The sequence below is a fragment of the Orbicella franksi genome, chromosome 13 (genome assembly GCF_964199315.1).
Source record: "Orbicella franksi chromosome 13, jaOrbFran1.1, whole genome shotgun sequence".
Classification (NCBI taxonomy): Eukaryota; Metazoa; Cnidaria; class Anthozoa; order Scleractinia; family Merulinidae; genus Orbicella; species Orbicella franksi.
In genome coordinates, this window is record NC_138157.1 from 12,855,194 (window position 1) to 12,926,396 (window position 71,203).

The 71,203-nt window shown below is 38.1% G+C and overlaps 5 protein-coding genes and 1 long non-coding RNA gene across 10 annotated transcripts in view; all 6 read left to right on the forward strand.

The window, feature by feature from the left end:
* The first annotated feature begins 1,295 nt into the window (after positions 1–1,295).
* LOC145465589 (uncharacterized) lies at positions 1,296–6,246 on the forward strand. The gene is made up of 3 exons (XR_014041650.1): positions 1,296–1,358; positions 3,521–3,616; positions 4,888–6,246. It is a non-coding gene; the product is annotated as an uncharacterized LOC145465589 (long non-coding RNA).
* A 20,046-nt stretch (positions 6,247–26,292) lies between these two features.
* On the forward strand, positions 26,293–55,032 carry LOC145465583 (uncharacterized). Of its 2 annotated transcripts, XM_081449360.1 has the most exons (8): positions 26,293–29,079; positions 29,151–29,299; positions 29,480–29,540; positions 42,220–42,340; positions 43,547–43,617; positions 51,220–51,277; positions 53,578–53,668; positions 54,313–55,029. In XM_081449360.1, exons 1-7 carry the CDS (start codon positions 28,987–28,989, stop codon positions 53,601–53,603), a joined length of 579 nt encoding a protein of 192 aa, XP_081305486.1. In that variant the 5' UTR covers positions 26,293–28,986; the 3' UTR covers positions 53,604–53,668; positions 54,313–55,029. The 2 variants fall into 2 exon arrangements, with proteins under 2 accessions (XP_081305486.1, XP_081305487.1); XM_081449361.1 differs by lacking the exon at positions 51,220–51,277 and having other exon boundaries at positions 54,313–55,032.
* Positions 29,553–38,849, forward strand: LOC145465584 (transmembrane prolyl 4-hydroxylase-like). The gene is made up of 6 exons (XM_081449363.1): positions 29,553–31,514; positions 32,519–32,589; positions 34,210–34,255; positions 34,638–34,771; positions 35,387–35,498; positions 36,126–38,849. The coding sequence occupies exons 2-6, from the start codon at positions 32,546–32,548 to the stop codon at positions 36,405–36,407; spliced, it is 618 nt and encodes a 205-aa protein (XP_081305489.1). The 5' UTR covers positions 29,553–31,514; positions 32,519–32,545; the 3' UTR covers positions 36,408–38,849.
* On the forward strand, positions 39,791–42,224 carry LOC145465586 (uncharacterized). The gene is made up of 3 exons (XM_081449364.1): positions 39,791–39,925; positions 39,997–40,146; positions 40,330–42,224. Exons 1-3 carry the CDS (start codon positions 39,833–39,835, stop codon positions 40,399–40,401), a joined length of 315 nt encoding a protein of 104 aa, XP_081305490.1. The 5' UTR covers positions 39,791–39,832; the 3' UTR covers positions 40,402–42,224.
* Positions 55,033–58,012: 2,980 nt separating the features above from the next.
* LOC145465578 (putative ATP-dependent RNA helicase DDX27) overlaps positions 58,013–71,203 on the forward strand; it is a 31,401-nt gene continuing 18,210 nt past the window's right edge. For 3 of the 4 annotated variants that reach the window (XM_081449353.1, XM_081449355.1, XM_081449356.1), the window contains exons 1-4: positions 68,100–68,230; positions 68,302–68,451; positions 68,632–68,691; positions 70,541–70,661. In XM_081449353.1, the coding sequence (XP_081305479.1) occupies positions 68,138–68,230; positions 68,302–68,451; positions 68,632–68,691; positions 70,541–70,661 (424 nt within the window). In that variant the 5' untranslated portion in view covers positions 68,100–68,137. Of the gene's footprint in view, positions 58,132–58,203; positions 58,354–68,099; positions 68,231–68,301; positions 68,452–68,631; positions 68,692–70,540; positions 70,662–71,203 lie in introns of those variants that run through there. The other variant, XM_081449354.1, reaches the window with a different exon arrangement.
* On the forward strand, positions 59,008–65,899 carry LOC145465587 (transmembrane prolyl 4-hydroxylase-like). The gene is made up of 4 exons (XM_081449365.1): positions 59,008–60,575; positions 61,579–61,649; positions 63,381–63,471; positions 64,913–65,899. The coding sequence occupies exons 2-4, from the start codon at positions 61,606–61,608 to the stop codon at positions 65,057–65,059; spliced, it is 282 nt and encodes a 93-aa protein (XP_081305491.1). The 5' UTR covers positions 59,008–60,575; positions 61,579–61,605; the 3' UTR covers positions 65,060–65,899.

The following is a 71,203-nucleotide window of genomic DNA, read 5'->3' on the forward strand; positions in this document are numbered from 1 at the left end:
TTTTTTGTTTTTATGTTAGGCTTTTATTTCACCTTTGCTTAAGTTGTGTATAGTTGCAGTGATCAATCATGTCTTCATAAGTTAATCAATGTATATATGTCACAGACATATACTGTCTTAAAGTTTGTTAATTCTTTTTTTTATTATGTGGTTCTAGAAAACTTCCATACCCACCCAAAGGAGGTTATTGAGAATTCCAAGGATGGGGAGGGTCTCAAAAGCCAAACTTTTTAAAGAGAAGTAGGAATCAAAACTGGAATTTCCATAGGGATGGGATGGGGAGATCTCTGTTTAATAAATAAATAATATGTACAGACTCATAAACTGATGTGAATTTCAACATATCCTGGCCCACGATTTGCCATGGTGTAGGACCCTTGTCAAGTTCAAGCACCAAAGAAGGTCAGCATGTTAGACGGGAGAGGGGAGTATTTCAAAATATCATAAATTAGAAAAAAAATTTCCAAACTCAATCATGTTCATGTTAGTACCTAATGAATACCTTCAAAGAGATCTAGTTATACATTCTGGCAAATATTCTGGGAGTCTCCCACATACCATTTAGATCATCCAGTCTCCCAGACATTAGTCATAAAATCTATTGTCCAGGTACAGGTTATGAGCTTAACAGTTCTGTTACCATGGCAACAGACTGCATTCTGGACCTTCCTGATATTTTAGACTTTTCTGGCCACCTTTGGAGTTCCATTTTGATATTTGTCAATGGTGCTTCATCTGCATGATTCAGTAAGCATAGTAATTTGTAAGGTCGAAGTTGTCATTGATTAATGTTTTTTGAGCTGAAAATCAGCAAATTAATGAAGTTAGGTTAGAGAGGACCCAGGAAAAGATTGAGTTTCATGGGAACAGAATGTTTATAGCCATACTGTTAGTGTGTTGCCTGTGAAACTATAAGGCTACCAAGTTTCAACATTATGATCTCTGCTGTATGGTCTCTACTTCATGTAATATTGGTTTGAGTGTATGACATCATCAGTTCTCTCATTTGCATATTTTACACATTTTTAAAACTTAAACATCTCTGGAACTAAATTAATGCAGATATTTGCAAAAGGTAAACAGCACTTTTAACCTTTTTTAGAATATTTCTATGTGATACTCCTAAAAAATTCTGAATCAAGGGGCAAAAATTTGATGATAGTAGCCATTGAATTTATGCTGTTGACATTTACATGCATGTATACTGTAAGGTGTTGAGGAGAATTTAGGAGGGGAATTTGGTTGAAATGGGATCCAGGCTATGGGAGAGTAGGAATAGGGGCTGAGGGGGGAGGGGGGTGGGGGATGGGTGGTGTGCTTGTGAATTTTAAGAACCCCTCTGAAAGTGAAAACAAACTGTAAGTTTGAAAAGTTTAAAGCAGAGGTAAAAATTATACTTTATATCTTCAAGTTGTTTATTAAATAAAAACAAGGGAAGCACTTATTAATTCCTCTTCAGTTTTCTTCTGAATTTCTCTTGTTAAACTAAAAGTTTTTTTTCTCTGTTAAGAAAACGTTTTGCACTGAACTTCTGCATTGAAACCCTTAAGGCCTTTTTTCAGGTCATTAATTACTAACAAACATTTTAGTATGGAGAAAGGTCATTACTGACAGATTATATTGTTTTACTTTATTTTGTCTAGTTGTTGGTCTTTTTGTGACTGATGGGGGTCTCTAAAGTTCTGAATTGATCTTTAATTTTAGTGAATGTCTCATTTAGGGTGACCCCGGCAACAGTTCGATCATCTATGGTTTTTACTTTGCCAACCATGGTTAACCATGGTTGACCATGGTTGACTGTGGTACAACCGTGTTGTCTGACCATGGTCCAATTTGGCCACTGACCATGGTTCATGGTCAACCGTGGTCAGAAAACATTATTGTTAATATTGAAAGAACTTGTCTTGATCAGGGCTCTTGAGGTGCTTAGGAATGATTTAAAACTGATTTTCACCTTTTTTAACATTTATAAAGTACTGCAACGAGGAATGACTAAACACCATGGAATTTAAACCATGAAAAACTTTCCAAATAAAGGCTAAGACAATATCATATACTTAAACAAAATAAATATATGATTTGAGAGATTATACTGGCACCTGAGGTGTTTATGGAATGATTAAAACTGATTTTCACCTTTTTTTCATTTATAAAGCACCGCAATGAAGAATGACCAAACACCATGGGAAACCATAAACAACCATGTCCAAAAAAGGCTAAGACAATATCATTTACGTAAGCAAAATAAATGTATGTATTCACAACGTGTCTGGGAAAATCAGAAGCTCACTACTCCCACCAAAATGGTTGTCTACAGGGCCTGCATCATCAGCACGCTCCTCTATGGTAGCGAGTCCTGGACATCGTATGCAGCACAAGAAAAACTCCTGAATGTGTTCCACCTGCGCTGCTTGCGGCACATCCTCTCCATCTCCTGGCAGGACCGCATTACGTACAGTACATCGAATGGATGAGGGCCGCATTCCCAAGTAACTCTTGTACGCAGAACTTAAGGAAAAAGGCCGGTAGGATGACCGAAGCTCCGTTTCAAGGACGTGGCGAAGAGGGACATGCAAGCCATTGGTCTTCCAATCGATTCGTGGGAGACTCTTGCCAGTGACAGCAGTGCGTGGAAAACAAATTGCACCGAAGCCCTACGAGAGGGAGAAAAGCTTCTGCACATCACAGTGGATACCAGGAGAGAATGTCAGAAGGCCAGGGCCCTTGCTCCACCTACTGATTCCACTTATGTCTGTGGTTCTTGTCACCGCACCTGCCGATCACGAATCGGACTCCAAAGCCATCTCAGAAAATGTTTAAGGAAATGTACAAATTATTACTAACACACGCTAAAATTATGGACTAGATTGTCCGATAATGCCAATACAATAATATAATGGTCTAGTAATCCGTTTCCATGGTTGCTTGCTGAAAACACCCTTTAATTCATATTACTTTTATGAGTGACTCGGATTGATAATTAAAAAGACCTATTCTTTTTCATGGCTATGAAAAACCATGTTTGACCATGTTCTTGTTACTGTAATAAGATCTGTTGCTTGGAGGTTAAATGTACTGCTCAAAGAAAATGACAAATCTAGCAATTTCTTTTTTAAGTGTTGAGGCTTTCGGGAGGCTTCCTGGTCTTTCATACATGGCCCCAGCAAAGGGAATGGCAATGTGTAGTACTATAAGGTGCCCCCCATGCCAGCCTGAACCAAACTCTGTTACGTTTGCATAGGGTAATGCTCCACGTTTTTCTGACATGAGTGATGTATTGGACAACCACAAGTCAAATCTCTATTTAACATTATTTTTATTCTGTTTTTGGGGTAGTCCGTAGATTGGTCTGTAGGGTAGTCCATGGACACAGTCCTTTGTGGGGCTCTCTGGGCCAGGGGTCAGTGTTTTTGGGTTGCCTCATCAAATAGAGCCCATGATGTCCAACTCAGGTTGCAAATTCCTCCTAAAAGGTTTCATTTTCAATATGATTCGATTTTTATTTTGGTTTTCCTTATAGATAACAGAAAAGAAAAAGAAATTCTTTGAAGAAGCTCCTCCACAAGTAATGCATCAAACTTTTACAAATTTGAATTTATCAAGTCCTTTACTCAAGGTATTGCCAGTGCAATCATGTACATGATATCTATTTTATTTATGGTATACAACATAATTTGTACAATATTTCTATAGTCGAACCTCCCCTAACTGCCACCTCTCTGAAATGGCTTTTTTTTGCTCCTGCAGAAATCCATACATGTACATGTATTTTTTTTTTAATGCTAAACACATAATTACTTACATTGCCTTACTTTACTTACAACATGACACAATACTTATCCTACTTACAATGCACTACATTATTGTTACTATCATCATCATCATCATCATCATCATCATCATCATTATTATTATTATTATTATTATTTCTAATGCTTTTACTGTCTTACAAACGTCACTTACAGTACATAAAAAAAAAACCTCTTTACAATACTTGGCATTACCTTATTCACTTACAATACGCAATAATTACTTATTATGACTTACACATTACGTTACTTAAGGAATTACAATGCAATGTAATTACTTAATCGTGGAAAAAAAAAACCAACAAACAAACTAAAAAAAAAGACCTTGCAACAAATTACTAAGGGACACGCCTTAAATGGTGAGAAGGAAATTCCACTTCTGTTGAAATTTCCTTTCACCATTCAACGTGGCAGGAATATATTTTTCTATGTCGATTTTATCCTGCACCAATGAGATGAAGTCGCTGAAAACGAACATAGTATTATTTAGAGCGTTGATATAAAGAAGGTACTTGCCTAGCATTATGAGGTGGTTGAGGGTCAAACGGTGAGTACAGGGACGAGTAATTCCAAATAATACCTCCGGCTCAGAGAGAAGTAAACTCGCGTTACTTACGATAGAATACCAACTTTGGAACTTATACCAAAAGGAAGCCGCTTACGGGCAGCTAATAAACAAGTGATGTATGTTTTGACTATCAGAGGTACAAAAAGAGCAGGATGGGGATGTAGCCTTGTTCATTTTGTATAATATACTGTTCGTGGCTAAAACATGTACTTTTATTTTCACCTCTCCACAACGGTAACGGCCAGAGGTCCAAAAATTCAATCGCAGCTCATGCGCAAAAGAGTACAACTATTGCGCTGAGCCTATCAAATCACAGTCTTTGCCGTTCGGTACCGTTCGGTATGACGTGTAATCCGGAGAGTTTTCCAATACAACTCTTTGTGGAGAGGCACTGTGGTTGTTATAATATTATTGCAGCTCAGGGATTACCGGCTGTATGTGGCACAAACAGCTGCTAAAGAGCTGTGTTTTTGTGGACTGTTTATTAATACGTTTTTTTATTACCTGCAGATATATCATCATTCTGTACTACTTGAATGATGTGGAAGATGGAAGAGGAACTGCTTTTAATTTCTTGTGACAGACATAAAAGACTTAAATGAGACTGTAAGCGTCAGAGAAATCGAGTTCCTGTACATTGAACCTCCTTGATTTAACCGCCAGTCTCATGCACTCTCATTAATTCTTTGTTGCTTATATTTTACGCGCATTACTTTTTCATGAAACTCGACCAGCGTTATTTCTCGTTAGACAACTGAGCACCTGATATCACGTGATGTCAACTAACTGCGCCAATTCTTTGTGTCAATTTGGCTCGCGCAACCGTGAACTGATCCATTACAGATATCAAATTAGAATTCAAAAGATATCGTATCGCCCTGAAATGGGCCTGTCTCGGTGAGTAAAATAAAGTACCTGTATTGGATCTAGTTTGGCTACCTAAATTAGGGCCAACATAGTTTAATTTGTACAGGCAGATAAGGACCCACGACCTGAGATGAACCCTCGAGCGGGCTAAAACAGTTGTTTGATCCGGTTTTCCTTGCCCAAGTCTTCCTAGACCTTGGGTCCCCAGGGTTAAATTGGCAACTGAGATCTTTGAGTCCGATTGTTAAGTGGTGCACCTTTCGAAAATCTCATGTAACTTAAGATGACGATCGCTTCAATCTGAAAGAATACTGCCAGACTGCTAACATCGTTGTACCAGCCAAGAAAGGCAAAGCTATAGTGTGGTATAACTATGAGCTTGATGGACAAACTGGCTGGATGAGTCACAGAGATGATAGATCATTACATGGAGGATGCGTCGTGAAGAAAGGCATGAAGTACATAGCGAACAACTGGCTTCCAGCGCCAGAGAATGACTCCGCCCATCTTATAAGTGAATATTTTGTTGACCCGGATGAAGAATGAGACGTTTTTTTTTTTATAAGACACTTTAACGAAAGGAGAAAGCTTTAGTTAACATACTGTCGACCAGTCCTGTTAAAAATGTGTCTAATTTTCTTCGTGTTTAATCTTCTATGATGGTCTTAATTTTTTTTTCGCAGTTTCGTAGTTGCTTTTGGAATGGACCGAAAAAAGGAACCCATTTTACAAAGTAGTTTATATTTCTTTCGTTTTCGCTTCAAAGTGAAGAGCTAATTAACTTGCGCAAAAAGCGTTCTAATAGATAATTTCATTTAAGAAACGTAGCCCACAGTAAGCAGATAAGTGGGTTCGACTTGCTCACGAAAACTGGATCTGTGGGCGACTGAATATCACTGTAATCATGACGTTACTATCTTGATACCAATGGCAGTGCCAAATAAATTAATTTTCGTAGATATTTTGTTCCCTTTTTCTCAATGTAGGCCCACCTCCTTGCCCCATCCACTCAATGGAAACAATAGAAGTAATAATATGTAGAAGTTTGTTTTCTTTGTCGCTTTTTTCCTTTTTCAAAACTGTAGACTCTAAGGAGAAGAGACTTTCAATTTTGTAGCTAAAATTGTTTTACCCTTAATAGTTTTAGCGCTAATTAGTGGTCAAAATGTCCAATTTTTACGTCAAACAGCTAATTTTTTTCACCACATAGACACCCCCATATATGCCGAGTGGAGCTGGGTAATAAAAAGAGAGAGCTACCGCAAAGACTAAATTGTGTCTCATTAAGGACTATAAGTTCGTAATGGGATTATGCAGCAGTCTTTAGTAGTCATAATCTGAACGAGTGTACAAGTCGTTCATGACAAAGGTAATGAAGTCTACTGATTCAATCATAAGAATTGGATTGAACAGATGACTCATCAGTCAGAAGACGCTTTAACTGTGAGGGTCTGGACAGATTTGCTAGAATCTCAGTTATCAGTTAACATAGTCACATTTTCGGTGATTTTCAGCTCTTGATTACAGTTTCAGCCCATTTCTCAGCTGTCAATAACGTTGCAGATCGCAGAACTCAGAAACTATCAGAAACACGTCATTTGTCAGCTGACAGTTAGACCAGTTCTCAGCTATGAGTTAAACCCCATCTAGACCCTTTGAGTCTACTGTAGCTTGACGAGGGTCCTGGTACAGCTACTTCTCCTTGAATGGGATGCTAGTCCATCCCATTGGGTAAGTAAAATCTGCATACAAGCCAAGTGGTCAATCAGGCGGACATTTACCTCCGGTTTCTGTAGCATGAAGCAACTGGGAGTATTTCTACTTCCCCTAGGATGGGATGCTGCACCACTGCAGGGTTGCCCTCCCCCGTGCATTAACTTCGGTGGTACCCGTTTATACCCCTGGGTGGAGAGAGATGCTGTGAGAATAAAGTGTCTAGTCCAAGAACACAACACAATGTACCCGGCCAGGGCTCATACCCGGACCGTTCGATCCGGAGGCGAGCGCACTAACCATGAGGCCGCCACGCCTCCCATATCATCCCATTGGAGTTACATTTAAACAGAAAAGGAAAAAAAAGAAAGGTTTGTCAGTTCAAATTTATTTTCACGCTGCGCGTTATAGTTCAAGCACTACTCTATTACTCTCTTTTTACTATTGTTCTGTAGTTTCACTACATCTGGTGCTTTAAAACAACTCCGGTTAAAATCTACACTTAAACATTTTATAAGAGTATAACTAGGGGTCTACATCGGGAGCGAAATGGTAAAAGGTATATATCCAAGCATGAATAGCCCACATATCCGATTTTACAGCTACGTTCAGTCGGTCTGCCGAGAGATGGCATAACATCAAGTTACAAATCACATTTTTCAGTAATTTACGTTAGTCAAATCTTGAGAAATCACATTGAAGGGAAGGCAGTAACGACCCTTTGGTCTTTGATGTCGTAGATCACTGTCAAGCATACGCAAGGCGATCCAGTTTTTCCATGAATCCCCAGTGGTGCATTAAAATTCTTCTTCAGCACATACCTGTTCACATCAGAACGGTGCGGCGTTACAGCATCTGGGCAATTACAGGCCTCTTGGACTAGTCTCCACACGGAGGCTTCTTCAGACGAAAGAAAATAACTTTTTCTCTGTTTCACTGGGAGCATATGATATTTCTTCACGTGTTTTTTCAAGCCATCACTCAGTGTGCTGCCAGCTATCCTCGCTAGCTTTTCAACATCCTTCAATGGTGTAATTTCTTGATCATTCAATGAATCCATAGTTTCAGCCGCAGTTTCTTCTCCTTCCAGGTAGCTTGCAATCGTTTACAACCTTCCGTAGCGAATTATTCGCATCAGGAGTGCAATCTGCTGTTTACTGCCCTCAGTGGCGCTAGGGACGTTTTTGTTGCGATTCCTTATTTCAGCCTATTCACCGTGGTCTTTAGAAAACTCGCAGTTTTGGATACTTACTTGAGTTTTTTGGGCTAGAATGAGCCAGATAAAATTACTGAAGTACGCAATTTTAGTAAAATGCTAAATTTACAATCTGTTGAAGGTGACGGGTGTCACTACTCTCTTGTTCGATGTAGCTCTTAGCCAATCAGAAAACGACGACACGAATTTACATAAATGAACTAAACTTGTGTCTTGTTGCCCGTTCCGTAAGTTGGTCACTGTCAGGGGCGGGGCAGAAGACTCCTGAAATTTTCGTATAGGTATCATCCAACAAAAAATGACGTCACATCCGGTTTAAACTGCGCTTCGCGGCTCGTTTCACAAAGCGAGAAAATGGCGTTTCGATTACTCATGATTTCCCTCTATTTGTAAACCATCAGTTTCGTTTCATTTTATATTGAGGATGGAAAGATGTTGCAGACACATTACTTCGACTTTTAGAGCAAAAATTTCGGGAAAAGAGAAACGTTTATTATTGTTTTGAAGCAAAATAACGGAGAGCCTTCCGTCATCGTCGGGCGAATTTTACACATTTGCAAAACTAGTGTTGTTCCGACTTTTGGTTCTTGTTGTTCGTGATTTAGTGATAACAATAAGTGCAATAGCCTATAATGTGAGCAACAACCTGGATGAAGTATTACTGGCCATACTTTACACTGTGTACTACGGGAACATAATTAACAGAAGCCGTTTAGCTCCAAAAGTAGCTCTCATTGAACGCTGATGATGTTCTGTATCCACGTGCGTGTGGTGGAAAAGACAAGGTTAGTATCCTATTTCCGTATCTCTTGTTGAATACTGTTTTTCTCTAGTAAGAAATAATAAACGTGGAGAGTTGAAATTAATTGTAATACGGGCTTTGGGGATATCAGATATCTCCAAAACGATCAACAAAGGGGTGAAGGAATCCAAGTTATAGCAGATCTACATGCAGTATGGGTGACGACTAATTCTTCGACCAGTCGCGTCTTAAACTTGCCTTCATTCATCCAGTGGTTAACTGTGCATTCCACTCTATTGTCTGAACTAGAATGTTGGTCTGGGGATCAGCTTCTTTGGGCAGTACCAAAAGAGGAGGGTTGGCCTGTTTAGGGTTAGCTCTCGATGGTAATTGATAATTACACCCTTACCCCGTAACTTTACCCCAGTTTTTGACATACCCACTTCTACTGTACATGTGGAGTGGTTCATAATTGAATGATGGACATAATTCGAATTTTATCCTGTAATTAGCTTTAAAATAGAGAACATCTTCTGTGTTTCTATTCAACAATTGGACTATGAGGTCAAGACTTTTTGAGGTGATATGTATCACTGTATTATCATTACAATCCAATAATATCCTAAGGTTACAGTACTGTACTTACAGTAAGAGGTGTCTCACATCCAAGCAATGAAGTGTGTCTGGTTGTAACTGTATATACTCAAACCCCCATATCAAATTAAAGCTTATAAAGCCGACAATTCATGTTACAGTGTGGTAGGCAGCTCTATAAGTTTTAATTTGATATAGGGATTTAGATATCTACAGTTTAATCCAGACACGTTACATTGCTTGGAAGCGAAACACCTCTAAAGCCTGGGTCATACTAACGACATAAAGACATAACAACGTCGACATAACAACATAAGGAAAAGATCAGTTTTATCTTTATGTTGTTATGTTCATGCTGTTATGTTGCTAATATGTCATTATGTCTACATGTTCACACTACAACCATAATGTCCTTTTTACATTGAGATAACGTCCTTTGTATGTTGTTCGTGACGATGTTGTTATGATGTTATTTCGCTAGTGTGAACCAGGCTTAGCAGTGCTCTAAAGGTATACGGTAACCTTAAGTGATTGTTTTCCTGACTGATTACCCCACTTAGAGCTGAAATTCTGCCAGAAATTCTTGACCTTTTCAACCAGGATAGTCTGATGTTATATTACTAATGGTAAAGAGGGAAACAAAAAGTAACCACCACACAAGTTTTGAAGTTGTATCTAATATAATATGCCTGTATTAACCTGTTCTTTGGAAAACATTTTAAGAATATCAGCAAGCACTTGGTTTAATTAGTAAATGTAATAAATACATGTAACATTTTGACAAGTTTAAATTAGCTTAACATGTATTTTTGTTTTGGAGCAAAATTAAATTGTGAAAGGCTTTTACTTTTACAACTACCAACCCATCACAAACAATGTTCAAGTATAATATTACTGTAAGGAAATGTTATATAAAAAAAAATTAGGACAATAATAAGATTTTTATATACATGCAAGGAGACTTCACATGCAACTTCTCCGTCATAATTTTCCAATCCATTTGTAAGGACCAAATTTTGATGTCCTTTGTGACTTTAACCATGTTTATTTTAAACTAGTTTGAACTGAAGAGACATGATTAATTTTCAGACAGATAAAATAAATCCTCTGATGTTTTCTGTTTACAAAAGAATTCCCAAGCACTGGAGCCAGACAACCAAAAAGCCGTCATGCAGCAAGTCTCCTAATGTTTGAATTTAATTTTGCAGTGTAATAGAATTCAATCTTGTGTGATTATATCACTAATCAGTCCTTCAAAATTGATTTCCCACTGCCTTGGAAATTGATTTTTGATAAATTTTCACATTTCAGAACTTGGAGAGTTAGGAGGTGAAACTAGCCGATTAATCTGACAACAGTTCTCTCATATGAACACATTAATACAGTGTACATGTGTATACGGGAATTAGTCGCATTATTTGTGCCAATCCTTATAATGTAGTTACATGCAGTATCTCTTTAAAATGTAAATGTATCAATTGAAAGTACATCAGAACTGATAAGTACCAAATGTACAGCTGTAGTGTGGAATCCATGAGCAGAGCTTTTACAAATTTGAAGTCACTGTTTCCATTTTACATGTAACTGAGCTTGATCAAGTGCTACTGTTTTGTTGGAGACAACAGCTGATGAAACAACTGGATTGACACCACTTGAGGCATTGTTAATTTCAGTATGCTGTTTCCAAAGATTGTTCTGATGTTTCAGTGTTTTCCATTTAGAATTTTGTTGGCCATTGAAGTCAGCAACATATAGGTCAGGAAGAGATAATCACCTTTGTCATTTTTCACTGGTCATACAGTTGATGCTTATTGTTAGTTGAGTTAAACTGTAATGAAGAGTTAGCCATCAACAATGTCATATAGATATTAAGTTGTGTAACAATATGCAGGGTAGGAAGTTATGAGGTGCTCGCTATCAATATTTGCGATGTTGAACTGTTGTACATAATTTTTGTTAACCTTGTCATTATGAATCATGTCAGTGGCAACTTTATATACCTGTCGTTGGCTGTTAGCAATATTTTCCATAGTTGTCACGCTGGTGAACATTTTGTTAGCCATGCACTTTAACTGTTGGTTAGGCCAGCTGTACTGTATTGTTATAGACCTTATTTTCCACTGTTTTGTTAGTTAGTTAATGACGTTTCTCTAGTTAGTTATTTGACATTTCTTTATCCATGAACAATGTTTTGTGTAAATATGTAACATCGTGAAGGTTAGAAAGAGATGTTGGTTATCACAGATGTTACCCATTGATGGCTGCCGGTGAACATGTAGTGGACATCAAACATGTTATGTGTAACATAGGAAGATGTACAATGCCACGTACAATTTACAAAAAGATGTTGTTAATGATATTTTCCACTGTTGGTGAACATTTGTTAGCCAACAACATACTATTTTTATGTTGCATTTTCTCAGGCTGTAGGTTAGGAAGAAATGTTAGATGTTTTCAACATTTCCACTCTGTACAATGTACATTGACTGAAGATTATTGAGTTAGCCATGAGCACTGATACATGTAACACAGTTAATTAACTTGTGAAGGGATGATGGTTGTTATTAGTATTGTCAACTGCACAATGGGTTTGGCTTGTTCTGCATGTTAGCAAAGATGTTGAACTTCGATTCTGCTGTTGATGAGGAGGCTTAGCTACCTACATGTAGCCAATTAGCCACCAATATGTAGAACAGCAATGCCATAATGCACACATCCTTGCAGAACTGTTATCGTTTGGCACCAGTAAAACGTCTTAAGTAATGGATCAAACTAAGAGTAATCCTGCTGGTGGTGGTAGCAGAACCTGTGTTAGTTCTTCATCATTTAACTCACATAACAGTACTGTACTTCATGACTAATACTGCACATGGGTTACTGTATCATGATATCTTTATCTTTGCTGTATCAATTCATGCTATGGTTGGTCCTGCTGAATCATTTGGTGTTGTAATTCTTCCATCAGCTATTTGTTTGCTGCCTCAGCATATGGTCAGGAATACAGACAGTTTGTTGTGCCTCATGTTTGTAAAGGTATACCGGTAGTTCAGTTTGTGCAAATGACGACTGTCAAGATTTTTTGTCAAAATTGCACAAATTGTTAATATTTTAAGAATGTAAGGCACATAATTCACAATCATTTCATTATACTAAGTTAAGTTGTATAATAATAAAACATGTTAATTAAACAAAATGTTTTCTCTAAAGATCTTGTCATAAATAAAAGCAGTATTTTAAGATTGGATTGCAATATTTTGGACCGCAAAATATGTTCTGTTGCTGTACTTATTGCACTATAATTTGCTGATTTATACTAGGTAATTAAGGAACAAAAATATAATTTTTTTATCTACTTCAACATGGGTTAATAACCAAGCTTATTTGGGTAAGGTGGCTGGACAAAAACAAAGTTCTTTTTTGTGTTTATGGACTGAGGCCAAGTCAAGGTCCATAAAAATGTAAAAAAAAAAAAAAAAAGATTGAGGCCAATATCCAGCCATCTTCACTGCACAAGCTTGGTCAATAAAGAATGTATTATATGGAAAAAATATATTATCTTGCAAGACACAGTGGGTTATTCTAAGAGGGCAAGATAGCTCTATCTTGACCACTCAGGTAGCCAATCTCAGCGCTGGATTCCATTCATCTTGCCTGCTAGCCATAATAATGTGGCTTATGCTTGGTTCTTATTAACTGAGCTGGAGGTCTGTATGAGAGAATCTTGACCGAGGTTGTGAGTACAGAGCAAACATAGTGATGTCTGTACACACGGCCATGGTCAAGATCCTCCCATACAGACCGACTAAGCCTGGTTAATAAGCTGTTTATTATATGGTAATGGCACTAGCTAACATTTTGCATGTGAATGGTTCTTTACTTTATCTTTGCATCATACTTTTTGGCACTTCCATAAATTATGGAGAAGAAAGTAAAAGAAAATTGTCAGCATCTTATTCATCATGTGCATGACATCTTCAAGGCATTGCATACAACTACCATGATTCCCTGCCCATGTGTCTCATAGAGGGAATGGGTTATTGTATTAAATTCAATTCATTCACATAAGGTTGATTTTACTTTTAGTCCAAAATGCTGGGGAAGTAATTCCGAACTCATGTTTGATATCTCTAAGTGATTTGCCAAGATTTTAAAGTTTCCTGATTCATTGGGTTCAAGCCACTGTGAAGTAACATGTACTGGGAGATAGGGAATTCCCTCACTCATTGCAACAGCAAGCCTGTGATTTCCTTCAGCTAAATATGCTTTCCCATTTTTCTGGTTGAATGTAAGTATCAGTGGTGATTCAATGCCAAATTTAAGGACGTACCGCCTGATCTGCTCTAGTCTTGCTCCACCATCTTCAACCTTTGGTATGATTAAACGGTCAAACTCTCTAAACTCCCATAATTCCTCAGTGGCAACCATTTGAAATGGAAGCTCAGAGCTAAAACTCTTGGCCAGATAGCTATTTGATTTAGAGTCCTGAACTTCCTCTGGTAGGGGTTCCTCAAGGTATTTAAAAAAAGGGTTTGAATCTTGCATAGTGTTTAATTGGCATTGGTCTGATTCATCTTCTGATGAACTATGAGTAGTGTGATCAGGACCTGTAACTCTGTGTACAAGATCTTTAAATGTCTCAATACATTTTGTAATTTTTTTCTTAACAAAAGATTTTTTCAAAGGTGAAAAAAATTTCTTTAACTTCTTTGGGGCATGGCGTTCAGGTGTGTAATCTGTTGTTTTTTTTGGCGTTCCAGACATGCGCTTCACAGACAGCATATCCTCAACACTTCCAGGAGGTGTTGTCATATCTATGTCAGGAGCATTGTTTGGCATGGTTGAAGTATTTTTTGTCCTACTATCTGAGATATTTAAAACTAGTGTTTTCAACTCCTCTAGTCCTGCATTGTTTTGAAATGAAATAGCCTCATGTCTAAGAATTGCTTTCAAATTCTTGATCTTAACCTTATTGTCTGATAGATTTAGCTCATGCTTGTAGAATGAAATGATGGAATTCAGTTTGTCTTTTTGATATGAAATTGTCTTGCCATATTCATTTGCATGGCTGGTGCACTGTTCATAAAGGAGAATATGCACGTATTGTTTTTGTATACACTGAACCGTGTCGCCAACATAATTAGCTCTACCTCCATTCATCATGCCATCATAAAAGTACCAGCCATTTTTGTAGCCTATATGTGTCAAGATAACTTCACACCAGTAATGAATTCCATTAAAATACACAATTCCAGTCAGTTTGTATTCAGTATTTGCAATGTGGATATTTTCATCAAGGTTTGGAATGTATGTGCTAGATGTATTTCGTATGACAAAAAAAAAATTAGGATCACTGATTGCCTCTGATGTTACTCTTTTCTTACCATTACAAAACTTAGCTGTTTTGGCTGTAATTTCAGATATGCATGAACTTAAATCTGAGGCATCTGTGTCACAAATGACATTGCCACACCAACCTGATGGTAGCAAATGATTTTTTCTTGTTAGCAAATGTTCAACAACCAAGTTAATTTTGTATGTGTGGTCAGGTGATGCATGTTCTCGCAGTATATCATCATCAGTCAGTGGGAAAATAACATGGTGCTTAATTCGCTGGCTTGAGTGTTTCTGGGGTTGCAGAGAACAGAGTGTAGACGTTTTCTCTGTAATTCTAAAGTTTAAGGTAAAAGACTCATCACTATTTTCCATCAGTCGAAAGAAAATTCCAATTATTGAAGCAGATCTTCCAAATGAATAGTAAATCTGTCCATTATCAGTTTCATCACGGAGCCACTTCCATAATTTTACTTTGCTGTCTAGTAAATCTCCATTTTCCCTTAATTTGAAACATTCCTCCAAAACACACATTCCTTTACCAGAATTGCTTGGTATCTGGATTTGGCGCCTGAAAGGATGATAAAGAAATTCAAGAAGAGTATCCTGATGGCAGCTATTTCCAAGTCCCCCAGAACCCCAAGTATATGATTGATAAAAACGTTGAGGCTTGGCAACTGAAAGGGTTTTGTTATTTAGCTTTTTCAGTCTCATTTCGCAGGGATTTAATTTACATTTCCACTCTTCCACTTTGCAGCCTCCACATTTTCTTGGCGGAATTAGTTGTTTGGAATTTGTCTTTTCTGTTTGATTGCTCCAAAACAAATTGATAAAATCATGTTCAAGAATACAATCATCTCTTAATGAATTGCCAGATGACAGCTTTCTACACTTTTTTGAAATACATTCAGCCCTCTTTTTCAAATTAAGTGCATCAGCTTGCCAGTTGGGCATGATCCCTTCCCTTTCATTTGCAGAATTCCAGAATTTTTTCAAATAACTTAGCAAGTCGGCTATGTACTCATCATCCCTTTCGACAAGGTATATGCAGTAACCGACTGGAGTCCAAACCACATAGTGACACCACTTGGTGTTGGTACAATACATTTCAAGCATTACTTGTGGGATGTGGTTGACACAAACATTTCTGTATGGTACTGGTTTGCCGCCCATAAATGGACATTTAATTTCTACAACTCCTAAACCGTCTGTAATTGTTCCAATTTGTACTAACCCATCAGGAGAAGATGCTAACCATGGAATTCCATTCTCATCATTTATTATATGTACTCCAGTCTCGCTAACCTTGCTCTTAGGATAAGTCCTGGAAAGGAACTTGGAAATATATGTTGCCATAGCACTTTTTTCACACATAGTTCCCCATTTCATTGCCAAGTTATTATGGAAACTAGTTTCTGAATTTGTGGCCTTTTCTCCCTGTTGTAATTGGTTCCAGTAGTTTTGTATAACAGGCTTACCATGCCATCCTAAAGAAACTGCAGCCTTACTTCCATTAATTTTACCTTTTCGATAATTGAACCACTGATCTGACCCCTGTTTTGTTGTTTTGGAATTTGAATTGTCAACTGAAAGTGGCACATATGTGTTGTTTGTGTCAAGATCACAGCTGTCTAACATTCCAATCATTTTAGGTAATGCACTGGATGGGTGATACCAAACCTTTTTTTCAGGTGCATTGGTTTGCTTTATACTGCCAAAAGAAATAGGTTTTGATTTTTGAGTTGTCACTTTGAAAGGGCAATCTCTTCTAAAGTGTCCAAGTTGGTTGCATTTGAAACATTTTTGTGTGGTGAGCCAATTTTTGTTGTAACCTTTAGGGCATTCTCTAACCCAGTGTCCCAGCTCTCCACAACCATAGCATTTACTTTTTAATTTATTGGTTGAGTTTATGACAGTCTATTTTTTTGTCTACAAACAAGTCATACTTCTTTAGCAATTGTCGTATGGCAGAATTGTCTTGGTGAGGACTTGGACCAAATCCATCAATTGCCAAATATGTTACACATCTCCTTTTGGTAAATTTTGTCACAAACAAAAATAGCAAATTGTCGACTAATTCATTGTCCATGCTGGTAAGATGCATTTTGCTTAACATGTTTTTCCACAGTACTGTTAAATTGCGGTCATTTTTTAGAGCCACCAGTGCTTTTGTTAATGAATTTTCAGTCCAGCTTTCTTTTTTGAAATAGTGTATTCGAAGGCCATGGTCTAAGCAAGAAACAAACTCTAACAACTGTTGAGAGTTCACTTCATTTTTCATAGCATGTACAATAATTTGGTTGGCCTGAATTATTGTAGATGAAGTTGACAGATCAATGTAGTCTAAAGTTTGCTTTGCATGCCGCAGGAGTTGAAGTTTTTGTGCTTTATCGTAAGTACCTTGCGAAACTGTGATGGGAAGAAATGAATAATTATGTGAATCGCTGAGGGCAGAAGAATATTGAGAATCATGCACTGAAGAATGTTTATATTTGTTTCTTCTAAGCAAAGGTATGTTCATTGCATTTGGTGTTGACACTGGATCATATGAGCCAATGCTTCCATGAAGATCCCCAAATTCTGATTTGAGCAAAAGGTCTGTGTTTAATGTTGCAGCAGATTCAAAAAACTGGAGAACAGTTGGTTGACCTGATGATATGCGTGCCCGCTATAGGGAAAAATAGTTTTCTACATCATCTTGACACATTGTCTTTGGAATTATAATAGTATCAGGATAGTTCATTTGAATGTACTGCACCAACCCTAGAAAAGCTCTAATAGATCTCAGTAAGTCTTTGTATGTCCGTTCAGTAATAAATTTTTTCAAATGAGCCTTTCGTAGGCCCTTCTCAGGCATTGTCATTTGGATCTCGTTGTTCCACTTAGTGAACCAATTCATAATCTTGACAAGCTCTCTGTAACTTGATGGATCTATCCCTGTACTATCATTCATTATTCTAAACAATTTTGCACATATACTCAAGTACATTCGAGTTCCAATTGTCTCTTCAAGGGGATAACTGCCCTGACATATATCGGTCACAACTTCTTCAGAACACACTTCCACTGCTCGTTTTACAGACATTTTTGTTCTCGCACTCAATTTAACATGTTTCCAGCGCAGTTTTGTTTGTTTTCGTTCAACAACATCAATGAGGTGCTGGGAAGTTATACTCTGCTTTGGCCATTCCATATTTCTGTCTGGATTAACTATGAAATTTCTAAGCTTTTTTATTAGATGGGGGTAGTCTGAAAGCCACCAGATTGGTACATTGTTGTTATAAGGATTAAAAGACACCCAGTTTTGAATATTTGATTTGCAAAAAAATGCATGGGAATAAGAAGACCCGTCGCAAACACCGTAAAGTACCTGAATAGGTTTATTTTTTATAGTTGTCTTCGAGAGCACTTCAATAACTTTCCAAACTAACACTTTCAGCTTTGCACTGTTCATTTGTCGCACTGGAAAACTGGCAACAGGCCAAGAGAAGTCACCTTCAACAGAAGAAAAGAAGAACTGGCATACCATTTTTGCTTTTAACTGAGTGTTTGTTGTTGGATATTCACCAGAATCACTTTCATTTGATGATGAACTAGATGAATTTTGATCAGATTCAGAATCTGATGACTCTTTATCAGAAGTAGAACTCTCACTGCTTTCTTTCTGCATGGAATCAAAGTCATCACTTATTGCTCGTGGAATGTCAAGATTTTCAAAACCAACTAGTTCTCCTGTTCTTTTACAAACTACAATTCCTTCTTGAATCATCATTTCATCCCAGTGGATGCCACCAATTGCTTTACAATTTTGCCTTTCCATTTCTTGAACCATTCGTCTTAAGTTCTCTTGATTTATTGGTTCTGATGAAGAACTGGTCTGTCTGTATTGCTTAATTGTTTGCCAGTGAGGCAGTGGAAGTATGTTCCGAATGCTTTCATAGCCTTTTTCCCTACATTTGCTTGCCAAAGAGCAACACCATTTAATAACCAAAGGATGATACCTCATCCCTTTGGCTCTTGGCCTTTTTCTGTTTGTGGTCATTTTATTACTTTTCATAAACTCTTTTTCCTGTTTTTGCAATCCTATTACAGTATCCAACAATAACAGATGTAGGACAGAGTTTTGTGTTAACAAATTGTCCTCAACTGCTTTATCTATAAGTCTACCGAGCTCTGTTGAACAGATGTTAAAATTTACTGGGGGTTTAATTTTCTTACTCTTCATATAGTATTTAGTTCTTGATTTCCAGTAGTCACATGATTTTTTCAGATTTTTGTATCTCTCAAGTAGCTCAGCAAAGCTAAGTTTAGATAGTGCAGTATGTGAGTCTGTACTGCATTTGTCAGATGGCATATGCTGTTCATGAAATAAATTTGTATTTTGCAATAAAACTGTGCAGTTCTGACACCTCTGTGCATGTGAATGAGACAGATCTAGAAGCCTCTTGCATGGTCTTTGGGGATTAATACTTCTTATAGTCTCACTTATCTGTTTCCCAAAGCGATTTGAAAGCACAAATTTTGTGTCTATCTGGTAAGTTTTATCACAGTCACTTCCAGAATCATCAATTGGCTTTCTCATTTTGATAGCTTTTAGCAACTTTTCATCATAAATACCTAAACAAAGCTGCAATGAGAAAAGGGTGTCAAGAAGATCACTTACTCTGTTTAAATAGTCATTAGGGAGAAAACCACTATCAACTTGTTTTCCGAGAGCATATACTGAAAATGAAACTTGGTAAGGTGCACCAAATAGAAATGGACAGAACATTGTTAACTTCTTTGTTGGTAAGGACTCTGAACTTGATTCAAGGTAAAAGTGTAGCATGACACCAGTTTTTCCATATTGTAGATACACTTTCCAAGGAGAAAACTGTGTTTTAGACAGTAACAAGAACATATTAGAAATGACTTCATAATCAAGAAATATGCTTTTGCTGCTGTTACAAGCAGAGCCAGAAAAGAATTCAGAAAAAGGAAATGTAATATGTGGAGTTTCAGCAGATGATTGTGCCCCTTTGGCTTGTGTATTTTCAGTTTTCGATTGTCTGTTTAAACCTGTCTTCTCTATCTTGATTGTTTTTAAGTACTGTGGACTGCATTCAGTGCAGATGTAGTTTTGCCCTAAATCATATTTAGCTGAATGATCCTCTGTATCTGAAAAGCAGTCATACATGTCACTGTTAATTTCTTGAATTTTACCATTACTTATCTGATCGAAGCAGTTGCATGCACACATGTAATACTTTGATGAAATTTTAAAAATGTGTTTTGAACAAGGTGTTGTCTTGGTGAGAACTATTCTTTCTTACATGATGTACATGTTTTCACACCAAGCATAGAAACACAATCATCTGCTTCTGTTTTCTCCTTGGTTTTCAAAGATTTTTGGGGGGCATGTAGGACACTTGAATAAAATCGCTTTGGTTTATGCCCACGCTTTTTTTGAAGGTAATAGTGATGGTTACAGACAAATAAGGGGATGCCATTTGCTTGACAAAGATTTTCTGGTGCTATTTTTAATTCGTAAACCCCTGCCATGCATTGCAGTCTTCTTTGAGATACTGCATCCTCTGTACACCCCTTAATGCAGCACTTATTGATCCCACCAAGCAACCTTCCTCTAATATGCACAGTGCTGAGATCAACAAGTTTGTCTTGATTGGCCATTTTATTTCCTCCTGGACCACTTAGCCAATATTCACTACCAGAAAGTTTGAATTTCACTAAAATTTGTTTTTCAAGATCTGATACAGTGACATTTTGTAGCAGTTGAAATACATGAGTTTTTCCATGCAAGTCTTTGACAAAAATTTGCATCATATAAGGTTTGAACGGTGAAACAAAACACAATAAATTTCCAGGAAGAGATAAAAATATGTTGAACAAGTCAACAAGCACATATTCAAAGATTGAAAAAATCCCCAACAAAGTGCTAAATGACCAAAAGTTACAAAGTGAAAAACATTCACTTGTAAACTGAAATAAAGAACTAAAGAAAAATATTAACAGTATCAAACCATATTCTCCTACATATAACAGCATAAAATATACACATGTGAGACTTGTAAAGCTGCAGAACTGTAAGATCTCTTGTAACATGGGATGTATTGAAACTAATAATATGTATGTACCACTTAAAGCAGGAAAAGTTTCCAACAGAATTGCAGTGCAAAAACTGTTAATAGCCATATTACCAAAAATGACAGAAGACACGTAAAGGTAATGATGTGTGGAAAATAAATATGAATGAGATAACACCACATTTTCCAACCAATCATCTGAAAGGTTGTACAGAAATTTGGTGAAAATTTGAATTTTAGGAATAACCAAATATAGTATAATTAACCCTGGTAAAGATATCACAGACAAGCTGAAAACAAGATACTGAATTATATTAATTTCTGTTAATGAACATAACGTTATTTTGTTAGTTTTGTTTGACTCGCTTGTTTTTGTTGTGCGGTTCTTGACAGAACAGGAATGGTTTCTTAATTTCTTTTGGAAATTTGAAATTCTGTTCAAAGCATGTTTCCAGTTTTTGTTCAGAACCAACCTTTGTTTTTTGTGTTTAAGTGTTCGAAAACGCATAATATGAAGAAAGGTTAAAAATGAATCTGAACATGTTTTTTGTTTTGGAAAATCATCTTTGTTGTTTTGTTGTTCATATATACCTACCAAGGAACCAACAATTTTTTCAGGCAACACATGCATTGAAATAATGATCAATGAACATTGAACTCTCAAAACAGTTGCTAGAATTCCCCTGCATAACAAGGTACCAAATGGTTGGTGTTCAATGAAATTAAATTGACACTCATAAAGGATAAGAATGCATAGCAAGGCCTTAATGAAAGTTAGAATAGAAATGCAAATGTCCTCTGAATCTTCATCACGGATGATATGTTCATTCAATTCATCTTTATTTTTGGATGACAGTTTGTTTTCCTGAATTTGTTTGTTTGATTTTTCTTCAGTCTTATCTGTTTTGCAATGAATGTTTTGATCATCATTTGCAGGGTGTGACATGTCTATAAAACAAACTGAATAAAGGGCTGTAGTTATTAAGATTGGAAAAGGGAGTATCACTGCAAGGAAGACAATGTCACACTGTGCCAGAGTAACTAGAATGAAAATAGGAAAGCAAAGCTGTAAATATAACAAAAACAATGTTGTACCACTGGGTAATCGCAGAAAACATGTAGTTTGTTTGGCAGAAAACCTGACATCTGACGATCTGACTTCAGAGCTTTCATCTTCATCTGCTTTTGGCAGAAAAGCATCAGGCTCACTTTCAGAATGGAGTTGGGTGGGCATTTGTTCAGGTTCGGTATGCTTGGGTACTTCACTTGTCTGGGTATCACTGGGATTTTGACTGGGTTGGGTACAGTTAGCTTTTTGAATGGGTTGGGTAGGGCTAAATTTCTGTCTAGGATAGATAGAACAAGGCTTTTGGCTGGATTGGCTAGAACATTTTTTCTGACATGGCTGGGCAGGGTAAGGTTTTAGACTGGGAGGGGCAGCACAACATTTTTGACTGGGTTGAGTAGAACCAGGTTTGCTACTAGGCTTCGTAGAGCTAAGTTTTTTACCGGGTTGGGTAGGGCTGGATATTTGACTTAGTTGGTTAGGCCTGGGTAACGGTATATGATTGGGCTGGTCAGGGCTGGGTTTTGTTCTGGGCTGGGTAAGGTTAAGTTTCAGGATGGGATAGGTGGGGCTACATTTTGTACTGTGCTGGGTAGGGCTAGGTTTTTGATAATGTGGGGAAGGGTTGGCTTTTGGCTTTGGCTGGGTAGGGTTGGGTTTTGGGTTGGATTTAGGGCAGCTGAATTTCAGCTTTGGCTGGCTAGAGGTAGGTTTTGGACTGTGATGGCAAGGGCTGAGCTGGTTGAGGCTGGTCTTGGATCTAGGTTGGCCAGGACTGGATTTCAGTTTGATACAGCAGGGTTTAGAGCTGCATTTTGTAGGGCTGGGTTTTGGGCGAACATTGGAGACAGACTGGGTAGGGCTAGGTACTGAGGTACTAGGTACTGGACCTGGCTTGAGACTGGTAGGGGTACATGCAGGGGGAGTCAGGTTGGAGGGTTGCGATGGGGCAGGTAGGGGAGGCCAATCAATATCTGTGATAACGAGAGCAGAGGGAACATCTTGCAGGGAGGGCATGGGGGGTGTGGTTGGTTCTGGTTTGATTGAATTAGACGTGGTTAGGCAGTGGTGAAACCACTTGGCAAGAATATCATTGCCTTTTGTAGTAAGATGGATTTTATCAGGCCTGTACAAATTTTGATTAAATAGGGTGGATGGCAGTTCGTGGAAAAAAACGTATTCTGGAAACAATTCCTGAACCTGAAAAAAAATACAAGAGTTAGTGGCTGCAACGTGTTTTTGAAGGTGATCGAATCGTGGTAAAATTGGAAATAAATGGATGTATGCAGTTGGACACTTTCGTCGCAGTAAAAATAAAATTTCGGTTAGTGTGGCAGAAATAGTGGTAGGAGAATGTGAACATAAATTATTAGTGCCACAGAGGAGAGAGATGTTAGACACAGAGGAGGGGATGTTCATTACCTCGACTCTGTAAAGGATTGCTTCCACAGTGTCGCCCGCGATGCCTGCGTTTAACACTGTGGAAGCGGGGAAAAATCGGGGGTAGCTGGGGGCAAACCTTTCCATGTTTTTTGTGATGGAGTCCCCAATAAGTAAAGTAGACTTTCCTGTAAGATTTTGCGAGATCACCGCCATTTCTTTTGCTTTGGCTGACCTCCTTCGAGTCTCCAAGGGAGCACCATCCGTCCACTTCGACCTGTAATCGAGAGAAAAGAAGACGGTTTAGTCACTTTATAAGCGATCGCAACATAAGCAAAAATATTCAATACAGGTTCAAAAAGCATAAAATTGGGTTTGCTGTACCATTTCAGAGTGAATTAGTGGGAAAGCAGAGTAAGCACTTCGTTTGTGTGTGTCAGTGCACAACGTCTCCAAGCAGTAGAGTTTAAAACAGTCTTCACATTCCTAGCTACTGTTCGAAAAACGGCTTTCTGTTAATGGGGTTCCCACCCATGTAGAACGCTTCCATCGAAACTTTCTCATAATAAAACACCTACCTAACAGAATAGGCTATTTTAAATAAGTGTTACTCACCTTGAACTCATGTTTTTGACGAAAACCAACGTCTTCTATATGATTCAACGACAGAGAAATGCAGACTTTCGTGAGAAAACAGACACACAAAACAACTCGTTTATGAATTACTAGCAAGGATATTCTTTCAACCAATAACACTATTGAATAGAAGACTTCTTTCTCTCAAGTTTGCCAAAAAACAACGTTAAAATTTGCAGCCGATTTCAAAATATCGCCGTTTCACTTACCAAGAGAATGCAAATGCCGCATTCAATTTTTTTTTTCCCGCGCGCGGCTTCTTTTTACCGGATGTGACGTCATTTTTTGTTGGATGATTCAGATATACAAAAAGTGCCAGGCGTCGCAGAGTGTTCTCCCCCGCCCCCATTCTCGTCCCCAGTGCTACTCGTCTTAAAATGGAGGCTCTGGGGACGAGAATGCCCCGCCCCTGGTCAACACCGCGGCAAAACGTATGCGCATGCGTCAAGTTCTGCATTTCCGGTTTGCCCGTGTTGTTCCGTGGTTCAGATTAATTTTGCTGTTCGCCTCGCGGTGTTTAAGCTTGTTGTTTTGAATCAGCAGCCACAGATGAAAGAAGAAAGGACCACAAATACAAAAAAGGTATGTAGACAATAACTTGTTGCAATTGCTGGTCCTGGAAATGTTCGTAGGACCCTTTAAGAAATGCTCCGCAGTGGCCGTCATTACTAATTAGTAAGCCTTTTGTCAGTTCGTGTTGTACATACGTACATTTATTTGATAAGTAGGTTTTAAAAGTATGCAACTGTACAGCTGATGTGGACCTACTACTACTAAGTCTGGATAAGGAAAACAGAGATTTACAATGCAATCGTCATAATACTAAAAATAGCGTACAATAATGGTTAAAAAGAGGGATCAAATAATTTAAAAATATCTAAAGTTAGGGTTCTTCTTCTTATTTATGCCTGTTTTTTTTTTTTTTCAATTTGTTGCTTGGACTGCTACAAGATTATATCCGTTGAAAATTTTTTTCATGGTGACAGAGAAGGTTCGTAAGTCTATTCGTTGTTTATCGATTTTATTTAGCCTATAATACTACGAATTTCATAATGGAAGTGATCTCACGATTTCAACTTGTTGAGCTGATCATGAGAAGCTCACTTAAAAGTCAAGCTACATGTAATAGTCAAGCACCTGCATGAAAATACACATTTTCGGTTTGGAAATAAATTTCAATTTTACTTTCAGAATTTCATGATTACAACAGCAGCAAGATTGCCTTCTTTGGTGAGCCATTCTAAATAAAATGCCAGAGAACTTTGAGGTACCATTGGATTTTCATTCAGGATGGATAGGTCAAAGGAGTCTTCAAGTGGTACATTGCCAGTAATAAGAGGCAGAACACCATTACAGAACTGTGTAGTAACTCACTCATTTGAAACAATAAATTTATTAAAATTTAAAATCATTTCAGTGACTAATATGATTTTCTATGTTACAATAACATGTTTCCTTTATGCGCCACTGTTTTGCTAGCCTATCCATATGTACACAAAAAGACTGTTCACCTAACCTGACAAGTTTTTAATTCACAGTATTTTAAAGTTATAGCTTTCAGATTTTAAACTACCGTACTTTAAGCTCACTTGAAGTACATTTGAAATCTGAAAGTTTACAAACATTGGCTGCTCCCTGAGGAGCCTGCTTTTTTGACCATCCACATCCCTTCGGCTTGTGCTGAAACCTCAAATTCTTCCAGAATTGATAACATCTCAGTTGCTGGATAAATAATCCCTCTTCTCTTTGAAGTGTATTTGTTTTCTGAGATCTATAAAAAGAATGGCATTGCTGCAAGTTAGTTCACTGGAACTACTTTTATGTCCTTACCTTTCAAGGGGTTAAATGTGAAGAAAGGTAAAACATCTAGTAATTTTACTTCATTATATAATAGAACTGACATTTATATTGGGGTAAAGCTGTGTCTGCTGTTCTAGTTAAGAAACATGCAATAATTAATTAAACAGACTTTTTAAACTGAGTGGCCTTATGGTCTTCCAAGGAGACCTGTATTTTAAATACAAATAAGAATAAAACAGGGCAAAGTACGTGAAATATGCTATTGTGCACAACAAAACAAGAGTTCTTTTTTCCTCTAATACATGGTGTTCTTCGCTCAATCTTGGATCTTCCCAGAGAATAGACTGCAAAATGACATTGAAAAGACCAGGTGCAGTTTTGTCAGCAAACTCTTTCATCTGTCCAGGAGCATACAGTGGCACAGCATCACTGCTTTCATAATGATGTTGCAATGATATTTAAAATTTTCCAATCAGCTGGTCAAATGAATTTTCTGAAATTAATAGAAAAGGTAAATATCTATTTTACTAATTTAAATAAATTATTAAAATAATTTTATTTATTAAATTTAAATATTTAATTTTCTGCTTGTGTCAATCACTGTCATGTGTTGGTCTTAACACATCCTCTTACTTATTGGATTACACAAATGCAATACCTGTATCAGAAATATAATCTTGAAATGGTGTCTGTTACCCTTACCAGTCACCTAAACAACATTATGCTATTTTGATTGTTACCTAAGTCACTAGTCAATATTCAAACAAAAATAATTATCAGTTTTCCAAATCATTGAAAGGATGAGACTTGAATAGTTTGTTGCAACTCTGACACAGCATTTTTTTCTTGGTCAAGAGACTCCTCAGACAACTCTTCCAAATCATTGCCTTAATAATAATTGAGAAGTCCTCTAAATCCTTCTCATTAGTGCTTATGACTTCAACTGAATGATAAAATTTATGATATTGTCATTGACCATGTGCAATACATGTAAATAATGATAATCTGTTTGAATGAGTTTTGGTCAGATGGTGTTGTTATAGTGTGCCATGGATTATCATGATGTCAAACAATTATCCTTCAAAATACTTGTATCTTGTATGTCTTGTATCTTTACATTTCAGGTAAGTGATACTAACCTGATAGTTGAGTTAAGTTATGGATTTCTGTTGCCATCCTGTTACAAACTGTTTTATCCATTGTAAATTCACAATAGCAATTTATTTTTACCACCCCAAATGATGTTTGTATTTCTGCCATGGACATTTGCTGGCTTTTTGGGTACCGCAGGTCTATTCCACAAGCCTCTTCTAGAAATTTAAGTCTTTAGAACAGCAATAATATTTGAAATGGTTCTGAACTTTTTGGAGGCCTTCACTACTGCTGTGTTGCTGCTTTAAGTTCTTGTGTAGTCCTAAAATTGGTAAATTGCAAGATCTAAATAAAAAATTTAAAAAAAAATAAGAAATAAACATATTAGTGATGAGTTTGTTTGTATCCAGATACTGAAAATGGATGTCCAAAAAGCATATCCCCCTACCAATGAAAAATGGAGTAGGTAAATTTTTAGTGAAATTTTTCATGAAGTAGGTGCTCATAGGGTTCCTGGACACCCCTCTAACTGGATCCTTGGTGTGGAGACAACATTGCAGTACTACTGAATTTCAATAAGTATATGTGAAACTGACATTAATTTTAGACGATATTATTGGTGCAATTTTATGGGTTTGGTCTTAAGAAAAATAAGTTTGTCAAGTGGCATAAAGTTCTTGTTTTGCTGTCTTTAAAATTATTATTTTTCTTTAAATTCGTTTGGCAATTAATTTTTCAAAATAATATTTCCCAGCTTCTGTGCTACCTTTTTCTTTCCACAATATACCAATTTTAGACTGAACTGCCTGAGGTGGCTTTTTGCTACCTGCACCCCAACAATTAATTTTAGTGAAGCAATTGACAGTACTGTACTGTAGTCAAGAAGAGTAAAATAAAAATGTGAGGTACATTAATGCAAATAACACTCCAACATCAGTAGTGCAAGATAATTTTATAGGTACCTTTTGAAGTTTGTCATCTGAGGTCTGTTTATTTCCATCTTAGTGGAGAACCATACATGCGTAAGACTTGGATCATTTAACACCAAATATAATTAAATTTATAATGAATTTTTTTGGTATCATGTCTATTTTGCCCCAAATTTTACAAAATTTGATACGAACAACTTGTTTATTGGTGCAACAAAAATCTAAGAGTATGCTTTCCTTTTCCTAAATTTCATTTAATTTGCCGGTAAGAAGATTCCGAAAATCCTTGCAGCAATCCAAGGTAGTGCGAACCTGCGTGTCTATTATAATTAACCGATGTCTAATTAACTGACCTGCCAGTAGTTCGTAACACCGGCGGCTTCTAGTCAGGATGCGAGGTAAACCCTTGTTTCTTCGTCCACTCTGGTACAGCATTTGTAGCACCACCTTGCACCTGGCTTGTACCCATGACATGTTGCTCCTATGGCATCTAGGACTGCAAAAAGTCTCGCAGGAAAGCGCTGTTTCCTGACGCCTCGCGAATAGTTTTCTCTAGGAACCGAACATCTGTTGTTGCTCGTCCGTATTTCGTCCCAGTGAACATGGCAAACTGTTGAGCCCACTTGAGTTCGGCAGCTCTGGTTAAATCTTCAGACAGAAAATATTTTTTACCGGCACATTTACGGCTGCTTTTGTTGGCTTTCCCACATTTTTCTGCGAAGGAACCTCACAACCAAACCAACGCAACAAGGAGTACTACGTAAAAAAAAAATGCTCTTGTCGAGCACGAACGCGCCCGAAATTCTCTCATATTTTGTTGTTGGTGCAAACACCAAACCCCTGGGTGCAAGCGCTTCAAACTTAAATGAAAAATAAACTTTTTAACGAGACAAACCTTTCCCCTACTTTCTTTTCCTAACTCTTACTTTTTGTTTTCAAACTTCGCGGTACGAGATTTTATCTTGTTTACATTGGATTTTAATACGTAACCGGAAATGCGTAATTTACCGGAAGCTCAAATTTGTACTCATGCGCAGTGCGTTTTACGGCGGTGTTCCCCTGGTCACTGTTGATACACGCTTGCCAGCTTGCCGTTGATTTGGTTCCTAGTTCCAGTCTCCCGCGTCTCCCTCATTTATCTAAATCCCTGTATATCCAACATGGCGTCTGTTTCATTCGTTGGAACTCTAGAGTCAGATGACGATGTAGACCAGTTAGATAATGAAAGTGATAGCGACGAAGAACCAAAGAAGGTATGTCGTCATTAAATTTAACTATATTCGCCTTTTATGCCCGTTTCTAAAAGATTCCTTTTGGTCTGTAGCCTGTCAAGAGAGCGAAAACCAAGAAGAGCTCACGCGGATCGCAGTTTGAGGACGACTTTCAGTTCTTCTCAGTAGAATTGGAGGATAATTTTCAAGATCCATGGAATCTCGACGTTGCTGTTAAGTTTGCAAAGCAGAAACAAGAGTCGTTAAGTTGATAGATGTAGCTGGGAAGAGCTACAAGTAATTCAAGTTTTTCCTGTGGAATCGCGTTTTAATTTTTGCATCATGTTTACAAAATTAATGGCCACGTGCTCTGCATGCTATGTGCGGTGTTAATTATTCTTTTTAATCAACTGTTTAATGAAGGCTAATGCATTTATTTTCAGAATCTTAATTCATCAAGTCTTCAGGATAAAATAGCAAAGAGAAGAGAAACAAGGCGGAAGGTATTCCTTTAGTAAATATATGCTGAAAATTCCATAAAACTCAGAGAGGTTTATTAAGATATTTTATTAATGTGGAAAGTCGCAATAGTAAGCAAAATGATTTATATTGCACCCATTATAGGATAGCAGTTTTCATTTAAAATTTAGTGTGGACAAACGAGTAATTATATTTGATTTCAAGCAAAACTACAGAATATAAACCTCGAGCAGTACCTAGAATGGTGTATTTGATTTTGTTTATAATAAATACTAAATCTAACATGTATATCCAGCCAGTGGTCTAGCCTGACTATCAGGCTTTTCTTACTCGCGGGGTAGGAGGAGGAAACACCCAGCAAAGAAAAGCCTGACACAAGGGTCTTTAGTGCAGTCTTCCACCTCCTCATAGCGTGACAAGTGTCAGTATATGTATTAACCAATCAGAGTCATTTCTGGCTGTCGTGCTTACAATTTGCATGTATCACAGATCACAATGCCGAGAGTTCGAGCAAATAATCTAGTTTTGTTCATGGTTGTAATGGTTTCCGAGAATATTTGCACAATTTGCCTCAAAAATTTTCACACAGAGTATGGAAAGTGTGTCGCCACACTACTGCCGTTTTCTGAAGGTTCAAACAAAGAGTTTTCTAATGCTTTGTGTGAAAAATCTGTTATTCTCGTGGAATTATTTCTGGAGTTGAGAATTGTTGTCATTCAAGATGGTGAAGACGGCAAAAAGTCTGTTTGCAAAAAAATGTGCTAGGGAAATAGTGAATTGCTACAGAATGTTCGTGGAGTTATGGGAGGCATTGGTGGGTGGGAGGGCACTCGATGAGGCAAAGGAAAGCACTCCACGAACTCCTTCAAGTGCCAGTCCTAGGGGTTCAATTCCTGTTCAAGGCCAGCAATCCCTAACTAAAGTGACTCCAAAGGCAAAGCGGCAAAAGAAAAGCACGTGTGAAAATGAAGTTGAAGGAGCTCAACGAAGACCTTCAACAAAGAGAGCTCTGTTTTCTAACCAATACTCTGAGCTTGACAATGAAATAACAAGTCCTGAACAAGCCTGATGAATATTGCCAGAAAAGAATTTATAACCGATCGAAATACTTTCACTTCTGGTAGTGTGATGTTATGCTGCACTGTGTATTATCCAATCAGCGTAAGATCCAGATTTTAGATGTTTGACGTAAGCCAATTAAAATGTTTGTGTCAGGCCTTTCTCTGTAATTTGCCCTACCCTACCCTCTTGCTAAGGAAGGCCTGATACTCAGGTTACCAGTGGTCAAAAATTGTTTTTGATATCCAGCTAGCTAGTACATGTAAGCGGTGAATGGAGGCACTTGCATTGGTAAACATTTGGAATTATTTGTTCATTCCAAGTTCCAATAAAGAGCTACATATATGCATTAAAAAGAAAAAGATTGTGAGAAGTGTCTTATTCTGATATTATTTGCCTGAGTGAAAACGTTAGGTTGGCCATTTAATTCCCTCTTGTTGACCTCCGAAAAGAAGTTTATCCAAAAAAACTTCAGTTGATTTAACATAACAACATCCTGTGGAATAACAGTGAATTTGAAACTACATGTGCATCCTTTCAAAACACATTTTCTTTTCTTCAGTTACCTGTATACACTGTATCTGGGAGAGTTCATTACTCATCCATCTGCAAGACCAAGAGGTCAAAACTGTTTCTATGATGCTTGTGGATGATCTGAGGCTAGAGAAATGGCTTAAGGGTACATTTTATATTGCTGGTGTTTCCAAGGTTATCGCATGTAGACAAGCATAATTATGCATTTACAGTAGTTAAGTTTGTCTATCAATATCACTGATGCAATGATAAAAACAGCATTTGTGTGTTTAAATTTGCACAGAAAACATCTAACAAGGAAACTAAACAGAATATAGCTGAAGCTGAAGAAGACAAAAGTTGTGAGACTTAGGAGAAACATGAAGAGCTGGACTCAGTCAAAGAAAATGGAGAGGAGAGCATTGGTTAGTGGTGAACACGAGTTTTGAGATGTCTACTCTAAGTGGGAAGAAAAAATGGATTGAGATGTGGGATTGTCAAAACTTAAAAGTTTAGGGCTTTAAAGAGGGTTCCACAGGACAAATGCATGTGTTGCATTGTTATTTATAAGACGCAAATATTATAAGCATCTAAAGAAGCTTTTTTCTGCAAATTATCCCACATCTCTGAATAAATGTCAGTGACTATAGCAAGTGCCAAGTTATTTGTCTAAATCATAGTATGGAATTCTATAGAAGAGGAGGTTAAACAGGAAAACATTGAAGTTTTTCAAAGCAAAAATGCATATATAAAACAAATAAAATAGAAGGTACACTAGAAATCCTCATTGGCTTTAGAGTGCTCAATAGTTAAATCATGGCAGTTTATAATAATAGACTGAGGTTAAGAGCTGGATTAGTTGGTCCAAGACATTTGCTTGCTACTCAGAGTTTCATGCTCCTTCCAAAGCAATCATCAGAGTTGCCCGATGGTTGCTTCGGAAGAAGCATGAAAATCTGAGTAGCAAGTACATGTCTTGGGCCAACTGCATGTAATCCAGCTCTCTACCTTTATTATTATAAAAAAATCATGTATATTTATTTAGTGGATGAAAAGAGAACATTTGTATCAAAACAAAATCACACTGTATACTTGGACTGAATCTTGTTGCCTTCTCCTCTATTTAATTTTCTTACATATATTTGTACGTAGATTATATTAAATTAATTGTACATGTATTTCTATTAATTTTGCAACATGCAGAGTTTTTGAAGGACCGTTTGTGACTTCTCTTTATTCTCATGAAATTGAATTTTGTCAGCTACGGTGTATAGTCTTGTATTTCTACAATTCGTAAATATAGTAATCTTAGACGAAGCTGATAACAAGTGAATGTGGTTTTCTACTTACTACAAGTAGTTTGCTTCAAAATGGCTAATTTTCAAGTTGGATTTTATTGACTTGTTTTTCTTCTTTTTATAAACTGAAGGTACAGTAAATACTATCTTACCTTGTGATGAAGAGGAAAGCAGCTCTGAAGATGGTCAAATTACTGATAAGGTTTATGTACATTGTTTTAATTCATTTTGTTAGTGAACAGTTTGCACTAAAAATTTGACCAGCAATTTTAGAGATCTATCTTCATTAAAAGACAGAATCTTTATTATTTTTGGATTAATTAAATATATGTACATAATATCAGTAAATGCTGGTCAATATTGAACAGCAGTAAACATCAAACACTTTGGAGTACAAAATATTTTTAATGAATCTTCGGATTGTTTTAAACTGCAGGGATTGCTGTTATTTTAACAGGGTGTCTAGCAGCATGTTTGTTCAGAAATATAGGAAAATAAGAAACTCATGATGAGAAAAATAGGAAAGATAGGAACTTTCTTTCAAAAAAATGGGAAAAAGATGGGAGAATCAATACTAATTTGATGGACAAAGATAGCCTCTCAACATGCCATCACCAAGACCAATCACGCCTTTAGTCCATCAACAGTGTTGCAAATGTACATATGACATTGCAAGCATTTTGATTTTAGAAGTTATTCTTGTGAGCTGTCATTGGTATAACCTCATCAGTTTGCTTAACATTAGATTATAAATAGAAAAAATTGAAGAGCAAGTATTGGCAATCAAGTTATTTTCAAAATGACATTCATTTTGAATATTTTCTGAAAAGCAGGACTAGTGATTCTGTACACTGAATTCATCAATTCTTATTCCCTGGTTTTACATGTAACAGTAATGACTGAACTACTCCAGTTTCACCTTGTTCAGAAACTACACGAGTTCAGCATAAAGACATGACTGTATTGATACTAATAATTTTAAATAAATATATTTTCAATAACTTTCAATGGGTCTATACAGAATGTTATCTGTTGACTTCAAATAAGTCACGTGAAGTATATTATTTTATACAAACAGATACAGTACAGCTGTAGCTGCAGTAGAAAATCATTGAAAAATATGGAAACAGTGTATCTCAGCTATGAAAAGAAATCTTGTAAGCAACAGAGGACAAAGAAAAAGTCACTGTCCCTAACATTTTTGTTAATTTAGGAAAACCAAGGCCATGACACCAATTGCTTTATGTGAAATCTACCAGAGGCCGTAAATCCATGTTCAATTTTGTAACACGTGCTGCTTAATCAGCCAAAAAATAGGAAATATAGGAGGTTTCATTTAAAAAATAAGAGAAAATAGGAATCTGCTCAAAAACTAGGAAGAAATAGGAACTGGACACCCTGAATTTAAAAATTTAATGAAAAACAAATTTAAACTGAAATTATGTGTTTAATATGGGGAACTCTGTTAAATGTATACTCGTGAATCCTCATATGCCTGTCATTCACTTGCACTGCTTGTTCAAACCACAATGATATGCGGTAAATGTTTTGTTCTCATTGCATGCACTTAGTGATTTCCAGTTGAATGACTACATGCAATATATCAAGTCCACGTCATGTTATCGTTTACCAGCATTTTCTTAATATATTTCCATTTTTAGTGCCTGTTAAGTGCATGGTCACTGCGTGTAATATGCGTGTAGTACACGCGCGTTACGCGTGTGTAATACTGCAATCCCTTTAGCCTGTACTGTAATCAAAGTAAGGTAATGAATGATTCGTTGGTGAAATTATTTGAATTTTTGTTGTGTTTTGTTGACAGAGTTTACAAGCTGATCCAGCTTCAAAAGGGGAGCGAGCCACTTCAGGTAATTCAGATAACAGTACTCTTTTTTGTATTAGAATAAATTGTGTTGGTGCTAAAAAGGTTGTCCATTTAGTCAGCCTGCAACTTAACGAATTCTCAAGGTACTATTCTCAATGAAATTGCTTTATTTGAAGGCCTTTGAAACCTTAGAAAGAGACGAGAGGAATACTGAACTGAAATTGGCCCTTAGTCCACACCTTCCTTCTGTTTTTAGGATTGGTGTAAATACATATCATATGATAATATGAAAATGATAAATTCTTGAAAGTCACTCTTTTGACCAGAAATAGTTTTCTCTAATCGGTGTTGTCAAGAGATTATGATCTTGGTGTTGTGAGATGTTAAGTTTTTTTCTGAAAAACATTTATTTCGCTGCTCACTAGGTGGTGAAATATCGTCCCCATGGCCATCATTACGCTCACTATGACAGTTCCAGAAAGTCTGATTACCCGGATGGAACCAAATGTTGTCACTATGATCTCAAGCGTCCGCCTGTGGCTAAATGTAGAATCTCTAGGTATGTAACTACTGATATACTGTCCCTCCTGTAGAGAAGCTAGTGCAGCCCTTAGCATTGAAAAATGACGTTTTTAATTCTGCGTCATAACCGTTAGAGGGCTTCAAATTTTCTTTACGATCATCACAAAATATGCTGTGAAAGTTTTCCACATACTGCTTCTAAAAGCTTTGGCAGTTTCCACAATGCAAGATCGACAAAAGTGAATTCTTGTAACAGACACCAACTTTCTAGATTGGATCGTCCAGCGGTCCAAAAATCAAATTTCCGCTCATGCGCAAAAGAGTACAACCACTGCGCTGTGGCCAATCAAATCACAGTCTTCGTCGCTGGCCGTGGGTTTTACGGCAAAAGCGGCCCACGAGATGAAACTGTTTCCTTTTATAGTCTTGAATAAATTAACTGGTGCGATTGCCATACTTTCTGCCACATTCCAGCGTTCTATCAGTTCCCGTGGACTAAATGGCCAGTTTGAATAATGCATGTGGCGCGTTTCTAAACAGCTGTGTTTTTGTGGACTGTTTTCTAACACGAATTTTTAAACCGTGTTTAAATAAAGATGATGATGATGATGATGATGATGATATGACATGACGTATTTTTTATTACTTACAGATATATCACCATTCTGTACTACCTGAATGATGTGGAAGATGGAAGAGAAACGGCTTTTCCTGTGGCCGACATGAAAGACTTTAATGAAACTATGAGTGTCATAGATATCAAGGTTCTGTAGATTCAAAATTTCGCTTTGATTTAACCGACACTCTCATACTCTCTCATTAACTCTCATGCTGTCCGCCATGGAATTTGAACTTGCTCACATGAAACTCGTGATACTCGACAAGCGTCATCCCTTGTTAGAGAAGCACCTGATATCACATGATGTCACCTCGCAGCGCCAATTCTTTGTGTCAACTTCGCTCGCTCAACCGTGAACTAATCCATTATAGATATCAAATTAGAATTCAAAAGATATCGTATCACCCTGATATTGGGCCTGTCTCGGTGAGTAACAAGAAGTACCTGTATGGGATTTAGTTTGGCTATCTAAAATTAGGGCCATAACAGTCTAATATATGTACAGGCTAAGGATCCATGGGCTGAAATGAGCCTGCAGGGGCCTAAAATAGTTCTTTGATACGGTTCTTTTGGCCCAAACTTTCGCAGACTTTGGGTCCCCAGGGTTAAATTGGCGCCTTTCCACCTGACTATTTTTGTAATCTTCATTGGCTTAATACTTAATTGCATGTTGTCAGTCCGAGATCTCGGAGTCCTATTGTTAAGTAGTGCACCTTTCGAGAATCTCATGCAACTTAGGATGGATGACACGGTTTTTTTTTTTTTACGGCAGGAATTCAGAGACCGTAAAGATGGCGATCGCTTCAGTCTGAAAGAATACTGCCAGACTGCTAATATTGTTGTACCAGCCAAGAAAGGGAAAACTATAATGTGGTATAACTATGAACTTGATGGACACACTGGCTGGATGAGTCACAGAGACGATAGATCATTACATGGAGAATGCGTCGTGAAGAAAGGAATGAAGTACATAGCGAACAACTGGCTTCCAGCGCCAGAGAATGACTCCGCCCATCTTATAAGTGAATATTTTGTTGACCCGGATGTAGAATGAGATGTTTTGTTTTGTTTTGTTTTTTTTTCATAAGACACTTTAACGGAAGGAGAAAGCTTTAGTTAACATACTGTCGACCAGTCCTGTTAAAAAGGTGTCTAATTTTCTTCGTGTTTAATCTTCTATGATGGTCTTAATTTTTTTGTCGGAGGTTCGTAGTTGCTTTTGGAATGGACCGAAAAAAGGAACGTATTTTACAAAGTTGTTTATATTTCTTTTGTTTCCGCTTCAAAGTGAAGAGCTAATTAACTTGCGCAAAAAGCGTTCTAACAGATAATTTCATTTAAGAAACGTAGCCCACAGTAAGCAGATAAGAAGGTTCGCCTTGCTCACGAAAACTGGATCTGTGAGCGACTGAATATCACTGTAATCATGACGTTACTATCTTGATAGCAATGGCAGTGCCAAATAAATTAATTTTCGTAAATATTTTGTTTCCTTTTTCTCAATGTAGGCCCACCTCCTTGCCCCATCCACTCAGTGGAAACAATAGAAGTAATAATATGTAGAAGTTTGTTTTCTTTGTCGCTTTTTCCCGTTTTTCAAAACTTTAAACTCTAAGGTGTAAAACAGGACTGTTTAACCGGTGTCCTACTTTGAATATATCGCGGGATATTGGTTGTTGCGCGTGTTATTTGTACTGGGCGCGTAAGTATGATGGCCTCAATGGGGTGGTGGCTTTAACGGTTTGTGGTTAATTTATTTCCCTTACGGTTAACAGAAGTTAGAAATTAATTAACATTGTTTTCAAACGTTTCAAATTTACTTGCATTGTTTAAAAAAGTTCAAAATTTATTTTTACTTCTGTAAAACACATTTAAAGTCTTAGGACCATTCCGGGACGGAAAAAAGGTATTATTTTCAGAATTGTAGACCTAATATCGCTTTCAAGCCTCAAGACAAAACACGAAAAAGTCTTGACATGAGATCTGGAGACTTTCACTTTTGTAGCTAAAATTGTTTTACCGTTAATAGTTTTACGGCTAATTAGTGGTCAAAATGTCCAATTTTTACGCCAAACGGCTAATTTTTTTCACCTTATTGACACCCCATGTATGCCGAGTGGAGCTGGGTAATAAAAAGAGAGAGCTACTGCAAAGACTGAATTGTGTCTCATTAAGGACTATAAGTTCGTAATGGGATTATGCAGCAGTCTTTGGTAGTCATAATCTGAACGAGTGTACAAGTCGTTCATAACAAAGGTAATGAAGTCTACTGATTCAATCATAAGAATTGGATTGAACAGGTGACTCATCAGTCAGAAGACGCTTTAAGTCTGAGGGTCTGGACAGATTTGCTAGAATCTCAGTTATCAGTTAACATAGTCACATTTTCGGTGATTTTCAGCTCTTGATTACAGTTTCAGCCCATTTCTCAGCTGTCAGTAACTTTGCAGATCGCAGAACTCAGAAACTATCAGAAACGCGTCATCTGTCAGCTGACAGTTCGACCAGTTCTCAGCTGTGAATTAAACCCCTTCTAGACCCTCTGAGTTTACTGTAGCTTGACGCGGGGCTTGGTACAGCTACGTCTCCCTAAATGGGGATGCTAGTCCATCCCATTGGGTAAGTCTAGCATCATGCAAGCCAAGTGGTCATTCAGGCTGACACTTTTCTCCGGTTTCTGTAGCATGAAGCGACTGGGAGTATTTCTACCTCCCCCAGGATGGGATGCCGGACCATCGCAGGGTTGCCCCAGCCCATGTATTAACTTCGCTGGTACCCATGTATACCCCTGGGTGGAGAGAGACGCTGTGAGAATAAAGTGTTCTGCCCAAGAACACAACGCAATGTACCCGGCCAGGGCTCAAACCCGGACCGCACGATCCTGAGGCGAGCGCACTAACCATGAGGCCGCCGCGCCTCCCATACCATCCCATTGGAGTTACATTGAAAAAGAAAACGAAAAACAGAAAAGGGTATGTTAACTCAAATTTATTTTCACGCTGCGGGTTATACTTCTCGCTAGTCTACTACTTTCTTTTTACTATTATTCTGTAGTTTCACTACATCTGGTGTTTTAAAACAACTCCGGTTAAAATCTACACTTTCACACTTTTATAAGAGTATAACTAGGGGTCCACATCAGGAGCGTAATGGTCAAAAGGTATATATCCAGGCATGAATAGCGCACATACCCAATTTCACAGTTACGGTGAGTCGGTCTGCCGTGAACAAACCCGGAGCGCTTGATCGGGAGGCGAGAGCACTAACCATGAGGCCACCGTGCCACCCACGCCATCCCATTGGAGTTACATTGAAAATGAAAAGGAAAAAAACGATATGTTAACTTAAATTTATTTTCACGTTGCGCGTTATTCTTCTCACTACTCTGCTACTATCTTTTTACTATTATTCTGTAGTTTCACTACATCTGGTGCTTTAAAACAACTCTGGTTAAAATCTACACCTTAACACTTTATAAGAGTATAACTAGGAATCTACATCAGAGGCGAAATGGTCAAAAGGTATATATCCAGGCATAAATAGTGCACATATCCGATTTTACAGTTACGGTCAATCGATGTGCCGAGAGATGGCATAACATCAAGTTACAAATCACATTTTTCAGGAAATTGTTTTCTACGTTAGTCAAGTCCGTGACAAGTCACATTGAAGGGAAGGCAGTAACGACCCTTTCGTCTTTGATGTCGTAGATCACCGTCAAACATACGCAAGGTAATCCAGTTTTTCCATGAATCCCCACTGGTGCATTAAAATTCTTTTTCAGCACATACCTGTCCACATCAGAATGGTGCGGTGTCACTGTATCTGGGCAATTACAGACCTCTTGGACTAGTCTCCACACGGAGGATTCTTCAGACGAAAGAAAGTAACTTTTTCCCTGTTTGACTGGGAGCATATGATTTTTCTTCACGTGTTTTTTCAAGCCATCACTCAGTGTCCTGCCAGCTATCCTCGCTAGCTTTTCAACATCCTTGATTGGTGTAATTTCTTGATCATTCAATGAATCCATAGTTTCAGCCGCAGTTTCTTCTCCTTCCAGGTAGCTTGCAAATGTTTACAACCTTCCGTAACGAATTATTTGCATCAGGAGTGCAATCTACTGTTTACTACCCTCAGTGGCGCTAGGGACGCTTTTGTTGCGATTTCTTATTTCAGCCTATTCACCGTGGTCTGAAGAAAACTCACACTTTGGATACTTGGGCTGGAATGAGCCAGATAAAATTATTGGAGTACGTAGGTTTAGTAAAATGCTAAATTTACAATCTGTTGACGATTAGGTAGTCACTAGTCTTTTGTTCGATATAGCTTTTAGCCAATCAGAGACGACGACACGAATTTACATAAGTTCAGGTATCTGGGATTTAACTTCCGTCCACTCCCCCGTCACTCCCTCCTTTTTGGTACCTAGTTCCAGTCTCCCGCGTCTACGTCATTTACGTAAATTCCTGTAAATCCAACATGGCGTCTGTTCCATTCGTTGGAACTCTAGAATCAGACGACGATGTAGACCAGTTAGATAATGAAACTGATAGCGACGAAGAACCAAAGAAGGTATGTCGCCATTACATTTATACATATTCGCCTTTTATGCCCGTTTCTAAAAGATTCCTTTTGGTCGGTAGCCTGTCAAGAGAGCGAAAACCAAGAAGAGCTCACGCGGATCGCAGTTTGGGGACGACTTTCAGTTCTTCTCAGGAGAATTGGAGGATAATTTTCAAAATCCATCGAATCTCGACGTTGCTATTAAGTTTGCAAAGCGAAAACAAGAGTCGGTAAGTTGACAGAGGTAGCTGGGAAGAGCTACAAGTAATTCAAGTTTGTCTTCCTGTTCAATCGCGTTTTAATTTTGCATCATGTTTACAATATTAATGGCCACGTGCTTCTGCATAAGCCGCTATGTGCGAATTATTCTTTTTAATCAACTGTTTAATGAAGGTTAATGCATTTATTTTCAGAATCTTAATTCATCAAGTCTTCAGGATAAAATAGCAAAGAGAAGAGAAACAAGGGGGAAGATATTCCTGTAGTAAATATATGCTGAAAATTCCTTCAGACTCAGAGATGTTTAATAAAATATTTATTAATGTGGAAATTCGCAGTAATAAGCATAATGATTTATATTGCACCCATTATAGGATAGCAGTTTTCATTTAAAATTTAGTGTGGACAAACAAGTAATTATATTTCATTTCAAGCAAAACTACAGAACCTTCAAGCAGTACCTATAGTGGTGTATTTGATTTTGTTTATAATAAATACTAAATCTAAGATGTATATGCAGCCAGTGGTCTAGCCTGAGTATCAGGCTTTTCTTATTTGTGGGGTAGGAGGAGAAAACACCTGGCAAAGAAAAGCCTGACACAAGAGTCTTTATTGCAGTCTTCCACCTCCTCATAACATGACGAGTGTCACTGTACGTATTAACCAATCAGAATCATTTCTGGCTGTCATGCTTACAATTTGCGTGCATCACAGATCACAACGGCGAGAATTTAAGCAAATACATGTAATCTAGTTTCGTTCATGTTTGTAATGGTTTCCGAGAATATTTGCACAATTTGCCTGGAAAATTTTCACACAGAGTATGGAAAGTGTGTCGCCACAGTACTGCTGTTTTCTGAAACTTTGCACAAAGAGTGTTCTAATGTTTTGTGTGAAAAACCTGTTATTCTCGTGGAATTATTTCTCGAGTTGAGAATTGTTGTCAATCAAGATGGTGAAGACGGCAAAAGGTCTGTTCGCAAAAAATGTGCTAGGAAAATAGTGAATTGCTACAGAATTTTCATGGAGTTATGGGAGGCATTGGAGGGTGGGAGGGCACTCGACGAGGTGAAGGAAAGCACTCCACAAACTCCTTCAAGTGCCAGTCCTAGGGGTTGAATTCCTGTTCGAGGCCAGCGATCCCTAACTGAAGTGACTCCAAAGGCAAAATGGCAAAAGAAAAACACTTGTGAAAATGAAGTTGACTGCGCTCACCGAAGACCTTCAGCGAAGAGAGCTCTGTTTTCTGACCAATACTCTGAGCTCAACAATGAAATAACAAGTCCTGAACAAGCCTGATGAATATCCCGACAGAAAAGAATTTATAACCAATCAAAATGCTTTCACTTCCAGTAATGTGACATTTTGTTTGGATGTTTGTCGTAAGCCAATTAAAATGTTTGTGTCAGGCCTTTCTCTGTAATTTGCCCCTACCCCTACCCTCTTGCTAAGAAAGGCCTGATACTCAGGTTACCAGTGGTCAAAAATAGTTTTTGGTTTCCAGCTAGCTAGTACATATAAGAGGTGAATGGAGGCACTTGCATTGACAAACATTTGGAATTATTTATTCATTCCAAGTTCCAATAAAAAGCTACATATATGCATTAAAAAGAAAAAGATTGTGAGAAGTGTCTTTTTCTGATTATATTATTTGCCTGGCATGGGTAGAAACGTCAGGTTGGCCATTTAAGTCCCTCTTGTTGACCTCTGAAAAGAAGTTTATCCAAAAAAACTTCAGTTGATATAACATAACAACATCCTGTGGAGTAACAGTGAATTAGAAACTACATGTATATCCTTTCAAAGCACATTTTCTTTTCATCAATTACCTGTATACACTGTATCTGGGAGAGTTCATTACTCATCCATCTGCAAGGCCAAGAGGTCAAAACTGTTTCTTTGATGCTTGTGGGTGATCTGAGGCTAGAGAAATGGCTTAAGGGTACATTATTTATCACTGGTATTTCCAAGGTTATCAAATGTAGACAAGCATACTTAATTATGCATTTACAGTAGTTAAGTTTGTCTATCAATATCGCTGATGCAATGATGAAAACAGCATTTCTGTGTTTAAATTTGCACAGAAAAAATCTAACAAGGAAAATGAACAGAATATAGTTGAAGCTGAAGAAGACAAAAGTTGTGAGACTGATGAGAAACATGAAGAGCTGGACTCGGTCAAAGAAAATGGAGAGGAGAGCATTGGTTAGTGGTGAACACAATTGTTTGAGATGTCTACTCTAAGTGGGAAGAAAAAATGGATTGAGATGTGGGATTGTCAAAACTTAAAAAGTTAGGGCTTTAAAGAGGGTTCCACAGGACAAATGCATGTGCTGCATTGTTATTTATAAGACACGAATATTATAAGCATCTAAAGAAGCTTTTTTCTGCAAATTATCCCACATCACTGAATAAATGTCAGTGACTATAGCAAATGCCAAGTTATTTGTCTAAATCATAGTATGGAATTCTATAGAAGAGGAGGTTAAACAGGAAAACATTAAAGTTTTTCAAAGCAAAAATGCATATAAAAAAAATAAAATAGAAGGTACACTAGAAATCCTCATCGGCTTTAGAGTACTCAATAGTTAAATCACGGCAGTTTATAATAATAGAGTGAGGTTAAGAGCTGGATTAGTTGGTCCAAGACATTTGCTTGCTACTCAGAGTTTCATGCTCCTTCCAAAGCAATCATCAGAGTTGCCTGATGATTGCTTAGGAAGAAGCATGAAAATCTGAGTAGCAAGTACATGTCTTGGACCAACTGCATGCAATCCAGCTCTTTACCTCTATTATTATTTATGAAAAAATCATATATATTTGTGGATGAAAAGAGGGCATTTGGATCAAAACAAAATCACACTGTATACTTGGACTGAATCTTATTTCCTTCTCCTCTATTTAATTTTCTTACATACATTAATTTTGTATGTAGATTACATTAAATTAATTGTACACGTATTTCTATTAGTTTTTGCAACTCTATAGAATGCTGCCTACTTTTTTTGCATATTTAACAGCAGATTTGACACCTTATAATTGCGAGACTGAGAGAAATTGAGACTCCATGACAGTTTTGTATTACATGTACAAGATTTTAGATTATGCGATGCACATAATGCACATACATGTAAAAAAAAATGAGATGGTGAGATCCTTGAAATTTAAATAACATTTTGCAACAATGCAGACTTTTTGAAGGACCATTTGTGACCTCTCTTTATTCTTATGAAATTGAATTTTGTCAGCTACAGAGTATGGTCTTGCATTTCTATAATTTTTAAATATAGTGATCTGAAGCTGATAACAAGTGAATGTGGTTTTATACTTAACGCAAGTAGTTCACTTCAAAATGGCTAATTTTCAAGTTGGATTTTATTGACTTGTTTTTCTTCTTTTTGTAAACTGAAGGTACAGCAAATAATATCTTGCCTTGCGATGAAGAGGAAAGCAGCTCTGAAGATGATGAAATTACTGATAAGGTTTGGTTACATTGTTTTTAATTCATTTTGTTAGTGAACAGTTTGCACTTCAAATTTGTTAGCAATTTTAAAGATCTATCTTCATTAAAAGACAGAATCTTTATAATTATTGGATTAATTAAATGTACTGATAACATTGGTAAATGCCGGTTAATATTGAACACCAGTAAACATCAAACACTTTGGAGTACAAAATATTTTCAATGAATCTTCGGATTGTTTTAAACTGCAGAGATTGCTGTAATTTTAACAGGGTGTCCAGTGTAACACTCCAAATTCACTGGAGCTCGATGTGTACACTCTAAAAGCACATGGTTTTATTCTAACACACTTCATGTGAACCACACTAAATATATCATCTAACAACTACTTCGTGTAAGTCGCACAGGATATAACATCTTCCCCTTTTTTGCGGTTGTCTACACAGTCCATATACAATAAAATAACAACACAGGATGGCAAAATCCAATTCAATGTTCCAGAGTATTTGAATCAATCAGAACCAAAGTCTTGAGACTTGATGTGATTAATTGATGCTTAAAACTAGTGGGTTAGTAGGTTAGTATGCTCATAACAAAAATATCAAAGTTTATCTAATTAATACTGCAGTTCAACTCAATTGCATACTCTAAATGCTTCTGGCGTCTGATCAAAATGAATGTAAACATGTCACGTGACGTAATCAGTCAAATAAGCAGGTCGACGTCGCTCTTGTCTAGGCCTAGATGACTGTACTCTGGGAGTAGGAGAGCTGGAAGTAGAACCTTCTTCTGTCTGAAATGTAGGAAGCTCTTCCAACTGTTGGTTGGCATGCCCTGATGATCCGTTTGCAACAGTCTCTTCAGCAAAATCACTTTGTTCAGGGATGGCTTGGACTGGACTGCTGGACTGGACTGTGCTTGGATTGCCAGAATTCATAAGTAGTGTTTCTCTCCAATCCTCACTATCTCCTCCTTTGGCACCTTCCTCATGCATGATAGCATTAGCCAATTTAAACTGGCTTGAATCTCGGGTTATCTCACGACCATCTGTAACTCGCCTTGCCGTGATCGTCGAACCACTAATTCTGATAACTGTGTAGAAGATAGGCTCATAGGCGGTCGACCATTTATTCACTTTCTTTTGTCTAAGTAGGACATAGTCTCCCACACAGAAGTTGTGTTCTTTGATATTCACGCCATCGCGTCTCATCTTCTCCTTATATACTCGGTCTTTCTCATCGATCAGCTCATCCTGCTCACTTCTTTCTCTTGGTATTGTGTGATCAAGTTTGGTCCTAATAGGCCTATTCGACATAGCTTGGTATGGAGTAAACCCAGTGGCAGGGTGAGGTGTGCTCCTATATGCCATCAACATATCACTGACAGCCATATTCCTGTCAAGTCCAGTTTTTCCCTGGAGATGGGCGATTTGTTCCGTCTTGTTTAACACTTGCATAAACCGTCCACCTGGCCGTTGGCTCGGGGGTGTTCTGGTGTCACACGATGATGATCAAAACCCTCTTCTTTTGCAAAGGTTGCAAACTCTTTTGAATTAAATGGCGGACCATTGTCAGGTTGCACTCGTTTGGGTACACCGTGATGAGCAAACATTTTCTTCAACTTCTCTTTAGTCGGCTTCACTGCTGTTGAGGACAACACCTCTACTTCCGGGTATCGGGTTCTTTGATCAATTGCTACCAAGTTGTAATGACCGTCTGGGTAAGGTCCTTCAAAATCGATTGAAATCTCTTCCCAAGGTTCCTTCGGGATCACCGATGGTTTGATAGGTTCTTGTCTACGATTTTTGGTAGTAACTTGACAGTCAAAACAATGACCTATCATTTGGTCAATCATCGCATTCATGCCGGGGAACCAATACTTAGCCCTAAGCATCTGTTTCGTCTTGGTAGTTCCCAGATGTCCCAGCTTGTGGGCTGATCTGATGACTTTTTGCTGTAACTCCATTGGTAAAACAATTCTTTCCATTCTGAATATCAGACCTTGTGCTTCGTAAATTTCGTCCTTAATCGGGTAGAATGGTGCCAGGTCGGCATCCTTCTTGCTGGTCTCCCAATTACCTTTCCTGATAGTTTGGCTCAGTTTTTGCAAAGCTCTATCACGATGTGTTTCTTCTCTAATTCTGTCTAGCACCACTGCATGCTCCGTTTCAATGCTTGCCTTCAAAATCTTCTCAGTGTCATTGTTTCCAACAACTGGTAATGGGTGCCTTGACAAGAAATCTAGAGGGTCAGCCTCATCTTTACCAGGCTCGTATTTCATTTCAAAGTCCACATCCTGCATGTCCATCACCCATTTCTCGATTCGGGGGGGGGGGGGGGGAAGCTTCGCCGTTGGCTTATTAAACAATGGCAGGAGTGGTTTGTGTGCAGTAATAATCGTAAACCTGGGTGCACCAAGAAGGTAGATACAAAATCGATCCTTGGCCCATTTAACACATAAAGCATCCTTCTCTGTCTGGCCATACCTCTTTTCCACATCTGTCAGAGTACGACTTATGAAATGCACTGGTTGCCAGCCCCTGGCAGATTGCTGAAAAAGGCCAGCTGACAAACCTTCATTGTAACTAGCTTCGACTCTCACCATGATTGGTAGCTTGGGGTTGAAGAATGCCATTGTATCCTTGCTGGAGATGTTGGCTTTCTATTCTTCAAATGCATCATCTTCCTCTCTTCCCCAGTGAAACTTGGCCTCCTTGTGAGTAAGCTCTCTCAGTGGTTTCGTGAGCGAAGCATACCGGGGTATAAATTTGGATAGATACCCAGTCATACCAAGGAAACTTCTAACTTCTGCCTTCGATTGAGGGGGTTTGCACTCATGGATGGCCTGTACCTTCTCCAGTGTAGGTCTTAAATCACCCTGGCCAAATTGGTAACCATAGGAGGTGATTTGTTTCTGGCCAAATTCACACTTAGGCTCGTTGAAGGTGATTCCATAATCTTCAGCTTTCTGAAATACTGACTCCAGTGTTTCATTGTGTTCCTTCCAGTTGCTCAATCCAATCAAGATGTCATCCCTCTGGTTAAGACATTGGGGAATGTCGCCAAAAATTCTGTACATTGCCTCATCAAATACATCTTGTGATGCCTTTGCACCAAATACAAGCCTTTTAGGTCTAAAATTACCCCAGGGGGTGCTCAAGGTAGCGACTGATCTCGATTCTGGGTGTAGTACTAGCTGGTGGTACCCCTGTCGGAGGTCCAATTTTGTCCAGATAGTGCAATCATGGAACTTGTGAATGAAATCTTCCACTATTGGTGCTTGTGAGATCCGGCTCCTTTCCATGTACTGGTTCGGAACTCGTAAGTCAACACTCGCTCTGATCATGTGTGGCTCCAGCTGGTCCGATCGCAACCCTGCAAACCTCGGTTTCGGTTGCACCACCAAAGGGGAGCACCAGGTAACTGGTTCATCGTCAGGTACTTTCTCAAAGATATCTTCTTGAATGCCTAAGTCCAACCACTTTTTCAGCGGCTCTTGAAGATAGTATGGTACCTGCCTAGGTTTCTGTGCTACCGGCACTGCTCCGGGTTTCATATGGAATCGGCTTAGGATCTCCCCACCATTCTTCTTGTCTTCTATCTTGCCAATACCTTGAAATAAGTGGCTATACTTGGTGATTAAATCTTTCATATCCTGTTCGCCTTCTGCCTGTTTAACAGTGTTAGCATTTTGTCTCTCCACAGATATGGCCAGATCATTGGGCTCAGCGAAGCTGCCATCTGGTTGAATCTTCAACATTCCTAATGCTATTAGTGTTTCCTTGCTGATTAGTGGAGGTGATTGGATCTTTCCTGGCACTACAACAAATTTGGTCGGTTTCCCACACGTCTCATTACGAATCACAGTTTGAAATTCTCCTTTGACCTCGAGTTTGTGCTGGAGAGTACGCAACTTGACATAACTGTTTGCAAGGATTGGCTTGTCATGTGTTCTGTGGCTGAATGCCTTAAACTGGTGTTCGTCCATAATATTAACATCCGCCCCACTGTCAGCTTCCATCGAGATATCCACGTCATTTAATCTCACCATAACAGTTCGATAATCATCACCATTTTTGCCAATTACTCTTATCTTCTTGGTCTGTTTTAAGTGTTCCACTGCCTGGCCGAAAAAATCATCATCCGAGCTCGTGGATTCTGCATCTTCAGTTGTCTTCTTAATTCTCCCACTACTTTTCCTTTTACTTTGCTTCTGTCTTCTGAACTTGTGGCTACGAGTGCTCTCAGATTTTTGCATACAGAGGAGAAATGGTTCAATTTGTGGCATTTATGGCATTTCTTACCATAGGCAGGGCAATCATTTCCTTTCTCATGGACTCCAAACAATCCACAATATTGACATTTGTGCTTTTTCCCAGGCCGCTGTGTTTCATTGGATCCATTGCTTTGTTGTTTGGGGTATTGCAAATCGGAATGCACACGAGAAACATTCTCACGGGAAACATTCTCACTTCCCATATCTTTCATTTGCCTCGCAATATCCTCCGTCTGGCTTGCTTCGGTCAGGAATCGTGTTAGATCCCACGTCTTGCTAATGGCTTTCTCAATCATCTTCTTGTTATCAATGGTTTGAATTATGTGCTCCAAAATTCTCTCGTCGAATGTAGCTCCAAACTCACATTCCTTCGCTTTCTCTCGAAGCCTTGCCGCGTATGCACTTGTGGTTTCACCCATGTGTGGCCTCATTTTCAAAAATAAATACCTCGCATGATGCTTATTCTTCTTTGGAGTGAAGTGATCATTCAGCTTAGTACGCAACTTCAGGTACACATCTTCCACCTCTGGATCCGGTAGGCTCTTTTCTAATCGAGCTATCTCTTTCCCGCCGTAAATTATTATAGCATCCTTCTTATCGACGGCCTTCGTAATTCTGAAGTATCGGAATTCTCGCTCAATTCCCTTCAGCCATTCTTCCCATGCTTTGCCGACGCTGTTCGCTTCGTCAGGAATGATAAATGGCTGTGTTCGAAGGTTTCTAGTCTCTGTGACGACTTGAATCGCTTGTGCTGCTCCACTTGTTGCTGCTGTTTGTTCCGTCATAATTCTCTCTTGTTTTTCTCCTCGTCGCCAATGTAACACTCCAAATTCACTCGAGCTCGATGTGTACACTCTAAGAGCACATGGTTTTATTCTAACACACTTCATGTGAGTCACACTAAATATATCATCTAACAACTACTTCGTGTAAGTCGCACAGGATATAACATCCAGCAGCATGTTTGTTCAGAAAAATAGGAAAATAGGAACTCATGATGGAAAAAAAAAATAGGAAAAATAGAAACTTCCTTTCAAAAAAGTAGGGAAAAAAAATGGTGAATCAATACTAATATGATGAACAAAGATAGCCTCTCAACACCCCATCAGCAAGAGCAATCACCACTTTAGTCCATCAACAGTGTTACTAATGTACATATGACAATGCAAGCATTTTGATTTTAGAAGTTCTTCTTAGCTGTCATTGGAATATAACATCATCAGTTTGCTTAACATTACACGTACATGTAGATTATAAATAGAAAAGGTTGAAGATCAAAAAAATTGGCAATCAGTTGTCAAAATGACATTTATTTTGTTTAAAAGCAAGACTTACAGTAAGTTATCCCATACACTGAATTCATCAATTCTGATTCCCTGGTTTTACATGTAACGGTAATGTCTGAACTACCTTATTTACCTGTCTATTAGTCAATCCCGAGTATAAGTTGACCCCAATTTTTGAGGCCAAAAAGTAGATTTTCTTAATTTCCAGGTAAGAATTTCTTGGAAAATTTATCTTGTATTTCTTAGAATTATCTTTCAGCTACCACAGATATGTAAACAAATCACAGCAAGTTTCAACGTGCAGTTTTAATAAGCTTATTATGGCACGTATCCGAGCGTTTTACCCAGTTTAGCAACACATGTGCATGCCGGTCTGTCGACAATTATTTTTGTCAAATGTTCACAAAATCAAACATAAGGATTTCAAACGAACCTTTTTAAGTGAGAAGAGATTAAAAGTGGCTTTATATGACAGGCAAAACGGGCTCGTATCCTTCCAGGTTACTAAGTAGAGAAGTTCAAAGCGTGAAAGATGTTTTCTCCGAGCATCTTTACTACAGCTTTATTTACAGGAAAAATATTGTGTCTTTATGACAAAGTTGAGCCAGTGAGTGTCCACAAGATTCAGGTTAGCATTTAGCGGATAAATGTTGATGCATTTTAACTCGAGGCTCTGACATAGAGAAACAGATCGCTAAGCGAATGTACGTTGTAAACCGTGCTGCTGTTTATTACATGTTTGTTAACAAACAAAGACAATTATTATGCTAATTATTTGTCTTGTGCTTGGATCTCAAGTTTTGACCCATGTACAAGTCGAGGGCAAAGTTTTGGACTGATTTTTAGGTCTTGAAAGGTCGACTTATACACGGGAAAATACGGCACTCCAGCTCCACCTTGTTCAGAAACTACCAGCTGTCTTTTCAAACCGTCAACATCAAACTAGCAGACAATAGGAAACACAACATATCTGGTTAGTGAAGTGCTACATGTAAACCAGCAGTGCACTCAACTTAAACATAAAACAACCTGTAGTTTACCCCTTAATTTGACTTCAAAATGACAGTTCACCTTTAATATAGCTTACTTGTATCACCGTGAGTTCATCCTTAATTTGGCTTTCTTCTCTCCGATGAACATCAACCTCATGACATAAGCATCTCCAGTATCAAATTTGATCATAAAGTGAACACGAGTTCAGTGTAAAGGCATGACTGTATAGATACTTAATTGTAATAATATATTTCCAATGACTTTCGGTGGGTCTATACAGAATGTTATCTGTTGACTTCAACTATATTTATACAAACAGATACAATAGGTGCAGTAGAAAATCACTGAAAAATATGGAAACAGTGTATCTTGTCAGGACAGCTATGAAAAGAAATCTTCTAAGCAACAGAGAACAGAGAAAAAGTCACTGTCCCTAACATTATTTTGTTAATTTAGGAAAACCAAAGCCATGACACCAATTTCTTTATGCAAAATCTACCTGAAGCTATAAATCCACGTTCAATTTTGTAACACATGCTGCTTAGTCAACCAAAAAAATAGGAAAAATAGGAGGTTTCATTTAAAAATAGGAGAAAATAGAAATCTGCTTAAAAAATAGGAAAGAATAGGAACTGGACACCCTGAATTTAAAGATGTAATGAAAAACAAATTTCAAGTGAAATTATGTGTTTAATATGGGGAACTCTGTTAAATATATACTCGTGAATCCTCACACGCCTGTCATTCAATTGCGTGGCTTGTTCAAACCACAATGTTACACAGTAAATGTTTTGTTCTCATTGCACGCACTTAGTGATTTCCAGTTGAATGACTACATGCAATTTATATCAAGTGCACGTCGTGTTATCGTTTACCAGCATTTTCTTAATATATTTCCCTTTTTAGTGCCTGTTAAGTGCATGGTCACTGCGTGTAATATGCGTGTAGTATACGCGCGTTACGCGTGTGTAATACTGCAATCCCTTTGGCCAGTACTGTAATCAAAGTAAGGTAATGAATGATTCGTTGGTGAAATTATTTGAATTTTTGTTGTGTTTTGTTGACAGAGTTTACAAGCTGACTCGGCTTCAAAACGGGATAGTTTATGGTGGCGAGCCACTTCAGGTAATTCAGATAATAGTACTCTTTTTTGCATTGAAATAAATTGTGTTGGTGCAAAAAAGGTTGTCCATTTAGTCAGTCCGCAACTTAAGGAATTCTCAAGGTGCTATTCTCAACGAAATTGCTATATTTAAAGACTTTTGAAGCCTCAGAAAGAGACGAGAGGAATACTGAACTGAACTTGCTCCTTAGTCCAAACCTTACTTCTGTTTTCAGGATTGGTCTAAGTACATATCTTATGATAATAAGAAAATGATAAATTCTTGAAAGTCACTGTTTTGACCAGAAATAGTTTTCGCTAAGATATTAATCAGTGTTTTCAAGAAATTATTATTTTAGTGTTGTGAAATCAGGTTTTTTCTGAAAAACATTTCGCTGCTCACTAGGTGGTGAAATATCGTCCCCATGGCCATTATCACGCTCACTATGATAGTTCCAGAAAGTCTGATTACCCGGATGGAACCAAATGTCGTTATGATCTCAAGAGTGCGCCTATGGCTAAATGTAGAATCTGCAGGTATGTAACTACTGCTATCCTCTCCCCGCTGTTGAGAAGCTAGTACAGCCCTTAGCATTAAAAAATGACGTTTTTAATTCTGCGTCATAATCGTTAGAGGACTTCGAATTTTCTTTATGATCATTACAAAATATGTGAAGGTGAATTAATCAACATGACACGAGCGTGGGACAAAGAAAAATTCTGAGTCCCCGACAGGAATCGAACCCATGACCTCCCGAACACCGGGCGGGCGCTCTATCCACTGAGCTACGAGAACTCATGGAGAGCAAATTCACCATCTTTATTAACTTATCACTACTCACGATGAATTCGATAGCGTTGATCCTAGCAGTATGCAGGACACCTATCACATATGAACTCAGTTAAATGACCTTGCTCTCCATGACTTCTCGTAGCTCAGTGGATAGAGCGCCCGCCCGGTGTTCGGGAGGTCATGGGTTCGATTCCTGTCGTGGACTCAGAATATTTCTTTGTCCCACGCTCGTGTCATGTTGATTAATTCACCTTCACATTTCATTACCGAGCTTAAAATTCACCATCTTTATTAACTTATCATCACAAAATATGTTGTGAAAGTTTTCCACATACTGCTACTAAAAGCTTTGGCAGTTTCCACAATGCAAGATCGACAAAAGTGAATTCTTCTCACAGACGCCAACTTTCTAGATTGGATCGTCCAGCGGTCCAAAAATCAAATTTCCGCTTATGCGCAAAAGAGTACAACCACTGCACTGTGGCCAATCAAATCACAGTCTTCGTCGCTCGGTACCATTCATTAGAGAGCTTAAGCAAACCACGACGACGACGGCAACGAGAACGTCACCAAACAAAAGGTTTAATGAGCAAAATAATAGTTGTGCACGTGCGTTATAAATCTCTGTGCATTTCTTTGCCCTCATCTGCTAAACAACAACTTGAAATGACCAAGCTCTGCATCGTCTACGGAACGTGGACGACGACGGGTAACTGGTCGTATTTCGATTTGGAATTGAACGCCGTCGTTGCATATTTAGCTTGAGCACGTTTTTAGAGCCATTGGCGTATCGAACAGATCTAGACAATTACGAATTTCGCTTGTAAAATATAAATTCATTCTTCATTAGGCGTCGTCCTCGGCGTTGTCTTCGTCTTCGTCGTCGTTGCTGAAACTCCCTTGTATGATGTGTAAGCCGAAAGGTTTACCAGTGTAATTCTTTGAATAGAGATACTACGATTGTCATAATCTTTTCGCAGCTCAGGGATTAATAGTATATTCAAAGTGGCCTTTGTTCCACAGATCGCTGATTAAGAATTGGAGAAGAATTGCACCCATTGTTCTTTGTATGAACAATGAGGTAGATCCGAAGCACAGACCAGGATGGATCTACGTGAAGGGAGGGTGTGTCGGTGGGCGCTTACAAAAGAAAATTACAACTACAAAACCTAACAAGCAACAACACTTCGCCGGCCCAGCAACCCCCTCCCCCTCCCCAAATATTTCTCTCAAGAACACGGCTCGCACCACTGGCCGTGGGTTTTACGGCAAAAGCGGCTCACAAGATGAAACTGTTTCCTTTTATAGTCTTGAATAAATTAACTGGTGCGATTGCCATACTTTCTGCCACATTCAAGCGTTCTATCAGCTCCCGTGGACTAAATGGTCGGGTTGAATAGTGCATGTGGCGCGTTTCTAAACAGCTGTGTTTTTGTGGACTGTTTTCTAATACGAATTTTTAAACCGTGTTTAAATAAAGATGATGATGATGATGATGATATGACATGACGTCTTTTTTATTACTTACAGATATATCACCATTCTGTACTACCTGAATGATGTGGAAGATGGAAGAGGAACTGCTTTTCCTGTGGCCGACATGAAAGGCTTTAATGAAACTGTGAGTGTCATAGATATCAAGGTTCAAAATTTCGCTTTGATTTAACTGCCACTCTCATACTCTCTCATAAACTCTCATGCTCTCCGCCATGGAATTTGACTTGCTCACATGAAACTCGTGAAACTCCACAAGCGTCATCCCTTGTTAGAGAAGCACCTGATATCTCGTGATGTTAACTCGCTGAGCTGATTCGTTGTGTCAACATGGCTTGCGCAACCGTGAACTGATCCATTATAGATATCAAATTAGAATTCAAAAGATATCGTATCACCCTGATATTGGGCCTGTTTCGGTGAGTAACAAGAAGTACCTGTATGGGATCTAGTTTGGCTATCTAAATTAGGGCCATAACAGTCTAATATATGTACAGGCTAAGGATCCATGGGCTGAAATGAGCCCTGGAGGGGCCTAAAATAGTTCTTTGATACGGTTCGTTTGGCCCAAACTTAAGCAGACTTTGGGTCCCCAGGGTTAAATTGGCGCCTTGGCACCTGACTATTTTTGTGATCTTCATTGGCTTAATAATTGATTACGTGTTGTTGGTCCGAGATCTCGGAGTCTGATTGTTAAGTAGTGCACCTTTCGAGAATCTCATGCAACTTAAGATGGGCTGACAAGTTCAATTTTTTTTTTTTTTGCCGCAGGAATTCAGAGACCGTAAAGATGGCGATCGCTTCAATCTGAAATAATACTGCCAGACTGCTAATATTGTTGTACCAGCCAACAAAGGCAAAGCTATAATGTGGTATAACTAAAAGCTCGATGGACACACTGGCTGGATGAATCACAGAGACGATAGATCATTACATGGAGGATGCGTCGTGAAGAAAGGCATGAAGTACATTGCGAACAACTGGCTTCCAGCATTAGAGAATGACTCCGCCCATCTTATAAGTGAATATTTTGTTGACCCGGATGAAGAATGAGACGTTTTTTTTTTTTTTTATGACACTTTAACGAAAGCAGAAAGCTTTAGCTATACATACTGTCGACTAGTCCTGTTAATAAGGTGTCTAATTTTCTTCCTGTTTAATCTTCTATGATGTTCTTAATTTTTTTCTCGGAGTTTCGTAGTTGCTTTTGGAATGGACCGAAAAAAGGAACCCATTTTACAAAGTAGTTTATATTTCTTTCGTTTCCGCTTCAAAGTGAAGAGCTAATTACCTTGTGCAAAAAGCGTTCTAATAGATAATTTCATTTAAGAAACGTAGCCCACAGTAAGCAAATAAGTGGGTTCGACTTACTCACGGAAACTGGATCTGAGAGCGACTAAATATTACTGTAATCATGAAGTTACTATCTTGATAGCAATGGCAGTGCCAAATAAATTAATTTTCGTAAATATTTTGTTTCCTTTTTGTCAATGCAGGTGTACCTCCTTGCCCCATCCACTCAATGGAGACAATAGAAGTAATAATATGTAGAAGTTTGTTTTCTTTGTCGCTTTTTCCCCTTTTCAAAACTGTAAACTCTAAGGAGAAGAGTAAAACTGAACTGTTTAACTGGTTTCCTACTTTGAATATATCGTGGGATATTGGTTGTTGCGCGTGTTATTTGTACTGGGCGCGTAAGTATGATGGTGTCAATGGGGTGGTGGCTTAAACGGTTTGTGGTTAATTTATTTCCCTTACGGTTAACAGAAGTTAGAAATTAATTGACATTGTTTTCAAACGTTTCAAATTTACTTGCATTGTTTAAAAAAGTTCAAAATTTATTTTTACTTCTGTAAAACATATTTAGTCTTAGGACCAATCCAGGACGGAAAAAAGGTATTATTTTCAGAATTGTAGACCTAATATCGCTTTCAAGCCTCAAGACAAAACACGAAAAAGTCTTGACATGAGATCTGGAGACTTTCACTTTTGTAGCTAAAATTGTTTTACCGTTAATAGTTTTACGGCTAATTAGTGGTCAAAATGTCCAATTTTTACGCCAAACGGCTAATTTTGTTCACCTTATTGACACCCCATGTATGCCGAGTGGAGCTGGGTAATAAAAAGAGATAGCTACTGCAAAGACTGAATTGTGTCTCATTAAGGACTATAAATTCGTAATGGGATTATGCAGCAGTCTTTGGTAGTCATAATCTGAACGAGCGTACATGTCGTTCATAACAAAGGTAATGAAGTCTACTGATTCAATCATAAGAATTGGATTGAACAGGTGACTCATCAGTCAGAAGACGCTTGAAGTCTGAGGGTCTGGACAGATTTGCTAGAATCTCAGTTATCAGTTAACATAGTCACATTTTCGGTGATTTTCAGCTCTTGATTACAGTTTCAGCCCATTTCTCAGCTGTCAGTAACTGTGCAGATCGCAGAACTCAGAAACTATCAGAAACGCGTCATCTGTCAGCTGACAGTTCGACCAGTTCTCAGCTGTGAATTAAACCACCTCTAGACCCTCTGAGTTTACTGTAGCTTGACGCGGGGCTTGGTACAGCTACTTCTCCCTGAATGGGATGCTAGTCCGTCCCATTGGGTAAGTCTAGCATCATGCAAGCCAAGTGGTCATTCAGGCTGACACTTATCTCCGGTTTCTGTAGCACGAAGCGACTGGGAGTATTTCTACTTCCGCCAAGATGGGATGCTGGACCATCGCAGGGTTAACCCCCCGTGCATTAACTTCGCTGGTACCCATTTATACACCTGGGTGGAGAGAGATGCTGTGAGAATAAAGTGTTTTGCCCAAGAACACAACACAATGTCCCCGGCCAGGGCTCAAACCCGAACCGCTCGATACGGAGGCGAACGCACTAACCATGAGGCCACCGCGCCTCCCACACCATCCCACTGGAGTTACATTGGAAAAGAAAAGGGGAAAAAAAAAAAAGAGAGAGATGTCAGTTCAAATTTATTTTCACGCTGCGCATTATACTTTTCACTACTCTACTACTCTCTTTATGCTATTATTCTGTAATTTCACTACATCTGGTGTTTTAAAACAACTCCGGTTAAAATCTACACTTTCACACTTTATTAGAGTATAACTAGGGATCCATATCAGGAGCGAAATGGTCAAAAGGTATATATTCAGGCATGAATAGCGCACATACCCAATTTTACAGTTACGCGTTTAGTCGGTCTGCCGAGAACAAACCCGGAGCGCTTGATCGGGAGGCGAGCGCACTAACCATGGGGCCACCGTGCCCCCCACGCCATCCCATTGGAGTTACATTGAAAATGAAAAGGAAAAAAACGATATGTTAACAAATTTATTTTCACGTTGCGCGTTATTCTTCTCACTACTCTGCTACTCTCTTTTTACTATTATTCTGTAGTTTCACTACATCTGGTGCTTTAAAACAACTCTGGTTAAAATCTACACCTTAACACTTTATAAGAGTATAACTAGGAATCTACATCAGAGGCGAAATAGTCAAAAGGTATATATCCAGGCATAAATAGTGCACATATCCGATTTTACAGTTACGGTCAATCGGTCTGCCGAGAGATGGCATAACATCAAGTTACAAATCACATTTTTCAGGAATTGTTTTCTACGTTAGTCAAGTCTTGACAAGTCACATTGAGGGGAAGGCAGTAACGAGCCTTTGGTCTTTGATGTCGTAGATCACTGTCAAACATACGCAAGGTGATCCAGTTTTTCCATGAATCCCCACTGGTGCATTAAAATTCTTCTTCAGCACATACCTGTTCACATCAGAACGGTGCGGCGTCACAGCATCTGGGCAATTCCAGGCCTCTTGGACTAGTCTCCACACGGAGGATTCTTCAGACGGAAGAAAATAACTTTTTCCCTGTGTCACTGGGAGCATATGATTTTTCTTCACGTGTTTTTTCAAGCCATCACTCAGTGTCCTGCCAGCTATCCTCGCTAGCTTTTCAACATCCTTGATTGGTGTAATTTCTTGATCATTCAATGAATCCATAATTTCAGCCGCAGTTTCTTCTCCTTCCAGGTAGCTTACAATTGTTTACAGCCTTCCCTAGCGAATTATTTGCATCAGGAGTGCAATCTACTGTTTACTACCCTCAGTGGCGGTAGGGACGTTTTCGTTGCGATTTCTTATTTCAGCCTATTCACCGTGGTCTTAAGAAAACTCACAGTTTGGATACTTGCTTGAGTTTTTTGGGCTAGAATGAGCCAGATAAAATTACTGAAGTAGGTAATTTTAGTAAAATGTTAAATTTACAATCTATTGAAGGTTAGGGGCTCATTATTCTTTTGTTCGATATAGCTTTTAGCCAATCAGAGACGACGACACGAATTTACATACCTACGTGTGGGCGTGTGCCCCCCCGAAAAACAACAACAAAGGATTAGGCATTAGCCTCGACGTTCTCTTTGGTTGCTAGTTCCAGTCTCCCGCGTCCCCCGCCATTTATGTAAATCCCTGTAAATCCAACATGGCGTCTGTTCCATTCGTTGGAACTCTAGAATCAGACGACGATGTAGACCAGTTAGATAATGAACCTGATAGCGACGAACAACTAAAGAAGGTATGTCGCCACTACATTTATACATATTCGCCTTTTATGCCCGTTTCTAAAAGATTTCTTTTTGGTCTGTAGCCTGTCAAGAGAGCGAAAACCAAGAAGAGCTCAGGCGGATCGCAGTTTGAGGACGACTTTCAGTTGTTCTCAGGAGAATTGGAGGATAGTTTTCAAAATCCATGGAATCTCGACGTTGCTATTAAGTTTGCAAAGCGAAAACAAGAGTCGGTAAGTTGATAGATGTAGCTGGGAAGAGCTACAAGTTATTCAAGTTTGCCTTCCTGTTCAATCGCGTTTTAATTTTTGCATCATGTTTACAAAATTAATGGCCACGTGCTTCTGCATAAGCCGCTATGTGCGAATTACTCTTTTAAATCAACTGTTTAATGAAGGTTAATGCATTTATTTTCAGAATCTTAATTCATCAAGTCTTCAGGATAAAATAGTAAAGAGAAGAGAAACAAGGCGGAAGGTATTCCTTTAGTAAATATATGCTGAAAATTCCATAAGACTCAGAGAGGTTTAATAAAATACTTATTAATGTGGAAATTCGCAGTAATAAGCATAATGATTTATATTGCACCCATTATAGGATAGCAGTTTTCATTTAAAATTTAGTTTGGACAAACAAGTAATTATATTTGATTTCAAACAAAACTACAGAATATAAGTTTCAAGCAGTACCTACAGTGGTGTATTTGATTTTGTTTATAATAAATACTAAATCTAACATGTATATGTAGCCAGTGGTTTAGCCTGAGTATCAGGCTTTTCTTATTTGCAGGGTAGGCGGAGAAAACACCTGGCAAAGAAAAGCCTGACACAAGGGTCTTTATTGTAGTCTTCCACCTCTTCAAAGCATGACAAGCGTCAGTGTACGTATTAACCAATCAGAATCATTTCTGGCTGTCATGTTTACAATTTACATGCATCACAGATCAGAACGGCAAGAATTCAAGCAAATACATGTAATCTAGTTTTGTTCATGTTTGTAATGGTTTCTGAGAATATTTGCACAATTTGCCTCAAAAATTTTCACACAGAGTATGGAAAGGGTGTTGCCACAGTATCGCTGTTTTCTGAAACTTCGAACAAAGAATGTTCTAATGTTTTGTGTGAAAAACCTGTTAGTCTCATGGAATTATTTCTCGAGTTGAGAATTGTTGTCATTCAAGATGGTGAAGACGGCAAAAGGTCTGTTTGCAAAAAATGCGCTAAGAAAATAGTGAATTGCTACAGAATGTTCATGGAGTTACAGGAGGCATATGCAGGTGGGAGGACACTCAACGAGGTGAAGGAAAGCACTCCATGAACTCCTTCAAGTTCCAGTCCTAGGGGTTCAATTCCTGTTCGAGGCCAGCAATCCCTTACTGAAGTGACTCCAAAGGCAAAGCAGCAAAAGAAAAGCACTTGTGAAAATGAAGTTGAAGGAGCTCAGCGAAGACCTTCAACAAAGAGAGCTCTGTTTTCTGACCAATACTCTGAGCTCGACAATGAAATAACAAGTCCTGAACAAGCCTGATGAATATCTTGACAGAAAAGAATTTATAACTTATCAATATGCTTTCACTTCTGTATATTGCATTGTGTATTATCCAATCAGCGTAACATCCAGATTTTGGATGTTTGATATAAGCCAATTAAAACATTTGTGTCAGGCCTTTCTCTGTAATTTCCCCCTACCCCTACCCTCTTGCTAAGAAAGGCCTGATACTCAGGTTACCAGTGGTCAAAAATTGTTTTTGGTATCCAGCTAGCTAGTACATGTAAGAGGTGAATGGAGGCACTTGTACTGGTAAACATTTTGAATTATTTGTTCATTCCAAGTTCCAATAAAGAGCTACATATATGCATTAAAAAGAAAAAGATTGTGAGAAGTGTCTTTTTCTGATATTATTTGCCTGGATGAAAATGTTAGGTTGGCCGTTTAAGTCCCTCTTGTTGACCTCTGAAAAGAAGTTTATCCAAAAAAACTTCAGTTGATTTAACATAACAACATGCTGTGGAATAACAGTGAATTTGAAACTACATGTGCATCCTTTCAAAAAGCATTATTTCTTTTCATCAATTACCTGTATACACTGTATTAGGGAGAGTTCATTACTCATCCATTTCCAAGACCAAGAGGTCAAAACTGTTTCTATGATGCTTGTGGGTGATCTGAGGCTAGAGAAATGGCTTAAGGGTACATTTTATATCACTGGTGTTTCCAAGGTTATCGAATATAGACAAGCATAATAATTATTATGCATTTACAGTAGTTAAGTTTGTCTGTCAATATTGCTGATGCAATGATGAAAACAGCATTTGTGTGTTTAAATTTGCACAGAAAAAATCTAACAAGGAAAATGAACAGAATATAGCTGAAGCTGAAGAAGACAAAAGTTGTGAGACTTAGGAGAAACATGAAGAGCTGGACTCAGTCAAAGAAAATGGAGAGGAGAGCATTGGTTAGTGGTGAACACAATTTTTGAGATGTCTACTCTAAGTGGGAAGAAAAAATGGATTGAGATGTGGGATTGTCAAAACTTAAAAGTTTAGGGCTTTAAAGAGGGTTCCACGGGACAAATGCATGTGTTGCATTGTTATTTATAAGATGCAAATATTATAAGCATCTAAATAAGCTTTTTTCTGCAAATTATCCCACATCTCTGAATAAATGTCAGTGACTATAGCAAGTGCCAAGTTATTTGTCTAGATCAGAGTATGGAATTCTATAGAAGAGGAGGTTAAACAGGAAAACATTGAAGTTTTTCAAAGCAAAAATGCATATAAAAAAAAAATAAAATAGAAGGTACACTAGAAATCCTCATTGGCTTTAGAGTACTCAATAGTTAAATCACGGCAGTTTATAATAATAGACTGAGGTTAAGAGCTGGATTAGTTGGTCCAAGACATTTATTTGCTACTCAGAGTTTCATGCTCCTTCCGAAGCAATCATCAGAGTTGCCCGATGGTTGCTTCAGAAGAAGCATGAAAATCTGAGTAGCAAGTACATGTCTTGGGCCAACTGCATGTAATCCAGCTCTTTACCTTTATTATTATAAAAAATCATGTATATCTATTTAGTGGATGAAAAGAGAACATTTGTATCAAAACAAAATCACACTGTATACTTGGACTGAATCTTGTTGCCTTCTCCTCTATTTAATTTTCTTACATATATTTGTACGTAGATTACATTAAATTAATTGTACATGTATTTCTATACATTTTGCAACATGCAGAGTTTTTGAAGGACCATTTGTGACCTCTCTTTATTCTTGTGAAATTGAATTTTGTCAGCTATGGTGTATGGTCTTGTATTTCTGTAATTCTTAAATAAAGTAATCTTAGATGAAGCTGATAACAAGTGAATGTGGTTTTCTACTTACTACAAGTAGTTTGCTTCAAAATGGCTAATTTTCAAGTTGGATTTTATTGACTTGTTTTTCTTCTTTTTATAAACTGAAGGTACAGTAGATAGTATCTTACCTTGTGATGAAGAGGAAAGCAGTTCTGAAGATGATGAAATTACTGATAAGGTTTATTTACATTGTTTTAATTCATTTTGTTAGTGAACAGTTTGCACTAAAAATTTGACCAGCAATTTTAGAGATCTATCTTCATTAAAAGACAGAATCTTTATTATTTTTGGATTAATTAAATATATGTACATAACATCGGTAAATGCTGGTCAATATTGAACAGCAGTAAACATCAAACACTTTGGGGTACAAAATATTTTTAATGCATCTTCGGATTGTTTTAAACTGCAGGGATTGCTGTTATTTTAACAGGGTGTCTAGCAGCATGTTTGTTCAGAAATATAGGAAAATAAGAAACTCGTGATGAGAAAAATAGGAAAAATAGGAACTTTCTTTAAAAAAAATGGGAAAAAGATGGGAGAGTCAATACTAATTTGATGGACAAAGATAGCCTCTCAACACCCCATCACAAAGACCAATCACGCCTTTAGTCCATCAACAGTGTTACAAATGTACATATGACATTGCAAGCATTTTGATTTTAGAAGTTATTCTTGTGAGCTGTCATTGGTATAACCTCATCAGTTTGCTTAACGTTAGATTATAAATAGAAAAAATTGAAGAGCAATTATTGGCAATCAAGTTATTTTCAAAATGACATTAATTTTGAATATTTTCTGAAAAGCAAGACTAGTGATTCTATACACTGAATTCATCAATTCTTATTCCCTGGTTTTACATGTAACAGTAATGACTGAACTACTCCAGTTTCACCTTGTTCAGAAACTACATGAGTTCAGCATAAAGACATGACTGTATGGATACTAATAATTTTAAATAAATATATTTTCAATAACTTCCAATGGGTCTATACAGAATGTTATCTGTTGACTTCAAATAAGTCTCATGAACTATATTTATACAAACAGATACAGTACAGCTGTAGCTGCAGCAGAAAATCATTGAAAAATATGGAAACAGTGTATCTCAGCTATGAAAAGAAATCTTGTAAGCAACAGAGGACAAAGAAAAAGTCACTGTCCCTAACATTTTTGTTAATTTAGGAAAACCAAGGCCATGACACCAATTGCTTTATGTGAAATCTACCAGAGGCTGTAAATCCATGTTCAATTTTGTAACACATGCTGCTTAATCAGCCAAAAAATAGGAAATATAGGAGCTTCATTTAAAAATGGGACAAAATAGGAATCTGCTCAAAAAATAGGAAAAAATAGGAACTAGACACCCTGAATTTAAAAATTTAATGAAAAACAAATTTAAAGTGAAATTATGTGTTTAATATGGGGAACTCTGTTAAATGTATACTCGTGAATCCGCATATGCCTGTCATTCACTTGCACTGCTTGTTCAAACCATAATGATATGCGGTAAATGTTTTGTTCTCATTGCAAACACAACAAGCAACAACACTCTGCCTGACCCAGCAACCCCCTCCCCCTCCCCAAATATTTCTCTCAAGAACACGGCTCGCACCACTGGCCGTGGGTTTTACGGCAAAAGCGGCCCACAAGATGAAACTGTTTCCTTTTATAGTCTTGAATAAATTAACTGGTGCGATTGCCATACTTTCTGCCACATTCCAGCGTTCTATCAGCTCCCGTGGACTAAATGGCCAGTTTGAATAGTGCATGTGGCGTGTTTCTAAACAGCTGTGTTTTTGTGGACTGTTTTCTAATACGAATTTTTAAACCGTGTTTAAATAAAGATGATGATGATGATGATGATGATGATGATGATATGACATGACATGTTTTTTATTACTTACAGATATATCACCATTCTGTACTACCTGAATGATGTGGAAGATGGAGGAGAAACGGCTTTTCCTGTGGCCGACATGAAAGACTTTATTGAAACTGTGAGTGTCATAGATATCAAGGTTCTGTAGATTCAAAATTTCGCTTTGATTTAACTGCCACTCTCATACTCTCTCATTAACTCTCATGCTCTCGCATGGAATTCGGACTTGCTCACATGAAACTCGTGAAACTCGGCAAGCGTCACCCCTTGTTAGAGTAGCACCTGATATCACGTGATGTCAACTCGCTGAGCTGATTTGTTGTGTCAACATGGCTTGCGCAACCGTGGACTGATACATTATAGATATCAAGTTAGAATTCAAAAGATATCGTATCACCCTGATATTGGGCCTCTTTCGGTGCGCAACAAGAAGTACCTCTATGGGATCTAGTTTGGCTATGTAAATTAGGTCCATAACAGTCTAATATATGTACAGGCTAAGGATCCATGGGCTGAAATGAGCCCTGGAGGGGCCTAAAATAGTTCTTTGATACGGTTCTTTTGGTGCAAACTTTCGTAGACTTTGGGTCCCCAGGGTTAAATTGGCGCCTTGGCACCTTGGCACCTGACTATTTTTGTGATCTTCATTGGCTTAAGGTGGCGGAACACACTTTTCGCGCGCGCTTTTGCTGATGCAATTCAGCGCGCGCACAAGGACTGCAAGAAACAAACATGCCGTCAATAGAGCGATCATTTTATTTACTCAACACCCGCAGTACCTGTGCTATTTTTCTCCATATTTGAACGCAGTGTATTGATGGCTTTAGTCTTTTATTACAAAGATATATTAGAAGAGGTAACTATGCAAAGAACCCTCCAATTCTCAGCTTTTTCTTTGCTACCGAAAGAACCCAGTTAAATGTAGCGCATGCGTATTTGCTCGAAAAATTGAGACCGATTGCTTTTGCAGAAACTTGCCGATTTCTAACGATCCAGTCGTTAAAATTTCAAGAAATTTGGCGAAAAAGATAGTTCAGAAACCACGTAAATGATCTATCACAAAAAATCTGAATTTTGACATAGAGAATTTTAAATAATTCAGAACATGCAGTGAAAACGATTTACGGCAAATTACGGAAATCTTATATGTCAAAATTTTATTAGAACAGTTTTGACAGAAGGGATTTAAAGTCAATTCGTAGTGGGTAAATAAAAAAAATCTAACGACTGGATTTTTTTTAAATAAACAAAAACCATTTTTTAAGCCTTGTCTTTAACCAGGCCCGTTGCCATGGTAACAGCACACACCTTAGCCAAAATGCGAGAATAAACCCTTCTGAGGTTAACCTTGACTCTTGCAAAAAACGAGCGCCAAAGCATAAACAGTTTAAAAGTGATGGTAAATTAGGCATAGGCACTTGAAAACTGTGTTCGGCCACCTTAAATTGATTACGTGTTGTTAGTCCGAGATCTCGGAGCCCTATTGTTAAGTAATGCGCCTTCCGAGAATCTCATGCAGCTTAGGATGGGCTGACACGTTTTTTTTTTTTTTGCCGCAGGAATTCAGAGACCGTAAAGATGGCGACCGCTTCAATCTGAATGAATACTGCCAGACTGGTAATATTGTTGTACCAGCCAAGAAAGGGAAAACTATAATGTGGTATAACTATGAGCTTCTCTTATTTCTCATTTTGAGAACTTTGTAACCCTAGAACTTAAAATGAAGAATCTTGTAACTAACTATGTTTATTTTTCTTTCTAGTTGCTGTTGTAATTTGTTTCGTTTTTGAATTTTTATTTAGCGATTCTGTATTTAGGTAACACCATCTATATGGGAATACCAATAAATTGTTGTTGTTGTTGTTGTTGTTGCGTCAAAAAAAAAAAAAAAGCTATGAGCTTGATGGACACACTGGCTGGATGAGTCACAGAGACGATAGATCATTACATGGGGGATGCGTCGTGAAGAAAGGCATGAAGTACATAACGAACGACTGGCTTCCAGCGCCAGAGAATGACTCCGCCCATCTTATAAGTGAATATTTTGTTGACCTGGATGAAGAATGAGACGTTTTTATTTTTTTTTATTTTTTTATAAGACACTTTAACGAAAGGAGGAAGCTTTAGTTAACATACTGTCGACCAGTCCTGTTAAAAGTGTGTCTGATTTTCTTCGTGTTTAATCTTCTATGATGGTCTTAATTTTTTTTCTCGCAGTTTCGTAGTTGCTTTTGGAATGGACCGAAAAAAGGAACCCATTTTACAAAGTAGTTTATATTTCTTTCGTTTTCGCTTCAAAGTGAAGAGCTAATTAACTTGCGCAAAACGCGTTCTAACAGATAATTTCATAAGAAACGTAGCCCACAGTAAGCAGATAAGTGGGTTCACCTTGCTCACGAAAACTGGATCCGTGAGCGACTGAATATTACTGTAATCATGACGTTACTATCTTGATACCAATGGCAGTGCCAAATAAATTAATTTTCGTAAATATTTTGTTTCCTTTTTCTCAATGTAGGCCCACCTCCTTGCCCCATCCACTCAATGGAAACAATAGAAGTAATAATATGTAGAAGTTTGTTTTCTTTGTCGCTTTTTCCCTTTTTCAAAACTGTAGACTCTAAGGAGAAGAGACTTTCAATTTTGTAGCTAAAATTGTTTTACCGTTAATAGTTTAAGCGCTAATTAGTGGTCAAAATGTCCAATTTTTACGCCAAACGGCTAATTTTTTTCACCACATTGACACCCCCAGATATGCCGAGTGGAGCTGGGTAATAAAAAGAGAGAGCTACCACAAAGACTAAATTGTGCCTCATTAAGGACTATAAGTCCGTAATGGGATTATGCAGCAGTCTTTAGTAGTCATAATCTGAACGAGTGTACATGTCGTTCATGACAAAGGTAATGAAGTCTACTGATTCAATCATAAGAATTGGATTGACCAGATGACTCATCAGTCAGGAGACGATTTAACTGTGAGGGTCTGGACAGATTTGCTAGAATTTCAGTTTTCAGTTAACATAGTCACATTTTCGGTGATTTTCAGCTCTTGATTACAGTTTCAGCCCATTTCTCAGCTGTCAATAACTTTGCGGATCGCAGAACTCAGAAACTATCAGAAATGCGTCATTTGTCAGCTGACAGTTCGACCAGTTCTCAGCTATGAGTTAAACCCCATCTAGACCCTTTGAGTCCACTGTAGCTTGACGAGGGTCCTGGTACAGCTACTTTTCCTTGAATGGGATGCTAGTCCATCCCATTGGGTAAGTAAAATCTGCATACAAGCCAAGTGGTCAATCAGGCGGACACTTATCTCCGGTTTCTGTAGCATGAAGCAACTGGGAGTATTTCTACTTCCCCTAGGATGGGATGCTGCACCACTGCAGGGTTGCCCTCCCCCGTGCATTAACTTCGGTGGTACCCGTTTATACCCCTGGGTGGAGAGAGATGCTGTGAGAATAAAGTGTCTTGTCCAAGAACACAACACAATGTACCCGGCCAGGGCTCAAACCCGGACCGTTCGTACCAAAGGCGAGCGCACTAACCATGAGGCCGCCACGTCTCCTATACCATCCCATTGGAGTTACATTTAAACAGAAAAGGAAAAAAAGAAAGGTTTGTCAGTTCAAATTTATTTTCACGCTGCGCGTTATACTTCAAGCACTACTCTATTACTCTCTTTTTACTATTGTTCTGTAGTTTCACTACATCTGGTGCTTTAAAACAACTCTGGTTAAAATCTACACTTAAACACTTTATAAGAGTATAACTAGGGGTCTACATCGGGAGCGAAATGGTAAAAGGTATATATCCAGGCATGAATAGCGCACATATCCGATTTTACAGCTACGTTCAGTCGGTCTGCCGAGAGATGGCATAACATCAAGTTACAAATCATATTTTTCAGTATTTTACGTTAGTCAAGTCTTGACAAATCACATTGAAGGGAAGGCAGTAACGACCCTTTGGTCTTTCATGTCGTAGATCACTGTCAAGCATACGCAAGGCGATCCAGTTTTTCCATGAATCCCCACTGGTGCATTAAAATTCTTCTTCAGCACATACCTGTTCACATCAGAACGGTGCGGCGTCACAGCATCTGGGCAATTACAGGCCTCTTGGACTAGTCTCCACACGGAGGATTCTTCAGACGGAAGAAAATAACTTTTTCCCAGTGTCACTGGGAGCATATGATATTTCTTCACGTGTTTTTTCAAGCCATCACTCAGTGTCCTGCCAGCTATCCTCGCTAGCTTTTCAACATCCTTGATTGGTGAAATTTCATGATCATTCAATGAATCCATAGTTTCAGCCGCAGTTTCTTCTCCTTCCAGGTAGCTTGCAATCGTTTACAACCTTCCGTAGCGGATTATTTGCATCAGGAATGCAATCTACTGTTTACTGCCCTCAGTGGCGCTAGGGACGTTTTTGTTGCGATTTCTTATTTCAGCCTATTCACCGTGGTCTTTAGAAAACTCGCAGTTTGGATACTTGTTTGAGTTTTTTGGGCTAGAATGAGCCAGATAAAATTACTGAAGTAGGTAATTTTAGTAAAATGCTAAATTTACAATCTGTTGAAGGTTACGGGGGTCACTACTCTTTTGTTCGATGTAGCTTTTAGCCAATCAGAAAACGACGACACGAATTTACATAAATGAACTAAAGTTGAGTCTCCTTGACTTCGTGAAGTTACCAAGTTATCAGTTACGAAGTTATCCCCGCTGTGGTTCGTAGTTCCAGTCTCCCGCGTCTCCCTCATTTATCTAAATCCCTGTAAATCCAACATGGCGTCTGTTCCATTCGTTGGAACTCTAGAATCAGATGACGATGTAGACCAGTTAGATAATGAAAGTGATAGCGACGAAGAACCAAAGAAGGTATATCGTTATTAAATTTAACTATCTTCGCCTTTTATGCCCGTTTCTAAAAGATTCCTTTTGGTCTGTAGCCTGTCAAAAGAGCGAAAACCAAGAAGAGCTCATGCGGATCGCCGTTTGAGGACGACTTTCAGTTCTTCTCAGTAGAATTGGAGGATAATTTTCAAGATCCATGGAATCTCGACGTTGCTATTAAGTTTGCAAAGCAGAAACAAGAGTCGGTAAGTTGATAGATGTAGCTGGGAAGAGCTACAAGTAATTCAAGTTTTTCCTGTGGAGTCGCGTTTTAATTTTTGCATCATGTTTACAAAATTAATGGCCACGTGCTCTGCATGCTATGTGCGGTGTTAATTATTCTTTTTAATCAACTGTTTAATGAAGGCTAATGCATTTATTTTCAGAATCTTAATTCATCAAGTCTTCAGGATAAAATAGCAAAGAGAAGAGAAACAAGGCGGAAGGTATTCCTTTAGTAAATATATGCTGAAAATTCCATAAGACTCAGAGAGGTTTATTAAGATATTTTATTAATGTGGAAAGTCGCAATAATAAGCAAAATGATTTATATTGCACCCATTATGGGATAGAAGTTTTCATTTAAAATTTAGTGTGGACAAACGAGTAATTATATTTGATTTCAAGCAAAACTACAGAATATATAAACTTCAAGCAGTACCTACAGTGGTGCGCGTATTTGATTTTGTTTATAATAAATACTAAATCTAAGATGTATATGCAGCCAGTGGTCTAGCCTGAGTATCAGGCTTTTCTTACTCGTGGGTAGGAGGAGGAAACACCCGGCAAAGAAAAGCCTGACACAAGGGTCTTTATTGCAGTCTTCCACCTCCTCATAGCGTGACAAGCGTCAGTGTACGTATTAACCAATCAGAATCATTTTTGGCTGTCATGTTTACAATTTGCATGTATCACAGATCACAACGGTGAGATTTCGAGCAAATAATCTAGTTTCATTCATGCTTGTAGTGGTTTCTGAGAATATTTGCAGAATTTGCCTGAAAAATTTTCACATAGAGTATGGAAAGTGTGTTGCCACAGTACTGCTGTTTTCTAAAACTTCGAACAAAGAGTTTTCTAATGTTTTGTGTGAAAAACCTGTTATTCTCGTGGAATTACTTCTCAAATTGAGACTTGTTGTCATTCAAGATGGTGAAGACGGCAAAAGGTCTGTTCGCAAAAAATGCACTAGGAAAATAGTGAATTGCTACAGAATGCTCACAGAGTTACGGGAGGCATTGGCGAGTGGGAGGGCACTCGACGAGGCGAAGGATAGTACTTCATGAACTCCTTCGAGTGCCAGTCCTAGGGGTTAAATTCCTGTTTGAGGCCAGCGGTCCCTAAGGCGAAGACTCCAAAGGTGAAGCGGCAAAAGAAAAGCACTTGTGAAAATGAAGCTGAAGGAGCTCAGCGAAGACCTTCAACAAAGAGAGCTTTGTTTTCTGATCAATACTCTCAGCTCGGCAATGAAATAACAAGTCCTGAACAAGCCTGATGAATATCCTGACAGAAAAGAATTTATAACCGATTGAAATGCTTTCACTTCCGGTAGTGTGATGTAATGCTGCATTGTGTATTATCCAATCAGCGTAACATCCAGATTTTGGATGTTTGACGTAAGCCAATTAAAACGTTTGTGTCAGGCCTGTCTCTGTAATTTCCCCCTACCCCTAACTTCTTGCTAAGAAAGGCCTGATACTCAGGTTACCAGTGGTCAAAAATTGTTTTTGGTATCAAGCTAGCTAGTACATTTAAGAGGTGAATAGAGGCACTTGCACTGGTAAACATTTGGAATTATTTATTCATTCCAAGTTCCAATAAAGAGCTACACATATGCATTCAAAAGAAAAAGATTGTGAGAAGTGTCTTTTTCTGATATTATTTGCGCGGGTAAAAACGTTAGGTTGTACATTTAAGTCCCTCTTGTTGACCTCCGAAAAGAAGTTTATCCTAAAAAACTAAAGTTGATTTAACATAACAACATCCTGTGGAATAACAGTGAATTTGAAACTACATGTACATCCTTTCAAAAAGCATTATTTCTTTTCATCAATTACCTGTATACACTGTATCTGTGAGAGCTCATTACTCATCCATCTGCAAGACCAAGAGGTCAAAAGTGTTTCTATGATGCTTGTGGGTGATCTGAGGCTTGAGAAATGGCTTGAGGGTACATTTTATATTACTGGTGTTTCCAAGGTTATCAAATGTAGACAAGCATAATTATGCATTTACAGTAGTTAAGTTTGTCTATCAATATTGCTGATGCAATGATGTGTGTTTAAATTTGCACAGAAAAAATCTAACAAGGTAAATGAACAGAATATAGCTGAAGCTGAAGAAGACAAAAGTTGTGAGACTGAGGAGAAACATGAAGAGCTGGACTCAGTCAAAGAAAATGGAGAGGAGAGCATTGGTTAGTGGTGAACACAATTTTTTGAGATGTCTACTCTAAGTGGGAAGAAAAAATGGATTGAGATGTGGGATTGTCAAAACTTAAAAGTTTAGGGCTTTAAAGAGGGTTCCACAGAACAAATGCATGTGTTGCATTGTTATTTATAAGATGCAAATATTATGAGCATCTAAAGAAGCCTTTTTCTGGAAATTATCCCACATCTCTGAATAAATGTCAGTGACTATAGCAAGTGCCAAGTTATTTGCCGAAATCATAGTATGGAATTCTATAGAAGAGGAGGTTAAACAGGAAAACATTTAAGTTTTTCAAAGCAAAAATGCATATCAAAAAAAAAATAAAATAGAAGGTACACTAGAAATCCTCATTGGCTTTAGAGTACTCAATAGTTAAATCATGGCAGTTTATAATAATAGAGTGAGGTTAAGAGCTGGATTAGTTGGTCCAAGACATTTGCTTGCTACTCAGAGTTTCATGCTCCTTCCGAAGCAATCATCAGAGTTTACCGATGGTTGCTTCGGAAGAAGCATGAAACTCTGAGTAGT

Excerpts from the sequence above, each read along its gene's own strand:
- LOC145465583 (XM_081449360.1), top strand. The coding sequence starts at position 28,987 with ATGGCGTCTGTTTCATTCGTTGGAACTCTAGAGTCAGATGACGATGTA. Across the intron at positions 29,541-42,219 it reads GAAGAGAAACAAGGCGGAAG|AAAAAATCTAACAAGGAAAA; the intron begins GTATTCCTTTAG and ends AAATTTGCACAG. Across the intron at positions 51,278-53,577 it reads ATGGTGGCGAGCCACTTCAG|ATATATCACCATTCTGTACT; the intron begins GTAATTCAGATA and ends TATTACTTACAG.
- LOC145465584 (XM_081449363.1), top strand. The coding sequence starts at position 32,546 with ATGAAGAGGAAAGCAGCTCTGAAGATGGTCAAATTACTGATAAG. Across the intron at positions 34,256-34,637 it reads AGGGGAGCGAGCCACTTCAG|GTGGTGAAATATCGTCCCCA; the intron begins GTAATTCAGATA and ends GCTGCTCACTAG. Across the intron at positions 35,499-36,125 it reads TGAGTGTCATAGATATCAAG|GAATTCAGAGACCGTAAAGA; the intron begins GTTCTGTAGATT and ends TTTTTACGGCAG.
- LOC145465586 (XM_081449364.1), top strand. The coding sequence starts at position 39,833 with ATGGCGTCTGTTCCATTCGTTGGAACTCTAGAATCAGACGACGATGTA. Across the intron at positions 39,926-39,996 it reads GCGACGAAGAACCAAAGAAG|CCTGTCAAGAGAGCGAAAAC; the intron begins GTATGTCGCCAT and ends TTTGGTCGGTAG. Across the intron at positions 40,147-40,329 it reads CAAAGCGAAAACAAGAGTCG|AATCTTAATTCATCAAGTCT; the intron begins GTAAGTTGACAG and ends ATTTATTTTCAG.
- LOC145465587 (XM_081449365.1), top strand. The coding sequence starts at position 61,606 with ATGAAGAGGAAAGCAGTTCTGAAGATGATGAAATTACTGATAAG. Across the intron at positions 61,650-63,380 it reads ATGATGAAATTACTGATAAG|ATATATCACCATTCTGTACT; the intron begins GTTTATTTACAT and ends TATTACTTACAG. Across the intron at positions 63,472-64,912 it reads TGAAAGACTTTATTGAAACT|GAATTCAGAGACCGTAAAGA; the intron begins GTGAGTGTCATA and ends TTTTTGCCGCAG.